This window comes from Mirounga angustirostris, unplaced genomic scaffold, assembly GCF_029215605.1.
Source record: "Mirounga angustirostris isolate CCGP_5_RB_7025 unplaced genomic scaffold, mMirAng1.0.hap1 SCAF_14, whole genome shotgun sequence".
NCBI lineage: Eukaryota > Metazoa > Chordata > Mammalia > Carnivora > Phocidae > Mirounga > Mirounga angustirostris.
Genome location: NW_026991722.1, coordinates 95257281 through 95329369, shown reverse-complemented (window position 1 = coordinate 95329369; position 72089 = coordinate 95257281). Strand labels below are relative to the sequence as shown.

At 45.0% G+C, this 72089-nt stretch overlaps 1 protein-coding gene across 1 annotated transcript; it reads left to right on the top strand.

Annotated features, from left to right (window-relative positions):
* Nucleotides 1–20605: 20605 nt before the first annotated feature.
* LOC135362488 (proline-rich protein 36-like) lies at nt 20606–71658 on the top strand. Its single transcript, XM_064577718.1, has 10 exons — nt 20606–20613; nt 22007–22147; nt 22378–22750; nt 22940–23551; nt 23604–23759; nt 23802–24080; nt 24273–24370; nt 24601–25751; nt 69901–71026; nt 71517–71658. The coding sequence occupies exons 1-10, from the start codon at nt 20606–20608 to the stop codon at nt 71656–71658; spliced, it is 4086 nt and encodes a 1361-aa protein (XP_064433788.1).
* The last annotated feature ends 431 nt before the right edge of the window (nt 71659–72089 follow it).

Genomic DNA, 72089 nt, shown 5'->3' with positions numbered 1-72089 from the left:
TAGAATTCACGGCTTTTTTACCATGATTCCTTAGTCTTTTAAAGTTAATTTTTTTTTTTTTTTAACTGTCTTTTTATTTCTTTTTGAATTTTTCTTTTTCCCTTTTTCAAACAACATCTTATCAATCCCTTTTTTTAAAAAAAAACATTTTTATTTTTCATTTTTAGAGTCATATTCTATCCCTTCATAGTAGTTACCCATATTTTTGGCTTATATATATAAGTTGTTCTCTCTTTAAAATTTTGAGATAGTTTCTTCTAACAGATTAAAATATACCCTAAATCTCTAGTATATGGTGTTCTCTATTCCCCTGCCTGATCACATCCTCTCCCTTTTTTTTTCTTTTTCTTTTTTCTTTTTTTAAATCCTCTTTCTTTTTTCAAACAACTTCTTATCAATTCCTTTTATAAAATTTTTTATAATTTCCATTTTTACAGTCATTTTCCATCCCTTCATCATATCAACCCTTATTTTTGTACATATATAAGTTTTTCTTTCTTTAAAATTTTGGGAGACACTTTCTTCTAAAAGACCAAAACACACCCCAAATCTAGTGTGTGGCACTGATCTATATACCATATAGATCATATTTGATCACATTCTGGTTTTTCTTTTGTTGTTGTTCTTTTGTTTTGTTTGTTGTTGTTTTTATCTTTTTCTTTTTTTTTCTTTTTTTTTTTTTCTCTCTTTCCCCTTCTTATCCCACTGCTTCAGGTCTTTTCTGATTTGTTTAGAGTATATTTTCTGGGGACGTGGTTACTCTGCTAGCATTTTGTTCTCTCATTAATCTATTCTCCTCTGCACAAAATGACGAGACGGAAAAAATCACCTCAACAAAAAGAACAAGAGGCAGTACCGACTGCCAGGGACCTACTCAATACGGACATTAGTACGATGTCAGATCTAGAGTTCAGAATCATCACTTTAAAGATACTAGCTGGGCTTGAAAAAAATATGGAAGTTATTAGAGAAACTCTTTCTGGAGAAGTAAAAGAGCTAAAATCCAACCAAGTAGAAATCAAAAAGGCTATTAATGAGGTGCAATCAAAAATGGGGGCACTAACTGCTAGAATAAATGAGGCAGAAGAGAGAATCAGTAATATAGAAGATGAAATGCTGGAAAATAAAGAAGCTGAGAAAAAGAGAGATAAACAACTACTGGATCATGAGGGCAGAATTCGAGAGATAAGTGATACCATAAGACGAAACAACATTAGAATAATTGGGATCCCAGAAGAAGAAGAAAGAGAGAGGGGGGCAGAAGGTATAATGGAGCAAATTATAGCAGAGAACTTCCCTAATTTGGGGAAAGAAACAGGCATGAAAATCCAGGAAGCACAGAGAACCCCTCTCAAAATCAATAAAAATAGGTCAACTCCCCGACATCTAATAGTAAAACTTACAAGTCTCACAGACAAAGAGAAAATCCTGAAAGCAGCTCGGGAGAAGAGATATGTAACCTACAATGGTAGAAACATTAGATTGGCAACAGACCTATCCACAGAGACCTGGCAGGCCAGAAAGGACTGGCAGGATATATTCAGAGCACTAAATGAGAAAAATATGCAGCCAAGAATACTCTATCCAGCTAGGCTGTCATTGAAAATTGAAGGAGAGATAAAAAGTTTCCAGGACAAAAAAAAACTAAAGGAATTTGCAAACACAAAACCAGCCCTACAGGAAATCTTGAAAGGGGTCCTCTAAGCAAAGAGAGACCCTAAAAGCAACATAGACCAGAAAGGAACACAGACAATATATGGTAACAGTCACCTTACAGGCAATACAATGGCACTAAATTCCTATCTTTCAATAGTTACCTTGAATGTAAATGGGCTAAATGCCCCAATCAAAAGACACAGGCTAACAGACTGGATTAAAAAACAAGATCCATCGATATGCTGTCTGCAAGAGACTCATTTTAGACCCAAAGACACCCCCAGATTGAAAGTGAGGGGGTGGAAAACCATTTACCATGCTAATGGACACCAAAAGAAAGCTGGGGTGGCAATCCTTATATCAGACAAATTAGATTTTAAACCGAAGACTGTAATAAGAGATGAGGAAGGACACTATATCATACTTAAAGGATCTATCCAACAAGAAGATCTAACAATTGTAAATATCTATGCCCCTAACATGGCAGCAGCCAATTATATAAGGCAATTAATAACAAAAGCAAAGAAACACATCAACAACAATACAATAATAGTGGGGGACTTTAACATCCCCCTCACTGAAATGGACAGATCATCTAAGCAAAAGATCAACAAGGAAATAAAGACTTTAAATGACACACTGGACCAAATGGACTTCACAGACATATTCAGAACATTCCACCCCAAAGCAACGGAATACACATTCTTCTCTACTGCCCATGGAACATTCTCCAGAATCGACCACATCCTAGGTCATAAATCAGGTCTCAACCGGTACCAAAAGATTGGGATCATTCCCTGCCTATTTTCAGACCACAATGCTTTGAAACTAGAACTCAATCCCAAGAGGAAAGTCGGAAAGAACTCAAATACATGGAGGCTAAAGAGCATCCTACTGAAGAATGAATGGGTCAACCAGGAAATTAAAGAAGAATTAAAAAAATACATGGAAACTAATGAAAATGAAAACACAACTGTTCAAAATCTTTGGGATGCAGCAAAGGCAGTCCTAAGAGGAAAGTATATAGCAATACAAGCCTTTCTCAAGAAACAAGAAAGGTCTCAAGTACACAACCTAACCCTACACCTAAAGGAGCTGGAGAAAGAACAGCAAATAAAGCCTAAACCCAGCAGGAGAAGAGAAATCATAAAGATCAGAGCAGAAATCAATGAAATAGAAACTAAAAGAACAGTAGAACAGATCAACGAAACTAGGAGCTGGTTCTTTGAAAGAATTAACAAGATTGATAAACCCCTGGCCAGACTTATCAAAAAGAGAAGAGAAATGACCCAAATCAACAAAATCATGAATGAAAGAGGAGAGATCACAACCAACACCAAAGAAATACAAACAATTATAAGAACATATTATGAGCAACTCTATGCCAGCAAATTAGATAACCTGGAAGAGATGGATGCATTCCTAGAGATGTATCAACTACCAAAACTGAACCAGGATGAAATAGAAAACCTGAACAGACCTATAACCACTAAGGAAATTGAAGCAGTCATCAAAAATCTCCCAAAAAACAAAAGCCCAGGGCCAGATGGCTTCCCAGGGGAATTCTACCAAACATTTCAAGAAGAATTAATACCTATTCTTCTGAAACTGTTCCAAAAAATTGAAACGGAAGGAAAACTTCCAAACTCATTTTATGAGGCCAGCATTACCTTGATCCCCAAACCAGACAAAGACCCCATCAAAAAGGAGAATTACAGACCAATATCCCTGATGAACATGGATGCAAAAATTCTCACCAAAATACTAGCCAATAGGATCCAACAGTACATTAAAAGGATTATTCACCATGACCAAGTGGGATTTATCCCTGGGCTGCAAGGTTGGTTCAACATCCGCAAATCAATCAATGTGATACAGTACATTAACAAAGGAAAGAACAAGAATCATATGATCCTCTCGATAGATGCCGAAAAAGCTTTTGACAAAGTACAGCATCCTTTCTTGATCAAAACTCTTCAGAGTATAGGGATAGAGGGTACATACCTCAATATCATAAAAGCCATCTATGAAAAACCTACAGCAAATATTATTCTCAATGGGGAAAAACTGAGAGCTTTCCCCCTAAGGTCAGGAACGCGGCAGGGATGTCCACTATCACCACTGCTATTCAACATAGTATTGGAAGTCCTAGCCACAGCAATCAGACAACAAAAAGAAATCAAAGGCATCCAAATTGGCAAAGAAGAAGTCAAACTCTCACTCTTTGCAGATGATATGATACTTTATGTGGAAAACCCAAAAGACTCCACCCCAAAACTGCTAGAACTCATACAGGAATTCAGTAAAGTGGCAGGATATAAAATCAATGCACAGAAGTCAGTGGCATTCCTATACACCAACAACAAGACAGAAGAAAGAGAAATTAAGGAGTCGATCCCATTTACAATTGCACCCAAAACCATAAGATACCTAGGAATAAATCTAACCAAAGAGACAAAGGATCTGTACTCAGAAAACTATAAAATACTCATGAAAGAAATTGAGGAAGACACAAAGAAATGGAAAAACGTTCCATGCTCATGGATTGGAAGAACAAATATTGTGAAGATGTCAATGCTACCTAGAGCAATCTACACATTCAATGCAATCCCCATCAAAATACCATCCACTTTTTTCAAAGAAATGGAACAAATAATCCTAAAATTTGTATGGAACCAGAAAAGACCCCGCATAGCCAGAGGAATATTGAAAAAGAAAAGCAAAGCCGGTGGCATCACAATTCCGGACTTCAAGCTCTATTACAAAGCTGTCATCATCAAGACAGCATGGTACTGGCACAAAAACAGACACATCGATCAATGGAACAGAATAGAGAGCCCAGAAATGGACCCTCAACTCTATGGTCAACTAATCTTCGACAAAGCGGGAAAGAATGTCCAATGGAACAAAGACAGTCTCTTCAACAAATGGTGTTGGGAAAATTGGATAGACACATGCAGAAGAATGAAACTGGACCACTTCCTTACACCACACACAAAAATAGACTCCAAATGGTTGAAAGACCTCAATGTGAGACAGGAGTCCATCAAAATCCTAAAGGAGAACACAGGCAACAACCTCTTTGACCTCAGCCGAAGCAACTTCTTCCTAGAAACATCGCCAAAGGCAAGGGAAGCAAGGGCAAAAATGAACTATTGGGACTTCATCAAGATAAGAAGCTTTTGCAAAGCAAAGGTAACAGTTAACAAAACCAAAAGACAACCGACAGAATGGGAGAAGATATTTGCAAATGACATATCAGATAAAGGGCTAGTATCCAAAATCTATAAAGAACTCATCAAACTCAACACCCAAAGAACAAAGAATCCAATTAAGAAATGGGCAGAAGACATGAACAGACATTTTTCCAAAGAAGACATCCAAATGGCCAACAGACACATGAAAAAGTGCTCAATATCGCTCGGCATCAGGGAAATCCAAATCAAAACCTCAATGAGATATCACCTCACACCAGTCAGAATGGCTAAAATTAACAAGTCAGGAAACGACAGATGTTGGCGGGGATGCGGAGAAAGGGGAACCCTCCTACACTGTTGGTGGGAATGCAAGCTGGTGCAGCCACTCTGGAAAACTGTATGGAGGTTCCTCAAAAAGTTGAAAATAGAGCTACCATATGATCCAGCAATTGCACTACTGGGTATTTACCCCAAAGATACAAAAGTAGGGATCCGAAGGGCTACGTGCACCCCGATGTTTATAGCAGCAATGTCCACAATAGCCAAACTGTGGAAAGAGCCAAGATGTCCATCGACAGATGAATGGATAAAGAAGATGTGGTATATATATACAATGGAATATTATGCAGCCATCAAAAGGAATGAGATCTTGCCATTTGCAACGACGTGGATGGAACTGGAGGGTATTATGTTGAGTGAAATAAGTCAAACAGAGAAAGACATGTATCATATGATCTCACTGATATGAGGAATTCTTAATCGCAGGAAACAAACTGAGTGTTGTTGGAGTGGGGGGTGGGGTGGGAGGGATGGGGGGACTGGGTGATAGACACTGGGGAGTGTATGTGCTCTGGTAAGCGCTGTGAATTGTGCAAGACTGTTGAATCTCAGATCTGTACCTCTGAAACAAATAATGCAATATATGTTAAGAAAAAAAAAAAAAGAAGAAGAAGAAGAAGGTAGCGGGAGGGGAAGAATGAAGCGGGGGAAATCGGAGGGGTAGACGAACCATGAGAGACGATGGACTCTGAAAAACAAACAGGGTTCTAGAGGGGAGGGGGGTGGGAGGATGGGTTAGCCTGGTGGTGGGTATTTAGGAGGGCACATTCTGCATGGAGCACTGGGTGTTGTGCACAAACAATGAATCATGGAACACTTCATCTAAAACTAATGTTGTAATGTAAGGGGATTAACATAAGAATAAAAAAATTAAAAAAAAAAAAAAAAAAAAAAAAAAGAAATAACCCAATTTGAAAAATGAGGGTAAAGGATCTGAGCAGATACTTCTCTGAAAAAGATATGCAAATGGCCAAAAAGCAGACAAAAAGATGCCTAACATCATAACCATTAGGGAAATGGGAATCAGAAACTTCACAGGAAACCACACCCAACCCTCCAAGATGGCTGTGGGCACCAAGACAGAGGACACCCAGTGTTGGCAAAGACTAGGAGAAATCAGAACCTTCGTGCAGTGTTGGTAGAAGCGTGGGATGGATCAGCCACTTTGGAAAGCATTCTGGCAGTTCCTCAAAACGCTAGACACAGAGTTATCATCTAGCCTGGAAGTTCTGCTCCTGGGTTTCTACCCAACAGAAATGAAAACACAGAATTACCAGAAAAAGAAACTAGGAAGATGATCCCACCTGAAGTTGCATCAAAAAGAACAAAATAACCCAGGAAGAAACTTCACCAAGAGGTGAAACCCTATATACTGAAAACTACAAGACATTAAGGAAAGAACCTGAAGACAAGACATGTAAATGGAAAGACATTCCATGCTCAAAGATTAGAATAGTGTGAAAATGCCACACTTCCCCAAAACATCTACAGATTTGATGTAATTCCTATCAAAATTCCAATTTCATTTTTCACAAAAATAGAACAAAGGATCCAAAAATTTGTATGAAGCCACAAAAGACTCTGAATAGCCAGAGCACTCTAGGGAAAGAAGAACAATGATAAAGGCATCACACTCGCTGATTTCAGACTATTACAAAGCTAGAGTACTCAAAACAATCTAGTATTGGCATAAAAGCAGACACACAGAGCACCAGAACAGAAGAGAGAGCCCAGAAGATAACCCACACATCAGTGGCCCAGTAACTTCTGACTAAGGAGCCAAGAATATACAAGGGAGAAAGAACAGTTTCTTTAATAAACGGTGGTGGGAAAACTGGACAGCCACTTGCAAAAGAATGAAACTGCACCACTATCTTACACCATACAAAAGAATTAACTCAAAAGAATATAAGACTTGAAACCATAAAACTCTTAGCAGAAAACACAGGGAAAGGCTACCTGACATAGGTCTTTGTAATGATTTATTTAACCTGATACCAAAAATAAAAACCAAAAAAAAAAAAAAAAGTGGGACTACATCGAACTAAAAAGCTTCCAAACAGCAAAGGAAACTATCAACAAAATAAGGCAACCTACTGTATGGGAAAACATTTGCAAATCATATACGGGATAAGGGGTTATTTATCCAAAATATAAAGAACTCGTGCAACTCAAAAGCAAAACAACAAAACAAAACCACAAAACAAAACAAAACAACAAAAAAACCCACAAACAATCTAATTTAAAAATAGGCACATCCAAATAGACATTTTTCTAAAGAAGACATACAGATAGGTCAACATGAACATGAAAAGTTGCTCAACATCATTAATCAACAGGGAAATGCAAATCAAAACCACAGTGAGATACCACTTCACACCTGTTAGAATGGCCATTATTAAACAGACAAGAATGAACAAGTTTTGGTGAAGATGTGAAGAAGACGAAAACTCTTGGGCATTGTTACTGGGAGTATAAATTGGTGCGGCCACTATGGAAAACAGTACAGAAGACACTCAAAAAAATTAAAAATAGAACTACCATATGGTCCAGCAATTCCCCTTCTGAGTATTTATCCGAGGAAACTGAACACACTAACTGAAACAGGTATGTGCACCCATGTTCACTGCAGGATTATCTACAACAATGAAAATATAGAAACAACCTAAGTGCCCATCAGTGGATGAATGGATAAAGAAATTGTCGTAGGTAAACACAATGGAATACTACTCAGCCAGAATAAAGAATGAAATCTTTCCAGCTGCCAAATGGATGAACCTTTAAGGCATTCTGTGAAGTGAAACAGGCCAGACAGAGAAAGACAAATACTATCCATCACTTACTTGTGGAACTTCAAACAAAACCAAAACAAAAAACTGACCTCCTAGATAGAACAAATGGGTGATTGCCAGACGTAGGGTGTTGGAGGTGGGAGAAATGGGTGAAGAGGTTAGAAGGAAAAAGAAAACAAGCCCAATTACATCTTTTTATTGTAAGTAAGCTGAACCCACAATGTGGCTCAAAGTCATAACTGTGAGATCAAGAGTCTCATACTACACTGACCGAGCCAGCCAGGTAACCCAAATTATAGCATCATCCAAAGCGCAATGATTTGAGAAAGGCTAAAGTAATTTAATCTACAATATTTTGAGGGTTATGTATGTATTTGGTAAACTTAAAAAAGAAAGAACACAGACTTCAGAGTCCCACACTCAGGTCTGTATCTGGTTCTAATATTTACTATGACATTGAGCAAGTCACTTAACTTCTTCTTTTTATTATTTTATTTATTTATCTGTGAGAGAGACACATACAGAGAGTGAGCAAAAGCAGGGGTAGAGAGAGAGGGAGAAGCAGACTCCCCACTGAGCAGGGTACCCAACACAGGGCTCAATCTCAGGACCCTGGGATTATGACCTGAGCCAAAACCAGAAGCTTAACCAAATGAGCCACCCAGGTGCCCCTACTTAACCTCTCTTGTGCCTGTGTTTCCCCAGCTCTGAGGATAATATGAAAATTTACTTTTAGGATAGCTTTTGTTTTCAATTTTCTTTAAGAAAAAATTGTTTTTAGAATTAAATGAGGTAGAGGTCACATAGAATACTCCTACAACAGTAAGCCCTCAATAAATATTATTATTTTTTAAAATCTTATTCTGGGGGTGCCTGGGTGGCACAGTCAGTTAAGCAGCTGACTCTTGATTTTGGCTCAGGTCATGATCCCAAGGTCCTGGGACAAAGCCCCACATCGGACTCTGCACTCAGCAGGGAGTCGGCCTGAGGATTCACTCTCTCCCTCTGCCCCTGCCCCTCCCCTCTCGCATACATGCCTGTGCATGCTCTCTCTCCCTAAAGTAAATACATGTGTCAAAAAAAAAAAATCTTATCCTGATCATTTGGCTGTGGTATAATCAAAAGCAGTATAACTTTTCATATTTGGGTGTTATCTATAGTTTACAAAGCACTTTTATACACATTCTCTTATCTGAGTCATGAGATGGTCCTCGGAGAAGAATTTGTTGTTTTTATTTTATAGAGGAAAAAAAAAAAACAGACTAAGAGAAGGGGTATGTTTTGTTCAAGGCTGCAGAGGTAACGCATGATCTTCTGATTCTCAGTCTAACCAAGGAGAAAAAAAATCCAAACATTGTAACAAGAGCCAAAGAAGGGAATTACATAATGATAAAGGAATCAATCCAAACAGAGGATGCAACATTTGTAAATATTTACCCACCCAACAGAGGAGCAACTAAATATGTAGAGCATATATGAACACACCTCAAAGGAGAAATCAGCAGCAATACCATGGGGGACTGTCACACCTCACTTGTATCAATGGATAGACCATCCAGACAGAAGATCAATAAGGAAACATCAGCCTCAGACAACTAGGTAATTAGATGGAGTTAAGAGATACATACAGAAGCCTCCGTCCAAATACAGCACATGGGATACACTCCTCTCAAGTGCACATAGAACATTCTCCAAGCTAGACCATATGTTAGGCCACACAAGTCAATAAATTCAAGAAGCCTACAATTTTCCAAAATGATGACTGAAATCAAATCAAGCATCTTTTCCAAACACAGTGGTATGGAATGAGAAATCAATTACAAGAAGAAAACTGGAATTTCACAAACATGCAGATTAAACAACATGCTACTGAATAACCAGTGGGTTTGTGAGCAAACCACAAGAGAAACCAAGAAATACTTTGAGACAAATGAAGATGGAATACAACATAGCAAAATTTATGGAATGCAGCAAAATGGGTTCTAAGAATGCTGCACTTGGCTGGCCTAGACGGCGGAGCATTGGGACTCTTGATCTTGTGGTTGCAAGTTTGAGTGCCCCATTGGGCATGGAGTTCAATATATTTGTTTTTAAATGTTTCATTTACTACTGGATCACGAGGGCAGAATTCGAGATAAGCGATACCGTAAGACGAAACAACATTAGAATTATTGGGATCCCAGAAGAAGAAGAAAGAGAGAGAGGGGCAGAAGGTATACAGGAGCAAATTACACCAGAGAACTTCCCTAATTTGAGGAAGGAAACAGGCATCAAAATCCAGGAGGCACAGAGAACCCCTCTCAAAATCAATAAAAATAGGTCTACACGCCAACATCTAATAGTAAAATTTACGAGTCTCAGAGACAAAGAGAAAATCCTGAAAGCGGCTCGGGGGAAGAGATATGTAACCTACAATGGCAGAAACGTTAGATTGGCAACAGACCTATCGACAGAGACCTGGCAGGCCAGAAAGGAATGGCAGGATATATTCAGAGCACTAAATGAGAAAAATATGCAGCCAAGAATACTCTATCCAGCTGGGGTGTCATTGAAAATTGAAGGAGAGAGAAAAAGCTTCCAGGACAAACAAAAACGAAAGGAATTTGCAAACACAAAACCAGCCCTACAGGAAATCTTGAAAGGGGTCCTCTAAGCAAAGAGAGAGCCTAAAAGCAACATAGACCAGAAAGGAACACAGACAATATACAGTAACAGTCACCTTACAGGCAATAACAATGGCACTAAATTCCTATCTTTCAATAGTTACCCTGAATGTAAATGGGCTCAATGCCCCAATCAAAACACACAGTCTATCAGATTGGATTAAAAAACAAGACCCATCGATATGGTGTCTGCAAGAGACTCAATTTAGACCCAAAGACACCCCCAGATTGAAAGTGAGGGGGTGGAAAACCATTTGCCATGCTAATGGACACCAAAAGAAAGCTGGGGTGGCAATCCTTATATCAGACAAAATAGATTTTAAACCAAAGACTGTAATAAGAGATAGGGAAGGACACTATATCCTACTTAAAGGGTCTATCCAACAAGAAGATCTAACAATTGTAAATATCTATGCCCCTAACATGGGAGCAGCCAATTATATAGGGCAATTAATAACAAAAGCAAAGAAACACATCGAAAACAATACAATAATAGTGGGGGACTTTAACACCCCCCTCACTAAAATGGACAGAATATCTAAGCAAAAGACAACAAGGAAATAAAGACTTTAAATGACACACTGGACAAAAGGGACTTCACAGACATATTCAGAATATTCCATGCCAAAGCAACGGAATACACATTCTCCTCTAGTGCCTATGGAACATTCTCCAGAATAGATCACATCCTTGGTCATAAATCAGGTCTCAACCGGTACCAAAAGATTGGGATCATTCTCTGCCTATTTTCAGACCACAATGCTTTGAAACTAGAACTCAATCACAAGAGGAAAGTCGGAAAGAACTCAAATACATGGAGGCTAAAGAGCATCCTACTAAAGAATGAGTGGGTCAACCAGGAAATTAAAGATGATTTTAAAAAATTCGTGGAAACCAATGAAAATGAAAACACAACTATTCAAAATCATTGGGATGCAGCAAAGGCAGCCCTAAGAGGAAAGTACATGGCAATACAAGCCTTTTTCAAGAAACAAGAAAGTGGCTCAGTTGGTTAAGCGACTGCCTTCAGCTCAGGTCATGATCCTGGAGTCCCAGGATCGAGTCCCGCATCAGGCTCCCTGCTCAGCAGGGAGCCTGCTTCTCCCTCTGACCCTCGTGCCCTCTCATGTGCTCTCTGTCTCTCTCATTCTCTCTGTCTCAAATAAATAAATAAAATCTTAAAAAAAAAAAAAAGAAACAAGAAAGGTCTCAAATACACAACCTAACCCTACACCTAAAGGGGCTGGAGAAAGAACAGCAAATAAAGCCTAAGCCCAGCAGGAGAAGAGAAATAATAAAGATCAGAGCAGAAATCAATGAAATAGAAACTAAAAGAACAGTAGAAAAGATCAACGAAACTAGGAGCTGGTTCTTTGAAAGAATTAACAAAATTGATAAACCCCTGGCCAGACTTATCAAAAAGAAAAGAGAAATGACCCAAATAAATAAAATCATGAATGAAAGGGGAGAGATCACAACCAACACCAAAGAAATACAAATAATTATAAGAACATATTATGAGCAACTCTATGCCAGCAAATTCGATAACCTGGAAGAAATGGATGCATTCCTAGAGATGTATCAGCTACCAAAACTGAACCAGGATGAAATAGAAAACCTGAACAGACCTATAACCACTAAGGAAATTGAAGCAGTCATCAAAAATCTCCCTACAAACAAAAGCCCAGGGCCATATGGCTTCCCACGGGAATTCTACCAAACATTTCCAGAAGAATTAATACCTATTCTTCTGAAACTGTTCCAAAAAATAGAAATGGAAGGAAAACTTCCAAACTCATTGTATGAGGCCACCATTACCTTGATCCCAAAACCAGACAAAGACCTCATCAAAAAGGAGAATTACAGACCAATATCCCTGATGAACAAGGATGCAAAAATTCTCACCAAACTACTAGCCAATAGGATCCAACAGTACATTCAAAGGATTATTCACCACAACCAGGTGGGATTTAACCCTGGGCTGCAAGGTTGGTTCACCATCCGCAAATCAATCAACGTGATACAATACATTAACAAAAGAAAGAACAAGAATCATATGATCTTCTCAATAGATGCACAAAAATCATTAGACAAATTACAGCATCCTTTCTTGATCAAAACTCTTCAGAGTATAGGGATAGATGGTACATACTTCAGTATCATAAAAGCCATCTATGAAAAACCTATAGTGAATATCATTCTCAATGGGGAAAAACTGAGAGCTTTCTCCCTAAGGTCAGGAACGCGGCAGGGATGTCCTCTACAACGACTGCTATTCAACATAGTATTCGAAGTCCTAGCCACAGCAATCAGACAACGAAAAGAAATCAAAGGCATCCAAATCGGCAAAGAAGAAGTCAAACTCTCACTCTTTGCAGATGATATGATACCTTATGTGGAAAACCCAAAAGACTCCACCCCAAAACTGCTAGAACTCATACAGGAATTCAGTTAAGTCGCAGGATATAAAATCAATGCACAGAAGTCAGTGGCATTCCGATACACCAACGAGACAGAAGAAAGAGAAATGAAGGAGTCAATCCCATTTTCAATTGCACCCAAAACCATAAGATACCTAGGAAGAAATCTAACCAAAGAGACAAATGACCTGTACTCAGAAAACTATAAAATACTCATGAAAGGAACTGAGGAAGACACAAAGAAATGGAAAAACGTTCCATGCTCATGGATTGGAAGAACAAATATTGTAAAGATGTCAATGCTACCTAGAGCAATCTACACATTCAATGCAATCCCCACCAAAATACCATCCACTTTTCTCAAAGAAATGGAACAAATCATCCTAAAATTTGTATGGAACCAGAAAAGACCCCGAATAGCCAGAGGAATGTTGAAAAAGAAAAGCAAAGCTGGCGGCATCACAATTCCGGACTTCCAGCTCTATTACAAAGCTGTCATTATCAAGACACTATGGTACTGGCACAAAAACAGACACATCGATCAATGAAACAGAATAGAGAGCCCAGAAGTAGACCCTCAACTCTATGGTCAACTCATCTTCGACAAAGCAGGAAAGAATGTCCAATGGCAAAAAGACAGTCTCTTCAACAAACGGTGTTGGGAAAGTTCGACAGCCACATGCAGAAGAATGAAATTGGACCATTTCCTTACACCACACACAAAAATAGACTCCAAATGGTTGAAAGACCTCAATGTGAGACAGGAGTCCATCCAAATCCTAAAGGAGAACACAGGCAGCAACCTCTTCGACTCAGCCTCAGCAACTTCTTCCTAGAAACATTGCCAAAGGCAAGGGAAGCAAGGGCAAAAATGAACTATTGGGTCTTCATCAAGATAGAAAGCTTTTGAACAGCGAAAGAAACAGTCAACAAAACCAAAAGACAACCGACAGAGCGGGAGAAGATATTTCCAAATGACATATCAGATAAAGGGCTAGTATCCAAAATTATCAAACTCAACACCCAAAGAACAAAGAATCCAATCAAGAAATGGGCAGAAGACATGAACAGACATTTTTCCAAAGAAGACATCCAAATGGCCAACAGACATATGAAAAAGTGCTCAACATCGCTCGGCATCAGGGAAATCCAAATCAAAACCTCAATGAGATACCACCTCACACCAGTCAGAATGGCTAAAATTAACAAGTCAGGAAAGGACAGATGTTGGCAGGGATCCAGAGAAAGGGGAACCCTCGTCCACTGTTGGTGGAAATGCAAGCTGGTGCAGCCACTCTGGAAAACAGTATGGAGGTTCCTCCAGAAGTTGAAAATAGATCTATCATATGATCCAGCAACTGCACTGCTGGGTATTTATCCCAAAGATACAAATGTAGGGACCCGAAGGGGTACATGCACCCCGATGTTTATAGCAGCAATGTCCACAATAGCCAAACTGTGGATAGAGCCAAGATGTCCATCGACAGATAAATGGATAAGGAAGAAATGGTATATATATACAATGGAATATTATGTAGCCATCAAAAGGAATGAGATCTTGCCATTTGCAACGAGGTGGATGGAATTGGAGGGCATTATGCTGAGCGAAATAAGTCAAACAGAGAAAGACATGTATCAAATGACCTCACTGATATGAGGAATTCTTAATCTCAGGAAACAAACTGAGGGTTGCTGGAGTGGGGGGTGGGATGGGATGACTGGGGGATAGACATTGGGGAGGGTATGTGCTCTGGTAAACCTTGGGAATTGTGCAAGACGGTTGAATCTCAGATCTGTACCTCTGAAACGAATAATTCAATATATGTTAAGAAACAAAAAAAAAAAAAAAAGAAGAAAAAGATATCAGAAGGGGAAGAATGAAGGGGGGTAAATTGGAGGGGGAGATGAACCATGAGAGATGATGGACTCTGAAAAACAAACTGAGGGTTCTAGAGGGGAGGGGGTGGGAAGATGGTTTAGCCTGGTGAAGGGTATTAAATAGGGCACATTCTGAATGGAGCACGGGGTGTTATGCACAAACAATGAATCATGGAACACTACATCTAAAAATAATGATGTATGGTGATTAACATAACAATAAAATTTTTTTTAAAAAATTAAAAAACAGTGGTTCTAAGACGGTAATTTATAGTGATGCAGGCGTAAATCAAGAAACAAGAATCGTCTCAAATAAGCGGCCTAACTTTCCACCTCAAGGAACCAGAAAAAGAACACGGAAGCCCAAATTTAATAGAAGAAAGGAAGTAACATCTCAAACAAATAAATCAAATACAGACTATGAAGGCAATAGAAAGATCAACAAAAGAGCTGGTTCTTTGAAAAGAAAAAAGCTGAGGGCGCCTGGGTGGCTCAGTTGGTTAAGTGACTGTCTTCGGGTCAGGTCATGATCCTGGAGTCCCGGGATTGAGTCCCGCATCGGGCTCCCTGCTCAGCAGGGAGCCTGCTTCTCCCTCTGACCCTCCCGCCCTCTCATGTGCTCTCTGTCTCTCTCATTCTCTCTGTCTCAAATAAATAAATAAAATCTTTAAAAAAAAGAAAGAAAGAAAAGAAAATAGCTGACAAATTTTCAGCTAGCCTCAAGGTAAAAAAAAAAAGAATGAGTACACATAATCAGAAATGAAAAAGATGTTTCCATTGATACCATAGACAAAGGCTCATAAGAGACTACTGTGAACAATTACACCCCGACAAGTTTGACCGTCCAAAAGGAAAGGATAAATTCCAAGAAACACACAACCTTCCAAGAATGAATCATGAAGAGACAAATTCTGAACAGACCAATTACCAGTAGGAAAACAAAATGAGTAATTAAAAACCTCTCAACAGTCAGGAGTCCAGATGGCTTTCCTGGTGAATTCTACCAAATTTTCAAAGAAAAATGAATACCAATCCTTCTCAAACTTTTTCACAAATACAAGAGGAAGGAATGCTTCTCAACTCCTTTTAGGAGGCCAGCATTGCCCTTATCAAACCCTACCAAAATACCACAAGAAAAGAAAATTACAGACCCATATCTGTGATGAACATAGATATAAAAATCCTCAACAAAATAACAGCAAACGAAATTCAACAATACAGGAAGAAGTATGAACAAGTCAGATTTATTTCAGGGATGCAAGGGGGGTTCAACATCCACAAATCAATCAAAGAAATAGGCCACATTAACAAAACAAAGGGTAAAAATCATATGATCTTCACCAATGCAGAAAAAGCATCTGACAAAACCCAACACCCATTTTGATAAAAGCTCTCAACAAAGCAGGTATACAGAGAATGTAACTCAACCTAATAAAGGCCATACCTGAGAAGCCACGTCCTATGCAAGAGTGAAAGCCGAAAGCTTCTCCTCTAAGACCAGGAACAAGACAAGGATGCACACTCTCGCCACTTCTATTCAACATACAGTTGGCCCTTGAACAATGCAGGGATTAGGGTTGCCAACCCCTGTGCAGTTGAAAATCTGAGAATACTTTTGAGTCACCCAAAACTGAACTACTAATATCCTACTGTTGACCACAAAAGTTATCAGGAACACAAAGATTTGATTCAGAGATATTTTGAATGTTATATGTATTATAGACTGTATTCTTACAACAAAGTAAGCTAGAGAAAAAGAGTGTGATTAAGAATATCCTGATGGAGCTTGGGGCTCAGTTATTAAGCGTCTGCCTTTGGCTCAGGTCATGATCCCAGGATCCTGGGATCGAGCCCCGCATTTGATCCAAAGACTGTGGGGAGCCTCCTTCTTCCTTTCCAACTCCCCCTGCTTGTGTTCCCTCCCTTGCTGTGTCTTTCTCTGTCAAAAAATAATAGTGTGGAGGTTCCTCAAAAATTTAAAAATAGAGGTACCCTATGACCCAGCAATTGCACTACTGGGTATTTGCCCCAAAGACACAGATGTAGTGAAAAGAAGGGCCATATGCACCCCAATGTTCATAGCAGCAATGTCCACAATAGCCAAACTGTGGAAAGGGCCGAGATGCCCTTCCACAGATGAATGGATAAAGAAGATGGGGTCCATATATACAATGGAATATTACTCAGCCATCAGAAAGGATGAATACCCACCTTTTACATCAACATGGATGGGACTGGAGAAGATTATGCTAAGTGAAGTAAGTCAAGCAGAGAAAGTCAATCATCACATGGTTTCACTAATTTGTGGAACATAAGGAAAAACATGGAGGACATTAGGAGAAGGAAGGGAAAAATGGGGGGGGGATTGGAGGGAGAGATGAACCATGTAAGACTATGGACATGAGAAACACACAGGGTTTTAGAGGGGGGTGGGGGGGATTGGTTAGCCCAGTGATGGGTATTAAGGAGGGCACGTACTGCATGAAGCACTGGGTGTTATACGAAAACAATGGACCGTGGATCACTACATCAAAAAGTAATGATGTATTGTATGGTGACTAACATAACATAATAAAATTAAAAAAAAAAAAAGAAAAACAAATAAATAAATTCTTTAAAAAAAAAATCCTGATGAAGCTAGAGTGTATTATGCTAAGCAAAATAAGTGAGTCAGAGAAAGACGAATACCATGTGATTTCACTCCTAAGGATTTAAGAAACAAAACAGATCAACAAATGGGAGGGGGAATACAAAGAACAGAGAGGGAAACAAACTGTAAGAAACTCTTGATGCTGGAAAACAGAGATTTGACAGAGGGGAGGTGTTTGGGGGATGGTCTAGCTGGGTGATGGGATTAAGGAGGGCACTGTTATGATGAGTAGTAGGGGTTGTAAGCAAGTCATGAATCACGGAATTCTCCTGAAAGCAATATTGCACTGTATGTTAAGTAAGTAGAATATAAATAATCATTTTAAAAGAAAAAAAAATTCAAAAGGACAATACCTTTACAAGCAATGCCTGTATTTACTGAATAAAAAATGTATTAAGTGGACCACACAATTCAAACCGACGATGGACAACGGTCAATTATACTACTGGAAATCCCAGCCAGAGCAATTACACAAGAAAAATAAAGAAATAAAATACATCCAAATTGGAAAGGAAGAAGTAAAGGTCATTATATTCAGGGGCGCCTTGGTGGCTCAGTTGGTTAAGGGACTGCCTTCGGCTCAGGTCATGATCCTGGAGTCCCGGGATCGAGTCCCGCATCGGGCTCCCTGCTGGGCAGGGAGTCTGCTTCTCCCTCTGACCCTCCTCCCTCTCATGCTCTCTGTCTCTCATTCTCTCTGTCTCAAATAAATAAATAAAATCTTTAAAGAAAAAAAAAAAAAGGTCACTATATTCAAATGACATTTTATATGTAAAAAAACCCTAAAAACAACATGAAAAAAACTATTAAACAGATTCAATAAAGTTGCAGGATAAAAAGTACATAAAAATATGTTCCATTTTTATATACTAATAATGAACAGGAAAATAAATTTAAAAAATAATATTTAAAACTGCATCAAAAAAAAAAAACACAAAAAACACTTAAAGATAAATTTAACCAAGGAGGTGAAAGCCTATATACTGAAAACTGTAAGACACTAAGGAAAGAAACGGAAGACAACACAAGTAAATCGACATTCCATGCTCATGGATTAGAAGAATTAAGTGTTAAAATGTCTATACTACCCAAAACCGTCTAGAGATTGAATGCAATTCTTACCAAAATTCGAAACACGTTTTACAGACATAAGGCAAAGAATCTTTAAAATTTGTATGGAGGGGCGCCTGGGTGGCTCAGTTGGTTAAGCGACTGCCTTCGGCTTAGGTCATGATCCCAGAGTCCCGGGATCGAGTCCCACGTCAGGCTCCCTGCTCAGCAGGGAGTCTGCTTCTCCCTCTGACCCTCCCCCCTCTCATGCTCTCTATCTCATTCTCTCTCTCAAATAAATAAATAAATAAATCCTTAAAAAAAAAAAAAAAGATAAGTATCCAGTACATATAAAGCACTCTTAGACTCAATAACTACAGCAAAAAAACAAAGTGGTTAAAAAGTGGGAGGATTATCCAAATGGACATTATCCAGAGAAGACATCCAGAGAGCCAACAGGGACGTGAAAAGATGCTCAACATCATGAATCATCAGGGAAATGCAAATCAAAACAACAATGGGATAGCACCTCACACTGGTTAGAAAACTTAGTATCAAAAAGATGAGAAATAACACATGTTAGCAAGGATGTGGCCGAAAGGGAACCCCAGTGAGCTGTTGGTGGGAACGTAGGTAGGTGCATCCACTGTGGAAAAGAGTATGCAGGCTCCTCAAAACATTAAAACTAGAACGAGCCTACAATCCAGCAATTTTTCTCCTGGCCATTTAGCCAAAGAAAACAAAAACACCCATTTGAAAAGATATCTGAACCCCCATGTTCACTGCAGCATTATTCATAACAGCTAAGATAGGAGGACAACCTACATGTCCACGGAGGGATGAATCGATAAGGAAGATGTGGTGTATGTAGACGCTGCAATACTCTTTAGCCATAACAAAAAACGAAATCGTTCTTTTTACAGCAACATGGATGGACCCTGAGGGCACGATGCTAACTGAAAGAAGTCAGAGACAAATACTCTATGACAACACTTTTATATGGAATCTAAAAACACCAAAAAACTGAGCTTAAAGATACAGCAGTCAGATTGGTGGTTGACAGGCAGGGGGATGGGTGTGAAATGGGTGACAGGGGTCAAAGGTTCAAACTTACAGGTATAAAGTCAGTCAGTCACAGGATGTAACGTACAACATGGCGGCTATATTTAATAACACTGTATTACAAGCTTCGAAGTTGTAAAGAGAGTGATCTTACAAGTTATCCTAAGGAAAAGGTCTTGTAAAACACTCCAAGACAAAACTGGATTTAAACAGGTAAGCCGTACACCATTGTTCAGGGGACTCAGAAAGTGCAGGGACCTGCCCAAATCTGTGCGGGAAACTGCCCTCCTGTTCCTCACAGAGGCTAAAGGAGAGCTTTGTACACTGGTGAGTGCGTGCACAGAACAGCATGTAAAGTGCTAGGCTCCTCTCTACCCAGAGCACTGGGCACTGCATCCCGCTTAGGGGTACAGGAAGAAGCAGGGAGTTCCTGGGAGATACTGAAAAAGTTGAGGAAGAACAATGCAGGGTGGATGGAAAGTGCCTTACCGGTTTTCCAAATCCCTGGGCATGTTCCATCGTGTAGGTGTCTTTTGAGATGCTACCAAAGGTCGCCGCTGCTGTCTACTCAGGCTCTTGCGGCTGGGCAGCCAACTTCTTTAACTCACTGGCAACCTCTTAGTCATCACTGTCTCTTGACCGTCATTCTAGGGGGAGAGGAACACATAAAAAGGGTCTCATTTCTCTCAGTTGGGATGGTCTGTCAGCTCTTGATCTGAATCACTAACCACCGCCGTTACATCTGTGCCCATAAAGCACTGCGAGTGAATAAAGACTACGATGGTAACAGAAATAGAGAATACTTATCCCTCTGTATTCCTCTGGGTTAGGCCCTATTCTAAGCTGTAAGGTGCAGAGTCAAGCAGAGAGGCATGAGGGTTTCGGATACGCCCCAAACATGGAGAGGTTGGAAGCACAGGTTTTGGAGCTGCAAAGACAAGGGCTTGAAATCTGGTTCCAAGCATTACCTGCGTCTCTAAGACTCAGAGGCCTATCAGGATCCTAGCCCACGGAGATGTGCAAACTGATAAAGGGTGTAGAATGCTTAGCCAGTGCCAGGCACAGAGCAGCTCCTCAATTAACTCACGATGATAATCATGGGGATGGCAATCAAGGTGTTCCTTCCCCAGTGCTAGCAATAACAGTAACTAATACTTCTGTGATATTAATCCCAAAGACTCTTACTGCACTTATCTCGTGCCAGGAACCATGATTTACATTGACTTTGGAAATGGGTTCTGTGTACTACTTCACTAAATCCCCAAAACAAGCCTATATAGGTCCTCTTTGCAGGCCCATCTCTCAGATGAGAATTCTGAGGCCTGGCGATTACCTATCTTGCTCAAGGACACACAGCTGGAAGTGGAATAAGAGGAATGACAACCTGTACTCTGAACCAGTCTAGAGGAAACCCATTACCTACGTTAAATCTGCACCATAACCCTAAGGTTTGGCTGTTCTGCCCACTTTACAGATGGAGAGACTGAAGCTCAGGCCCAGGGCAGAGGCCGAACTCACCTGGCCTCCCCAATGGGAGGAAGCAGGACTTGGCACTCCGTCTCAGGCTTGGCCACTGGGTCTGTGTGGCCCCCTGTGTCCCCTGCAGATACCAGGCTGAGGGGCACCTCTTCCTCGGAACCGCAGCATGCTAGGGTTCCAAGGACGCCGATGCCCCCGGCTCCCTCTGCTCCCAGCCATACCGCCACTGCCCCCAGCTACCGCCACTGCCCCCAGCTACCGCCACTGACACCCGCTGCCCATCACAGACGATGCTTCTGACCGCCGACGCGGCTGGCCCACGCTGCCGCCCTCTGCCGCCTGCTGCTTGCTGGCACTGACTGCCCAGCGCTGACCCTGCCCCTACCGCCACCGGGCCGCTGCCCCCGCCAGTTGCTGCCAATTATCGCTGCCTACCGCCCCAGCCACCTACCTGCCGCTGCCGCCTGCCACCCTTGCCTGCATCCCCTTGCCTCCGCCTGCCTGCCCCTTTCCCCTGCCGCTGCCTGCTACCTCCTTCCACCGCCCGCCGCCCTTGCCTGCCTGCCGCGGCCGCCTGCCTGCGTGCCGTTGCTTACCACAGCCTGCCACCGCTTCCTGCCGCCGCCTGCAATCGCCTACCGCCGCCGCCCACCACACTTGACTGCCGCTACCTGCCTCCCTGCCCCCACCGCTTACTGCCGCCCCCTGCCTCCACTGCCTCCACCGCCCCCCGCTGCCACATACTGACCCCACTAACCCGGCAACTACCGCTGCCGCCGCCCGCTGCTGATACTCCCACTGCTGCCTCTGCTGCCCGGAGCTTCCTCTGCTGCCCAACGTGGAAGCTGACTGGCGCCAGCAATACTGCTAACGCCGCTGACGCCGCTGACGCCGCTGACGCCGCTGACGCCGCTGACGCCGCTGACGCCGCTGACGCCGCTGACGCCGCTGACGCCGCCGCGTAACCCGACTCTACCCGCCGGCGCTTCCGGCGCCCCTCCCCACGCTGACCGTCGCTGCCGCCGCTGACCCGCCTGCTGCTGACCCCGCCCCTATCGCGGCGCCTGCTTCCCGCGCCGGTGACTCCGGCTGAAGCCAATGGCACCTGCTGTTGAGGCTGCCACACACCGCCACCCGATGACCCGGGGCTGCCCAAAGCTGGCGCCCCTGCAGCCCTTGCCGCCCCTGCAGCCGCTGCAGCCGCAGACGCCCCCCGCTAGTGCTGTCACCGCTGCAACCTCTGCTGCTGCCCGCTGCCGCCTGCCACCGACTGCCACCGCCTGCCTGCCGCTGCCTGCAGCCACTGCCCACCAATGCTGCCACCGCCGCCTGCCACTGCCTGCCTGCTGCCGCCACCAGTCAGTACTACCACTGCCGTCTGCCACTGCCGCCCCCTGCTGCCGCTTACCTCTGCCTGCCGCCGCCACCTGCCTTCTGCCACCCACCGCCCTTGCCTGCGCCTGCAGCCTGCTGCCCGCCGGCATCCATGACCGCCTGCCTGCCGCCGCCGCCGTCTGCTGCCACAGCCTGGCTCCACCGGGCCCAGCTACCTAACCCCGAGAATGCATGCCAACGCTGCCTGCCTACCCCCACCGCTGCCGGCACCACCGGCCTACCGCTGCCACCTCCCTAATGCTGCTCTCTGCCACCTGCCTGTCCCCGCCGCCTGCCTGCTGCCGCCGCCTGCTATATCCTTGCACCACCCGCGGCCCTTACCTGCCGTGGCCTGCCTGCCAGCCACTGCTTACTGTAGCCTGAACCTGCTACCTTTTACCTGCCGCCACTGCCTGCCTACCGCTGGCGCCTGCAGCCCGCTGCCCCCACTGCCTGCCTCCGCTGCAGCCTGCCTCCTCCTGCCACCTTCCCGCGCCACCTGCCTCCGCTGTCTGCCACCGCTTCCTGCCACTGCCGCCTGACACCGCTGCCGGTTGCCCGCCACGGCCCGCTGCCGCTTCCTTACCACCGCCGCCTGCTGCCGCTTACCACTGCCCGCCACCGCAGTCCGCCACCAACGCATGCCTACTACTGCCGCCTCCCAACAGTTGCAATTCCCGCCTTCCTAACACTGCTGCCTGCGGCCACCACCTGTCCCCGCCAACCGCCTGCCACTGCTTCCTGCCACCACCGCCTGTTGCCATCTGCGGCTACTGCCACCAGCCTCTGCTGCCTAACCTCGACGATGGTTGCCAACGTTGCCTGCCTACCGCCGCCACCTGCTGCCGCTGCCCCCTGCAGCCCGCTTGGCCCCACCGCCAGCCGCTGCCACCTGCCGCCGCTGCTGTCTGCTGCCCTCACTGCCTGCCCCCGCTGCGGCCCGCATCCCCCTGACACCTGCCCCTGCCGCCGCTTTCTGCCACCGCTTACGGCCGGCTGCGACTGTTAGCCGCCGCTTCCTGCCTGGCCCCTGCTGCCTGCAGCCCGCCACGGCCTGCAGCATCGCCGCCTACCCCCGCCTACTGCCACTTACCACTACCCGCCACGGCAGCCCCCCGCCAGCACATGCCTACCGCTGCCGCCTACCTAACGCTGCTGCCTGGACCTGCGCCTGCCGCCGCTTACCACTGCCTGCCCCCGTCTGCCACCTCTTGCCGCCGCCGCCCCCTGCCTGCCCATAGCCGGGGCCTGCCGGCCGCCACTACCTGACCCCACCACTGCCCGCCGCCACTTCCTGCCGCCACTGCCTGTTGCCACCTGCGGCTACTGCGTACCCCCAGTGCTGCAGCATGCCTGCAACTGTCTGCCAGCTGCCTGCCGCAGCCTGCCTGCCCCCGCCCACTGCCGCCGCCGCCGCCTGCTACCTCCTTCCACCGCCCGCGGCCCTGGCCTGCCTGCCGCCGCCGCCTGCCTGCCTGCCGCTTCTTACCCAAGCCCGCCACCGCTTCCTGCCGCCGCCTGCAATCACCTACCGCCGCCGCCCACCACACTTGCCTGCCGCTACCTGCCTCCCTGCCCCCACCGCTTACTGCCGCCCCCTGCCTCCCCTGCCTCCACCGCCTCCCGCTGCCACATACTGACCCCCACTAACCCGGGACCTACCGCTGCCGCCGCTCGCTGCTGATACTCCTGCTGCTGCCTCTGCTGCCCAGAGCGTCCGCTGCTACCCAACGCTGAAGCCGACTGACGCCAGCACTACTCCTGACGCCGCGAACGCCGCGGACGCCGCTAACGCCGGGGACGCCGCCGCGTAACCCGCAGATGCCCGCCGGCGCTTCCGGAGCCCCTCCCCACACTGACCCACGCTGCCAACGCTGACCCGCCTGCTGCTGACCCCGCCCCTATCGCGGCGCCTGCTTCCCCCGCCCGTGACTCCGGCTGAAGCCAATGCCACCTGCTGCTGAGGCTGCCACACACCGCCACCCAATGACCCGGGGCTGCCCAAAGCTGGCGCCCCTGCAGCCCTTGCCGCCCCTGTAGCCACTGCAGGCGAGGACGCCACCCGCTGGTGCTGTCACCACTGCCACCTCTGCTGCTGCCCGCTGCCACCTGTCACCGACTTCCACCACCTGCCTGCCGCTGCCTGCCACCGCCTCCTGCCACCGCATGCCTGCTGCCGCCACCAGTCAGTACTACCACTGCCGCCCCCTGCTGCCACTTACCTCTGCCTGCCGCCGCCACCTGCCTTCTGCAACCCACCGCCCTTGCCTGCGCCCGCCGCCTGCTGCCCGCCGCATCCGTGGCCGCCTGCCTGCCACCGCCGTCTGCTGCCGCAGCCTGGTTCCACCGGGCCCAGCTACCTAACCCCGAGAATGCATGCCAAAGCTGCCTGCCTAACCCCACCGCTGACAGCACCGCCGGCCTAACGCTGCCACCTGCCAATCGCCACAGCTGCCGCCTGCCTAATGCTGATGTCTGCCACCTGCCTGCTGCCACCACCTGCTATATCCTTGCACCACCCGCGGCCCTTACCTGCCGTGGCCTGCCTGCCAGCCGCTGCTTACTGCAGCCTGCACCTGCTACCTCTTATCTGCCGCCACTGCCTGCCTACCGCTGGCGCCTGCAGCCCGCTGCCCCCACTGCCTGCCTCCGCTGCAGCCTGCCTCCTCCTGCCACCTTCCCGCGCCACCTGCCTCTGCTGTCTGTCACCGCTTCCTGCCACTGCCTCCTGACACCGCTGCCGCTGCTTCCTGTTGCCGCCTGCCTGCCGCTTGCCGGGGCTTGCCTGCCTGCCGCCCCAGCTGCCTGCGTCCCACCGCTTCCTGCCGCCGACGCCTGCTACCTCCTCGCACCGCCCGCCTCCCTTGCTTGTGGCTGCCTGACTGCCAGCCACTGCTTACCACAGCCTGCCCGCGCTGCTGCCTGCTGCCACTGTCGCCTGCCCTGCCGCCTGCCTTCACTTCCTGCCGCCGCTTCCTGTCACCACCTGCCGCCGCCGCTGCCCCCTGCCCCGCCGCTTGCCTTCGCTTCCTGCCGCCGCTTCCTGTCACCGCCTTTCGCCGCCAATGCCGCCTGCCCCGCCGCCTGCCTTCGCTTCCTGCCGCCGCTTCCTGTCACCACCTGCCGGCCCGCTGCCACTGCCGCCTGCCTTCGCTTCCTGCCGACGCTTCCTGCCACCTCCTGCTGCCAAGGTGCCTGCCCCGCCGCCTGCCTTCACTGTGTCACTTTACCAGCACCGCGTGGACAAACCACATGGGACACATTGACTGTTTTCATAGCTCCCCCTCTTCCTGATGCAATGGCCACATTTAGATGGAAAATACTACTTCAATACGTGAAAGAAGAACCATCAAGGGCAGCATTCTAGCAAGTGATTTAAGAGAAGGGGGAAAGGACTAGGCCACTCTTCTCTCCCCTTCTCTCTGGGAGGACTGGTGTGATCTTGGGAATTTGCTAGAACAGCTCAGGGAACTCCTGGAAAGAACAGCTGCATCTTCTGTCGATCAGCACTCACATCTGGGACTGCCTAGAGTTGGAGAAGGCCCAGTTCTCCAGGTGAGCACCTGTTTGCACCATTCGCCATGTCACCACCTGAACAGGCTGGTGTCAACGTCCTCACATTTAAAAGAAGGATGAGCATCATGACACCAACTTCATAAAGCTGTCATGAGACCTGAATGCCCCCACAAAACTCTTAACACAGACGCTGGCATATTGTGTGTGCTCAAGAGATACTAACTCTTATGATCATTACTAATAACATATTAAAGTTTTCCACGACTAGAACCTTCCACAGATCTTGTTTTTTTTCCGGAATCGGTCATGGGTATTATATTTGACCAAAGATATACATTTAGGAGATAGTTTCCAAGGGGTGAAGATGCATTGTGTCCATAAAACAGTTTTCTGCTGGAGCCCACATAGCCTTGCCTGCTTCAAATGCAGTGGGTAGCTCATGTCTGCTCTAGAGATTAGAAACACTACATGGGGAGCTTAAGGACCCCATGGTTCTGATTGTGTGACCTCCTGGAACAGAATGTCATTCAACCTACTAAACCTCAGATTCCTCAACATCGCAATACACTTTACCGGATAATCTTAGAGATCCTCTCCAGGCAAAAATTCCAGTTCAACAGTTTTATAACCCAAGCTTTGGAGAATTTGTCTGCCATGTTTGCTCCTCTATTCCCAATCCCTGCCACAGAGAAGACACTAAATAAGCATTTGTAGAGTAAAAACATGGATAAATAAAAAAGATCCACTTGAAAAAATAAATCCAATTGATCCTTTTCCTCTTGAAGAAAAAAAAAAAAATTCATTAATTAGATACTTCCAAAATTTAATATTTCTGTCTATTTTGTTGTGCTGCCCATGTATTAACTGTGTAAAGCAATAATAATGCCTTCTTTTTTTTAATTTATTTTTTTATTCTTATGTTAATCCCCATACATTACATCGTTAGTTTTAGATGAAGTGTTCCATGATTCATTGTTTGTGCATAACACTCAGTGCTCCATGCAGAATGTGCCCTCCTCAATACCCACCACCAGGCTAACCCATCCTCCCACCCCCTCCCCTCTAGAACCCTCAGTTTGTTTTTCAGAGTCCATTGTCTCTCATGGTTCGTCTACCCCTCCGATTTCCCCCGCTTTATTCTTCCCCTCCCGCTACCTTCTTCTTTTTTTTTTTTCTTAACATATATTGCATTTGTTTCAGAGGTACAGATCTGAGACTCAACAGTCTTGCACAATTCACAGAGCTTACCAGAGCACATACTCTCCCCAGTGTCTATCACCCAGTCACCCCATCCCTCCCAACCCACCCCCCACTCGAACAACACTCAGTTTGTTTCCTGCGATTAAGAATTCCTCATATCAGTGAGATCATAGGATACATGTCTTTCTCTGTTTGACTTATTTCACTCAACATAGTACCCTCCAGTTGCATCCACGTCGTTGCAAATGGCAAGATCTCATTCCTTTTGATGGCTGCATAATATTCCATTGTATATATATACCACCTCTTCTTTATCCATTCATCTGTCGATGGACATCTTGGCTCTTTCCACAGTTTGGCTATTGTGGACATTGCTGCTATAAACATCGGGGTGCATGTACCCCTTCGGAACCCTACCTTTGTATCTTTGGGGTAAATACCCAGTAGTGTAATTGCTGGATCATAGGGTAGCTCTATTTTCAACTTTTTGACGAACCTCCATACAGTTTTCCAGAGTGATAATGCCTTCTTTTTTTAAAATTTAAATTCAATTAGCCAACATATAGTACATCATTAGTTTTTCGTGTAGTGTTCAATGACTCATTAGTTGCATATAACACCCAATGCATATCACAACACGTGCCCTCCTTAAAAATCCCATCACCCAATTACCCCATCCCCCCACCCACCTCCCTTTCCACAACCCTCAGTTTTTTTCCTGGAGTCAAGAGTCTCTCACGGTTTGTCTCCTTCTCTGATCTTTCCTCCCTTCCCCTATGATCCTCTGCATTGTTCCTTATATTCCACTGCCTTCTTGGGCTTACAGTGAATACAATAAAATATAGTTCAGCAATGATATGTAGATTGTGGGAGTAGTAAATGAAGTTAAAGTATTCTAGTGTCCTCATATTTTCTGGGAAAAGATCAGAGGCTCTAATTTATATTTGTCTGTAGTAAGTCAAAGGCATACTTTTTACCTTTGATTGCAGTTACTAAAAGAATAGTAAGTGAATGTATTACTTCTGTAGTGCATTGAATGGTGGCCCGCAAAATGATATGTCAACATCTTAACTCCTGGAGCCTGTGAATGTGATCATATTTAGATATAGAGTACACAGATGTAATTAAGTTAAGGATATTGAGAGATCATTGTAGATTGCCCAGGTGCACACTAAATCCAATGATAGGTGTCCTTCTAACAAACAGAAGAAGATGGACGCACAAAAGGGAACACTATGGGACAGCAGAGTCAGAGATTAGAGTGACAATGTCACAAGCCAAAGAATGAGAACAGACACCAGAACTGAAGAGGCAAAGAAGGATTCCCTCCTAGAATGGCTGGAGGGAGCATGGCCCTGCTGACTCCTTGACTTCATGCTCTTGGCCTCCAGAACTGTGTTCAAGCCACCGTGTTTGTAATAATTGATTATAGCAGCCATAGGAAATTGAGAAGTCTTTTATTTTAATTTTTTTCTCTTTCATTATTCAACCAATTTCTTACTTTATCAACTTTTTTTAACATCTTTTTTTTCATTTTTACACTTACATTTTATCCTTTCATTGTATTTAATTTTATTTTTGTATATATATAAGTTTTTCTTTCTTTACAATTTTGGGATGCAGTTTCTTCTAACAAATAGACCAAAATACACCCAGAATTTAGCATATGGTTCTCTTCTCTTCACCTATCTGATCGTATTCTCTCTTTTTTGTCTTTGTTTTGTTTTGTTTTCTTAAAGTCATTTTTGTACTTTCATCTTTACACTTACATTCTATCCTTTCAATGTATTTAATGTTATTTTTGTATATATATGTTATTCTTTCTTTATAATTTTGAGATGTAGTTTCTTCAAACAAACTGAACAAAATACGCTCAGGATATAATGTATAGCTCTGTTCTGTTCACCTGTTTATATTCCTGTCTTCTTTTTTTCATTTTTTTCTTTTTTAATTTTCATGTCTACAGTTACATTCTATTCTTTCACTGTATTTTATTTTATTATTGTACACACATAAGTTTTTCTTACTTTACAATTTTGGGATCTAGTTTTCTAACAAACAGACCAAAATACACACAGGATCCAGTGTATTGCTCTATTCTGTTCACGTCTGGTTATATTCTCCTTTTGATTCTTTAATTTCAATTTTTTTTTTTTTTAGTTTAAGATCTCTCCTGATTTGTTTAGTGTATATTTCTCTGGGGTCATTGCTGTCATTGTGGTATTTTGTTCTTTCATTCATCTATTCTTCCTGGACAAAATGGTCTAAGACAGAAAAACTCACCTCAACAAAAGAGAACAAGAGGCAGTACTGACTTCCAAGGACCTAATCAGTATGGAGGTAAGTAAGATGTCAGAACTAGAGTTCAGAATAATGATTATAAAGATAATAGATGGGCTTGAAAAAAGCATAGAAGACACTACAGAATCTCTTTCTGGAGAAATGAAAGAACTAAAATCTGCGCGTGTTGAAATCAAAAAGGCTATTAATGTGATGCAATTAAAAATGGAGGGAGATCCCTGGGACATTTGCAGACAGGACCAGGAGTCCCTGAAGCCAAGGGAAACTTCAGATCAGGAGAACGGGCCTCGCCCGGGAAGGAGGCCTGAACACTTTGCCCTGATTGTCTTGTGCGCACGGACGGACGTGACCTGGCCCTGCCTTGAGCCCCTAGGTTTGCTGTAGTGCCAGGTGGGCCTGAGTGGCTGGGCTCCGGGCCGGGATCAGCCCTTCCCACCTCCCCCAGGGCTTGTGTGATTGAGACAACTTTCTACTTCATGGCAAAGTCAGGGGCAACTGTTTTCTGGAACCTGGCTGGCCTCCCCTCCCCCAGCCCAACTGCTCTGCCCTGGTTGCCGGGCACCGTTGACCTCATAGGTGGAACTCTCCACAGGATTCTCAGTGGTCCGTTGTGGCCACAGGACTCTGGCACTTGGAGACAGAGCTGTGGAGCCTGACGCAGCCATGGAGGGCGCCCTCTTGGCCACCAGATCCACTTGCCAGCTGGTGTTGGAGCACCTGTGGGGGGCGCTGCAGCTGATTTCTGAAAGCTGGGGACACACCCCGAGTCTCCCCGTGTTGCCCTGTGCGGTGCTCATATGGACTGTGCTGCTGGTTCTCCTAGTGAAGAGACAACTCACTCGAAGAAGCGCGAAGGCACTGGGCCACAGGGGCTCTGCCCGCCACGAAGTGTGTGGAGCCCGCCGTGAGGAGAGTGGCCCAACCACACAAGCCGAGGCCGCCCTCAGGCCGCCCGCGGTGGTGGCCAGTCCTCCCTTGTTACAAGCCCTGTGCTTGTCGGCAATGAACACAGAACTGAGCAGGCTGGTGGATAGGGACACTGTCAACTTTTTGAGGAAGGTACTGAAGGAACTGGACCAGCCTCCCGACCTGCCCCAGGTCCCTAGGGAAAAACCCATCCTCAGAACATCGGAGAAGGATGGAAAACAGCTTCTGACGAAAAGAACGAAGGATCAGAGTGAAAACACTCCTTTTCCAGAAGGTCCCGAACCGCTCAACCAAGAAGTTTCGAGATGGAGGCAGAAAGGGCAGGAGAAGGAGGAGGAAGAAAGGCTGGAGCCGTCGAAGGCATGCATGGAGCTGGTCCCGAAAGATCAAGCCGGCTAGTCCCCGTCCAGGGCCGGACCCGGGCTGCAGGCCGTCCCCCCGCCTGACCTCCCTGCAGAGCACAACGGTGCTGGGACCCAGGGAGTCCAGCCAAAGAGGGGAGCAGGAAATGGTGATCAGCCCGCCCATCGGGCAGCAGTGGATCTGAAGGGCGTCCCTGAGGATGCTGGCTGCCCTGGGTCCCCTCCAAGTCCCGAAGGGGAACAGCAACACAGAGCCAGACGACTGTGGGCAGAAAGGCAAGAGATCGTGGAGCTGACACGACAAATCCACAGCCTGTAAACCCAGGAAGCCTCTTTGCAGAAGGAAACTTCACAGCTGGACAAGGAGATTCAGCCGCTGAAGCTGAAACTTCAGAACCCCCTGGATGAACAGGAGCAATACATCCTGCAACTTGACCGAAAAGCGTTTCAGGCGCAAGCTCAGTGCTTGGAAATGAAGAAGAAACTGGCCAGCGTGCACAGAGAAATGAACTTCACGTGCCAGATTCGCAACCTCTACAAGAAGATGGCCCAAGACCTGGGCAAAGAGCTGGAGAGAACCACCTCCTACTATCATCGCAAGCTGGTCCTCTTCCATCAGGACAGAGTCGCGAAGAGCTGGGTGGTGGCTGCATCCAGAGAGAGGGAGTTCCAGGAGCTAAGGAAAGAGAATGATCACTTGAGGCGGATGCTAGCCGGTGTGGAGTCCAGCTGCCGGCCTGTCCTGAGGGACCCTCTTGGTCCTGCTGCTCCGCCCACAGCCCACGCAGGCTGGGAAGTGTCAGGGGGTACCCGGGGTCATCAGGCCCCCAGGGGGGATGGGAGGTCCACCGTGAGGGCCCCGGGACCCGGAGTCGCCAGCAAGGGTGACCGGGCTCAGGGCAGCCGGGCTCTGAGCAGCCAAAGCCCGGCTCAGCATCTGCGCAGAGCTCCGTGAAGAACGTCTGATGGCTCTCTCTCTAGTAAAACGGCTACCATTTCGGAACTGATGCCACAGTGACTCTCTGCAGGATAGCGGTGGAACCCCATCACAGACTGTGTAACTAGAGCTTTGTCCACATTGTCATGAATACATAGCTTCCCTGCCGGACGCTTTAGAACTCTCGGCTGTAGGTATGGTGGTCGGATTTAAATTAATGCCACTGGGACTGAAGACATCCTCTATTGTGGACATAGACAGAGACTTTCAAACAAGACCATTTCTGTGCTCTAGGACTAGGGTTACAGTTACGCAGAAATAACTCAGTATTTATGTGATTGCCTTAAAAAAAGAGAACAGAAAAACCTTAAACAAAACATCTCACTCAAACTGTATGAAAGAGTTTGTGCTGTCTTAAATTCAAATTTTAGTCCTAAAACTCATATTTTAGTCCTAAATTCAAATTTTAGTCCTAAATTCAAATTTTAGTCTTAAATTCAAATTTTAGTCCTAAATTCACATTTTAGTCCTAAGTTCATATTTTAGTTCTGAATTCATATTTTAGTCCTAAATTCATAGCAATAGTTTAGTCTTAAATTTATAGATAGGAAAACTTAGGAATTTGCAACCATTTCTTCCTTGTTCTGCAATTTTTTTCTTCTTAGCCTCTGTTGTTTTGTTTAAGATACTGTTTGTTGTTTAACATTTGTGAATTTTATGCAGTCAAAATACAAACTTTTCTCCTGATAACAAGCATACACTCCCATGCACGTGGACGCGTGCACACGCACACACCCCAGGATGCAAACCTAGACTATTGTAGTTGTTTTATGAATTCATATTTTAGTCTTTAATTCTTATTTTAGTCCTAAATTCATGGGATTAATTTAATCTTAAACTTATAGATAGGAAAGCTTAAGAATCTGCAACCATTTCTTCCTTGTTCCGTGATTTTTTTCTTAATCTTTGTTGTTTTGTTTATGATACTATTTATTGTTTAACACTTATATATTTTAAGCAGTCAAAATACAACGTTTTCTCCCGAAGACAAGCATACACTCCCATGCACGTGGACACGTGCACACGCGCACGCCCCAGAATGCAGAATCTAGACTATTGTAGTTGTTTTTTGAGTACCTGGAAAATGTAAAAATAGAATTGACAATTTCATTAATTGCTTGTAGATAAATAAATTACTGAAAGGAAAAAAACGTGTGTGTGCAATGTGTAAAGAGAGGAAAGTCTCCTTGATCTTCTGCACAGAGAGCAGAGTCTCCAAATGGACCAGGGAAGATCCCAGGCAGAAGCGCTTCTCCCACAGGGTCTGGAGGAAGAGGCCAGGGGACAGTCCCCAGCTGAAGCAGGGAGTAGGGCAGGACCAAGGAGGGGGCTCCCAGCCTCCAGCCACAGGGGGAGGTGGTCCCACCCCTGGGCCTGGAGGGAGGACAGGGAGGTGGCATCTGCTGAGCCCAGTGGGGGGCTGTCCCAGGAATGGTGCAGGGCCGCCCCCAGAGGGCCTGGAGAGCAGACAGGAGTCAGCCTTGGGCACAGGGCAGACAGAAGAGGGTTCAGGAGCAATTTGGAGAACGACCCGCAATCATGACTCTCTTTGACCCAAAGTGTGCCTGTGTGTGTTACTGCCTGCATTTGCGCCCACATATGTAGTGAGAATCTCTGCAGCTTCTACGATGTCTTTGGCACTGGGCCGCCGTGGCTCTCTAACTGTCCCTGCTACAGGCTGGGGTGGGGTGGCAGGGCAGGGGGGCTCTCTGGAGGAGGTGGCCTCTGAGCTGAACACTGATGGATAAGCAGCGGTTATCAGTGGTGCTTTCACACTTGAAAGAGCATGTGAAAATCTTGGAGACCTTGTTACAGAAAGATTTTGATTTCAAGTTGTGGAGCTGAGAGCTTGCACGGCCCCCACGTGAGCTCTATGCTGGGACCAGACATGGAGTAGGAAGGATCCTTAGATGATGATGGGCTAGGAGCGAGTGGGGGCAGGTGGATGGCGCAAAGGCATTTCCGGCAGAAGGCACACACAGGCAAAACCACGGGACACAAAACAGCCTAGTCTGGTGAGCAAGGCAAGGTTGTGCAGTTAGCTTTCTGGAGCCCAGAAACTCAACGCTGGGAGGGTGCGAACAGGAGTCGGAATAGATGCACACCCTGTGCACATGTACTGTTCCCAATTACGCTGTCCAGGGCTCCTGTCCTAACGGGCAATCTTGTCCCGCTAGAGAACCTCTCTCCTGACTCACAAGCACCTAGAATACTCTAATCTTGGGGTGCCAACGGCCATCATGTTGCTTTTGGAAATCCTCCGAGAACATAAGCTATCACAGAGAAAACAGTAGAGCCAAAAGACAGCAAGAAACAAAATCCTGATACCTGGACCCTTGATCCAGCTGTTCCTGAAGCTTCTTTCCGAGTCTCAGAAAGGACCTAACCTGAGTCCCCTTTGAGGCTTAAGCAGGTTGAGATAAGTTTCTACCACCTGCATATGAAAGAATCCTGCTGGTTATATTTTATAATAGTTCTGCTGATAGCAAACCCTGTCTTCAGGAGAAGGCACTGTCCAAAGTCACAGAGTCCATCAGAACAGACAAGGTGAGACAGCTCACAGGTTCAGTTGGCCACACTCAGGCTCCTACCTTACAAGTATAAGGACAGTGACAAGCTTCCCTGTTTCTGGCACTGCAGGGCATTCTCCCTCTGGGGTCCCTCACTGCCCATGACAGTTGTCCTCTCCCTGGGTGGGCATGGGGACATTGTTGTGCTCAGCTCCCAGGCAGGGTTCTCAAAGCCAAACCCCACCCCATCCTGAGGTTCATGACATCATAGTGAGGACACTAAATCCCCAGGCTCTGCCATCCCTTGACATAAAACCCCACCCGAACTCTTGTCTAACCACCAAAGGTTGACCCTCTGGGAAACAGTGTGAGTGACTGTGCCCTGGGTTAGGCTTAGAAGGGTCCTCCATCCATTGCTAGATTGACAAATCGAGGGTGCTCCCTCACCCAGGACTCACGGGCTGCGCACCCTCCTGGAAGGGCAGGCTGTTCCTACCCCTCCCAGAGCGACAAGCCTACTACCGGGCTTCTGATGGACCCCAAACTATCGGGTGAGGAGGAAAGGCTGCTGGCCACCCACAGGCCCTGTGTGTAAGATGCTTTGACGTGAATAACCCAGACCCATGGAGGGAAGGACAGGACCCCGTGGGAGCTGGGGAACCATGATGGACACGAAACACAATCACCATGGCAACGTGCTCTCTAGCCCTGGCCTCCTCACCTAGTCCTGGCCCCTGTCCTTTCCAACGTGTGGCCTGAGGTTCTCTCTAGGGTGTGGTCACCGGAGTTCTTTCTGCCTCATGCAGAACGAGGTGACAGATGCACCCATTTGGTGCTTGGTGCCGGTACGGGCTTGAATAACATCCCCTCAGATTCATGTCTGCCTGGAGCCTCAGAAAGTGAGCTTATTTGGAAATAGGGTCTCTGGAGACATAATTAGTTGAGATGAGGTCATACTGGGCTATGGCACAGGCCTGATCCAACACGACTGGTGTCCTTACAGGCGGAGCGGGCGGACTCAGACTGGCAGGAGGGAAGCCGGGTCAGCCGGGGACAGGGACTTCGGTGAAGCAGCTTCGAGCCCAGAAATGCCCTGCTTGGCCGCAGCGCCCAGAAGCTGGGACAAAAGCATGGAAAGGATGTCCCTTTGGGCCTCCAGAAGGGACGGAACCTGACGGACCCTGATTTCAGAACTGTGGCCTCCAGAACAGTGAGAGAATACAGTTCTGGGGTCTCAAGCTGCCTGGTTTGGGGTGTTTTGCAAGAGCAGTCACTGCAAACGAATGCGGTGCCACAGAGCCCTCAAAATGCAGGCCTTGCAAATGCTCAGAGCTGGAATCCAAGGAGCCCGAAGCTGCGGGGAAAGGAAAGACGTGTGTCTGTCTGACGTGCACCCCTCCTGCTTCTAGGGACAGATGTCGCCAGACAAATGGCCCCGAACCATTGAGCCCCTCCTCTTGGATACTGATGTGAGAAGTCACCCCCTAGGGAGCCCATCATGACCTGGACCCATGACCCTGGGTGCAGAGTTAGCCTCCGGGAGTGACCCCGCAGCTGCGGGCTGGAGACCACCCCAGTGGTTGCTCTGCGGACTGAGCAAGAGTGACGGGCAGGAAGGCACGCGGGAATGCTCGCCTGCCGCCCTCCAACCTCTGTCTTATTCTTCCAGAGGTTGCTTTGTTTGGGGTGTGTTCCCAGGAGGGGGTTGGAGACTCTGTCCCATGGCTTCCACTTCTGGGCAGCCCCCACTGTCAGTGCGGAGTGCACTAAGTCAGCCCCTCGTGGGAAAAGCGTTTGTGGACCTGCCATTCCAACACGACACCATCCAGCACTTGGGGCACCAGCGCCCCCCAAGCAGTGGTGGGGGAGGGACAGGGACACTTCTGATGGGACTCCAGCCCTCCACAACCACATGAACCACGATCTCAGCACGTGTGAAGCCGTCAGACCGTAACGGAGTGTTGCGGGAACAGAGTGTGGCCGACGACCCGAATCACCCGCTAGCAATCTTTCGCCCTGCTTCAAGACCAGAGGGGGCTGCATTCACTGTCCTTCCTTCACGTCTGTGGTCCTGCATCCACCAGCACCCTGTACATCACAGGGTGGGGGTCCTTTCCTGTCTGGGGCATGCCAGGGTTCCTGGTGTTTGCTCTGCAGAGTCAGGCTTGGGTTCACCTAGAAAGGTCTTGGCCCTGTGGCTTTGTCTGCCTGGATGCTACTGGGACAAGTGACACTGTGGAGACCCTTCCCCCACTACATGCAACTTTGAGTGAAGGAGAAGGCTCTTGATTGTCACCAGTGCATGGAGCAGCATCAGCCTGGGCTAGGGGTTCCTTCATTGGGCTTAAGACATGTCTTAAGACATGTCCCCATCAGAGATCAGGCTGGAGAGTCAGGTGAACCACCAGTTAGTCCCCTCAGCTTTGAAGAAAGGGGACAGGAAGGCAATGGAGAGGCGAGGATATGAGGAGGGTATAAGAAGGGGAGAGAATGGGTTACTATGGAGAATTTTACCACAGATGCACAATTACATTCTAAAAATTTGCTTTTTCTGATGGCAAAGCCTAAAAGGTATCCTAGTTAAAACTTTACTCTGCAAAAGAGAAATTAAGAACCGGTCCCATTTACAATTGCACCAAAAAGAATAAAATACCTCAGAATAAACTTAACTAAGGAGATGAAAGACTTTACTCTGAAAACAACAAAACACTGATGAAAGAAATTGAAGAGGACACAGACAAATAAAGATATTCCATGCTCATGGGTTGGGAGAAAAAATATTATTAAAATGTCCATACTACCCAAAGCAATCTACAAATTCAATGCAATCCCTATCAAAATGTCAACAGCATTTTTCACAAAACTAGAACAAATAGTCCTAAAAATGTGTATGGAACTGAAAAAAAAAAAAAAAAAAAAAAAAAAAAAAAAAAAACATCACCACAACAAAAAAAGCCCTGAATAGCCAAAGTAGTCTTAAAGAAGAACAAAGCTGGAAGTATGACAATCCCAGATTTCAAGATATACTATAAAGCAATAGTAATCAAAATGCCATGGTACTGGTACAAAAATAGACACATAGATCAATGGAACAGAATGGAGAGCCCAGAAATAAACCCACATTTATATGGTCAGTTAATCTTCGACAAAGCAGGAAAGAATATCCAGTGGGGAATAAAGTCTCTTCAACAAATAGTGTTGGAAAAACTGGACAGCAATGTGCAAAAGAGTGAAACTGGACCTCTTTTTTACACCATACACAAAAATAAATTCAAAATGAGTTAAAGACCTAAATGTGAGACCTAAAACCATAAGAATCCTAGAGGAGGGCACAGGCAGTAATGTCTCTGACATCAGGGGTAGCAACATTTGCTAGATGTGTCCCCTGAGGCAAGAGAAACAAAAGCAAAAATACACTAGTGGGACTACATCAAAATAAAAGCTTCTGCACAGCAAAGGAAACGACCAACAAAACTAAAAGACAATCTACTGAATGGGAGAATGTATTTGTGAGTGACAAATCCAACAAAGGGTTAGGATCCAAAATATATAAAAAACAGATACAACTCAAAAAACACCCAAAAAACAAATAATCCAATTAAAAATGGACAGAAGACATAAACAGACATTTTTCCAAAGAGGGCATACAGTTGGCCAACAGACACATGAAAAGCTGCTCAATATCACTCACCATCAGGGAAATGCAAATCAAAACCACAAGGAAATATCACCTCACACTGTGAGGATGGCTAAAATCAAAAAGGCAAGAAACAACAAATGTTGGTGAGGATGTGGAGAAAAAGGAACCCCCGTGCACTATCGGTGGGAATGCAAACTGGTGCAGCCTCTGTGGAAAACAATATGGAGGGTCCTCAAAAAATTAAAAATAGAATTACCATATGATCCAATAATGCCAATACGGGGTAATTACCCAATGAATACGAAAAAACTAATTTGAAAAGATACACGTACCTCTAGGCTTACTTCAGCATTATTTATAAGAACCAAATATGGATGGATGGATAAAGAAGATGTGTTATGTATGTATGTACACACACACACACACACACACACAAATGTAAATGGAATATTATTCAGCCATAAAAAGGAAATGAATCTTGCCATTTACAACAACACAGTTGGATCTAGACAGTATAATCCTATGTGAAATAAGTGGGTCAGAAAAAGACATATGATTTCACTCATATGGAAAATTTAAGAAACAAAACAGACCAAGAGAAAAGGAGAAAAACAACAACAACAAAAAACCAAACTCTTGAATATAGAGAACAAACAGAGGGTTAGCAGAGGGGAGGAAGTTGGGGGAAGGGGGAAATAGAGGATGGGGACTAGGGAGTACACTTGTCCTGATGAGCACTACATTGTACACCTGAAATTAATATAGCACTCGATGTTCACTAACTGGAATTAAAAAATATATATATTGGCATAAGGTTCAAAGCCAAATGGATTCCCAGTATCTTTTCTTTAATAGTTTTACTTTTTATTGAGATATACACCATTTCTACTGTAGGTGCTCAAATCTTAGGGGCACTTAACTGTTCAGTGTCCTTTTACATACGTCTACAGCCATGTAAGCAACTCCCAGAGCAAGATGCAGAACATTTTCGGGCCCAGAAAGACTAATCGCTCAATAACTAATCGCCCAACCCTAGAGGTAACTGCTGCTCTGACCTTTGGCACATGTCACTACACTTAAAATTTAGAGATGGAATCATACACTCTGCATTCTAGGACCTGCTTTCTTGAGCTCAATATTGAGTCTATGACATGTCCTTGTGTATAGCAATAGTTTGGGGTTTTGTATTGTTGCATACTGTCCCATTACGTGACTATAGCACAATTAGTTTAATTTCTTCTGCAGCTGGTGACCACTTGGGTTGTTTTGTGTTTGGGGCTATTAGAAACAAAGGTGCTATGACCATCCTGGTGGCCAGAGCCCTCACTTGTCCTGAGTACACACCCAGGGATGCCGGCCACGGACATCTGCATGCTCAGCTGTACTAGACACGGCCATGCTATTTCCCAACGCTGTGCCACTCCCCCCAGCAGCCTTCCCGGACGGGAGCTGCAACCATCCCCCGTCGTTGTCACACTTGGTGCCAATCTTTTCCATTTTAGCCATTCTGATGGGTGCGCAAGGGTATCTTACTATAGGCTTAATTTGCACTTTCCTGTTGGCTAATAATGTTGGGCACCCTTCCCTATGCTTATTGGCCTCTTGGTTTCCTCTGTTACAGGGGTCTGCATGTTTTTCTGTAAGGGTCTGACGGTAAACATCTTTGGTTTACAGGTCAGATGGTCTCCACTCCAGCCACGCAGCCCTGACGGTGTAGGGGAAAGCAGCATTGACGATGTATGAACGAACGGGCATGGCTGTGTTCCAATGAAACTTTATTTATAAAACAGCCTGAAGGGTTGGATTTGGTCTCCCGGGCCTTCATTTCCCGACCCCTACTCTAGAGTAAAGCCTCTGCTGAGGACGTTTGTCCATTGCAAAATGAGTTTGTTATTTTTTTTTATTCTTATGTTAATCCCCATACATTACGTCATTAGTTTTAGATGAAGTGTTCCATGATTCACTGTTTGTGCACAACACCCAGTGCTCCATGCAGAATGTGCCCTCCTCAATACCCACCACCAGGCTAACCCATCCTCCCACCCCCCTCCCCTCTAGAACCCTCAGTTTGTTTTTCAGAGTCTATCATCTCTCATGGTTCCTCTACCCCTCGGATTCCCCCCGCTTCATTCTTCCCCTCCCGCTACCTCCTCCTTCTTTCTTCTTCTTCCTCCTCCTCCTCCTCCTCCCCCTCCCCCTCCCCCTCCCCCTCCTCCTTCTTCTTCTTCTTCTTCTTTTTTTTTTTCTTAACAGATATTGCATTATTTGTTTCAGAGGTACAGATCTGAGATTCAACAGTCTTGCACAATTCACAGCGCTTACCAGAGCACAAACCCTCCCCAGTGTCTATCACCCAGTCACCCCATCCCTCTCAACCCACTCCAGCAACATTCAGTTTGTTTCCTGCGATTAAGAATTCCTCATAAAAATGAGTTTGTTATTAATCTGTACAAGTTATCTATAAGTTCTGGATCCCAGTCTTGTACTACTAATCACTTATTATGTTCTAGAAATTAGAAGAAATCATGGTACTATATCAGACCATTTCGATAGCTTTGTCCTCGATGTTTCCACATGAGGGCCCTCAGGGAGGAGATGACAGTTGTCGCAGGGAGCCTTCCTCTTGACACGGGGACCCAGGAGACCTGTCCACTGCTGTATCATCCGAGTGGCAGACGGTGCCACACAGCAACCCAGAGCCCTGTGTCTCTCTGCCCCCTACCGCAGATCGCCATGTGTGATGGGCTACAGGATAAACGGCCCTGACTTGTTAAAAGGCACACATTTCCCAAAAGGAACAGAAACAGTATGGATAATGAATGTATATGCCACAGGGCTTTTTTCTTCTGAAGGAAATTTTCCAGTCCTTCCGATCGAAGATGGTCAAAGTGGGGGAGCTCGTAGGGACCCCCTTGCCATTTTTAGCCAAAAGCTTGATGGGCTGGGCATCGGCTGACAGAGGGCTGGAGGGGAAATGGGCCCCCATTCGAAGACCGGCCTGGAAGGGCTGCTACTGGAAATCTGGTCAGGTTCTGCGCACCAGGATGAGACCTTGAGGTCCTTGGGGGCGGGGGTTGGTCAGAGGACTTGTCACTCAGGCCCCAACAAGCCAGCTGCACAGCTGGGATGAGAACCCAGATTTCCCAAGTCCAAAGTCTTCCTCACATCTTCCCTTTATCTAAGTAACTCTGACTTTGCCAGGTGAATCATAATGTGAGCTGCATAGAAACTGACAGGTATTTTGTCTTTTCCTCCGCCATACCCACGTCAGTAAGAGCATCCAAAGACTGAGGAGCCCCATTTATAGAACAAACGGATCATAAGGAAATGAGTAGGAGGTGGTCTGATTATGTCCTGCATAGACGGTTTGGTGCTCATCCCACCCATCCCTCCCTCTCAAGTGTCCCCTCAAGACGGACAGGGTGGCTCGATGCCCAGCATCAGTCAAGACCCTGGGCCAAGAGGAGACTCGCGCTATCAGACTTCTTTCCTTTGTACGTTACTAACGTCGTGGAGGTACCACAGTTTGTGTCCTTCACAGGTGCTCTAATCACAAAGAGATACATCAAAATACGGGAACTTGTCTCATCCAACCTGGCCTTAGATGACCAACTACTCTTACTTTCAGTTTTACCTGATTCCAAATATACAGCTCCTTAGGAACGTAGGAAAGCTGTTCCCAGTCCCTAACTGTGGGATTTATCAGTCATGCATTGTTTATTCTTGCTCAATTTGGGACATCATTTCTGGGAAAGGACTTTCAGGACTGAATAAATCTGTGTCATTTTCCTAGCAGTAATTCTTCTTTGGGCATGCCCTCCTTTCACACCAAAGTGGGGTTATGGGAAGTTTGGGTCAACAAAACTCTTGTGAGTAATTAGTATCCAATTAGCCCAAGGTTTCATGTCTGTGGGAGTCAAGGCCTCTTTCTCCAACCTCTGGGAAGAATGAAGTAGGTCAGGCCTCTGTTTAAAATCAAGGCCCATGCTGACTGCCCACCCATTTTACTAGTTGCTATTAGGGCCTGGACATCTACAGAAAGCGACTCAGTACTTTTGTTGGCCCTCACTGCCAGTGGAAGGTCAAGACTGGCCCCCAGTGACCTAAGTCCTTCCTCTCTATGTCCGTCTTGTAGGAGGTTCCAGCATCACCGAGAATCTTCATCCTGGCCCAGAGGGAAGGACACGACACTGCTCTCTGGGTGAAAGATCATGACGTCCTTCCCATCATCAGCCTGTTTCAAATGATGAATCTGGAGTGAGAGCCTCTCTACTGACAAGAGTTTGTGCCTCATTTACCTTTCCAATCTTTGTATTATGAAAATGTTCAAATATGCAAAAAAGCTAAAAGAAGAACACAACGAACATTTGTATACCTACCCTTAGATTCACCAATTGTCCAAATTGTGCTGCACCATTGGAAAGTAAGTTACACCTTAAATACTTCTGCATGATTTCCTAGGAATAAGTACATCCTTTAATACAACCAAAGTAACATTAGGATGAAGAATTTATCTATTTCTTTTAAGTTATTGAATTAATTGGAGTGAAATTGCTCATAATGTTTCTTTCTTATCCTTATAAAGTCTATAGGATCTGTAGTGATGCTTCTATTTCATTCCTGAGGTGGTAAATTGTGTCTTCTCTCTCTTTTTCTGAATAAATCTGGTTAGATCAATCAATTTCATAGATTTTTTTCTCAGAGGAACTGCTTATGGGATTCTTTTTCTCTTTTTAAAATTTTGCATTTCATTGATATCTCCTTTTATGTTTATTATTCCATCTTTTTGGGGAGGGTTAGTTGTTTTGTTTTGGTTTTTGGTTTTTTTTTTTTTTTTGTCATTTCTAACAGCTTAAGGTAGAAGTTCAGATTATTAAAAACTGTATCCTAATCTTATCTTTTGCTTCTAAATATTCTTCGTCCCCTTGTGATTTCTTCTGTGACACATGGATTCTCTAGAGGTATGTTGTTTAACTCTCAAATATTCAGGAGTTTGGAACTATATATCCTTGTTCAACACTTGTCATTGTCTATCTTTTCTCCTTTTATGTTTGCCATTCTAGTGCAGGTGAAGTACTATCTCAGTGGTTTTGATTTGCATCTCCTGAAAGACTAATGAGGCTTAGCGTGTTTTCATGTGTTTCTTCCCCATTTGTGTATCTTTTTATAGAAATGTCTATTTACTGGAGTGCCTGGGTGGCTCAGTTGGTTAAGTGTCTGCTTTTGGCTCAGGTCATGATCTCAGGGTCCTGGGATCAAGCCCCGAGTTGGTCTCTCTGCTCAGCAGAGAGTCTGCTTCTCCCTCTTACTCTCCTTCTGTGTGCTCTCTCTCTCTCAAGTAAGTAAATGTCTATTCACATCTTTTTTTAGTTGAAGTATATGTTGCTCTACTGTTTATTTGCAAGTGTTCTTTGTATATTCTGGACACAAGTCTTTTATCAGACACATGATATGTGAATATTTCTTTCCATTCTGTGGGTTGTCTTTCCACTTTCTTGATTTTGTCCTTTGAAGCACAAATTTTTTAGTTTTGATGAAGTCCACTTTATCTGTTTATTCTTTTGTCCCTTGTGTATTTTGGTATTGTATCTAAAAAACTATTGCCGAATTCAAAGTTACAAAACTGTCTTACGTTTCTTTCTAAGAGTTTTATAATTTTAACTTATTTTTAGTTCTAATTTTGAGCTGTTTTTGGTGTGTAGTATAAGGAAAAGGTCCACATTTATTCTTTTGCATGTCGACATCCAGTTGTGCCCTTGATCATTCATTATGCCAAGAAAAAAATTTCCTCTGATATATAAATGAAAAGCTTTCTAATTTTTTAAAGTCATAGGACGTTACCTCTAGAATTCTGTTTACAGGTACTTAGTCCAAATGCTCTCAAACAGGTCAACTGATGTATCCAAGGCCATCCAGGCACCAATCCTGGTCTCAGCTTATGCTCTAGGATCTGCACCAACCCTGATCCTCATTGTGCTGGTATTTGGAGATGGGGCCTTTGAGAGGCAATTAAGTGGAGAGAGTGGAACCCTTGTGATGGAATTAGTGCTCTTATAACAAGAAGCAGGAGAGCTCTTGCTTCCTCTCTCTCTCCACCATGTGAGGACACAGCAAGGAGGCCACCATCTATAAATCAAGAAAAGAGCTCTCCCAAGAACCCTACTGCCCTGGCACCCTAATCTCAGACTTTCAACCTCCAGAATAATGACAAATACATTTTTGTTGTTTACACCATCCACTCTATTGTCATTTGTTATGGCAGCCTAAACTAAGAGCCAGCTACATAAAAATGTCTTTGCTTCTCTTGTCTTTAAAATGGGGTAACCACATTTACCCATCATTTTGGGGAAGATTAATTGAAATGAAATATATCAAGCCCTGAGTCCACTGATGTGCTTGGTCAATGGAGCATAACCCTGGCATGACCCAAGGGTGGGAGATGTTGCTCATGAGCTGGATGACAGATCATCACTGATTACTTAGCTCAGGGGGGCTCCTTCTTGAAGCATCCCCCATCCCCCAGGGGCTCTCTAAAATTGGCAAGATCCCAGTCTTGGCTGATAAAGCCTAAAGATTCCTAAGTCACACTCCCTGCCTCCTGGGGACATAGGCAAATAACCCTGAGACATGTCATTTTAACCCTTCTTCTGCTCCTCCTGCTGGAGGGGCAGCACGGTCAGTCCCACTAGGGACGATCATTCACTCTGTATATGCTCTCTCCTGCTGCTCCACTCAGGCCACCATCCAGCTCTGCAAGTACTCTCTCCTATCTGTCCAGACTCCCTTACTTGAGTGGCGGAGAACAGGCCCAAATCATTATCCACTTGGCCTATTGCAATCACCTCTTAGCGGGTGGCCACACCCTCAAGTCCTCCCCAGTTTCTAACCCCTTATTACACTGCCACTTGAGCAACCTTCCAAAGTCTGTGTAAAGTGTGATCCTGATAGCTTCTGCTCTCAGAAGACACCATTCTCCATTTCTACCATTGGAAATCATCATGGGGCCATTATTCTGAGAGAGAAACTTGACAAGTCTACCAGAGGATCCCTTTTCCTTTCATTCCAAAATCTATGCTTTGTGGTATGTCTCTCAGGCCCTTGGTGCCCTTCCCTGCTGATGCTGCAGTTCACCTTGCCACCCCTCATGGAATTTCAGGCTTTTCCCAAACTAAACTAGATGGACCCTCCTTATAAAACCAGCTATGCCCTGCCTCTTGGCCTTCCCTTGTCACTTTCCCTGCACCTAGTTTATCCTTGCCTCTCATCTTCACCCACATAACACATATGCCTAACACATACGCTATTGTCTCGACTCAGGGTCTCCTTCTTTCAGAAGGCCCTTCTTGGGGCCCCAACAGACTTAAGGGCCCCTCTCATGGTCCCACAGTCTGAGCCCTTGACAAGTCCTTACTAGCTGGCCAACTGCCTTATCAGAGGACAAACTTCTTGTGCATTACTACTCACTGCAGCCCTAGACTTAGCACCACACTGTCAGTGAGTGCAACTCTTCTTAAATACATGTCAGTAGGTGGGGGGACCTTGGTTTGGGAACTAGCTGGGTAGAATGCAGACATGCTCGCCATGTCAGAAGAACTGTTGAATGGGCAGGAAGGCAGCCAGGGGGACAGATCAAAGAGTCTCCTGGGAGAAAACTCAAACTGTGGGAGAGTTTCCAGCTACAAGCTGTTTTATGCTATTATTTGTTGAAGTGATCACCTTCACTTTCCAGAAGTCTCAGATAAGAGGCTGGGGTGGCTGGGATTCCTGGGTGGCTTAGTCGTTAACTGTCTGCCTTCGGCTCAGGTCATGATCCCAGGGTCCTGGGATCGAGTCCCCACATTGGCTCCCCGCTCGGCGGGAAGCCTGCTTCTCCCTCTCCCACTCCCCCTGCTTGTGTTCCTGCTCTCGCTGTCTCTCTCTCTGTCAAATAAATAAATTAAAAAATCTTAAAAAAAAATCCATGTCAGGTATAATCTGGAATCAGAATAGAGATTCCTATCATGTTGGACATGACCTACCAATTAATTTGAGTCTTGATCGCCCCACTCTCACATTGACTTCCAAGATCATGCATCATTCTCAACAACACACAAACATACTTTCAAATCGCCTTTCTTTAAAAACCCCTTCCCTAGACTCTACATCCTCTCCAACTGCTGCTCTATTCCTCTGACATCACAACTACTCTGAAGAGTTGTGTAAATTCACTCTTTGCTTTCTCACTACATATGCTCCCTCCAAACTGCTCCATTCAGGATTTTAGAAACTAACTCTGATTAAGGTCACCTACAACTTCCATCTCACCAAGTCTAATGTTGAATTCTCATACTGCACCTCATTAAAACTCTTCTCGGTATTGGACACAATAATCACTCCCTCCTCTTTCACCTGACTATAAGAGGACCACACTCTCCAGACTGTTTTCCCACAATCTCAGTTCATTGTCTGGTAGTTGTTCTTCTTCCAGACCTCTGAGCACTCGCATAGTCTTGACTGTTTTCCTTGGGCTGTTCCTTTGAACTTACATCAGGTCCTGACTTTAATCCTCTTAATCCTAGAAGCAATTCTCAATTACCCTAATATCCCAGTTTTCCTAAGAGCATAGAGGGCTTTATTCCTGGACCTCGCCTCCAACAACACTTATACTCCAGGTAATATTTTCCAGTTGCATTCCCTCAGTTACCATCTATATGTTGATGGCTCCCCAATTTGCATCCCCGTCCTCAACCTTTCCCCTGAATTCTAGACTTGTAGAGCCAAACACCTACTTGACACCGCCAACTTGGATGTGTTTGCATACACAGGCCAAACTCATGACAAAACAATCCAAAAACGTTTCCTTATCTCCTCTTTAGCTTGCAAACTTCTATTTCTCTCCCTCTTTCATGTACTTCTTCTTGGCAAGCCAAAAAGCTGAGTCTGGGAACTTTATCTACCAGGCTCATCTAACTTTCAGTTTCGGGTTGCATCCGTGTTCTGCTACTAAAGAGCCCTAGTGTGAAATTTTGAAGGTCGAGGAGAAATAGAATATATTCTGCTTCCCCATGTGTCAACATTCGATATGAAAGCTTTGGCAGATGTGAGTCTTTGCAGTAGCCTCTGGGTGCTCCACTGTGATAACTGCTCTCAGTACTATGGGCCAGCTGTGACCATCACCACCAATATCCTGTACTTTATTAATCTCTGGGTGGAAGCAACAACTTCTATATTCACTGGACCAGCAGTGATGGCAGAACTGAATGTCACTGGCCCTTCCCCTAACTTGTGTTTCCTCAGCTCTTTCAACATTTTTGTAAGCACTCAAATCCCTATATTAAATCTCTTCCTGCTTAAAAGACCTAGAGCAGTTTCTTTTTCCCTGTTTGAATGCTCACAGATATGGTTCCCCATCTTCTCAATTAACAACACCAACATTTACCCACTTGCAAAGAGCAAAAATTTAGGAGGCATCCTTGACTCTTTGTTTTTCTCTTTATATCTTGCAATCAATCCAGGAAAAAGTCAGCCTGGATAGTCCTCCAAAATATATGCTGAATCCCACTCCCTCACACCTCAAGTATAAGATCCAAACCCCTTACTTCAGCCTACAAGGTCTTGAAACACTAACCTTCACCCACTTTAATGAACTCAGCCCCTCAGCTCTCTCCTTGCTCCAGCTGTAATGATCTCCTTAATTTTTCATGAATACGCCAAGTTAATCCGCACCCAGTGTGTATTTAATATTTTCTGTGCCTAGATTCCTTTATCTCTATACCTTCCTGTGGCTTCTTCTTCCAGTTCATTTAGGTCTCTGTTCAAAAACTTCCTCCTCAGATAAGACTTTCCGAATTCCCCATCCAAAAGAGCCCCTCAAACACCCTTTCTATGCTCCTTTAACCTGTTTATCACTATCTGAAATTGCATTGTCTATTTACAAAATATCTTTGGGGCTAACTATGCCCTCCACTAGAATGTTTGCTCTAAGAGGGCTTGGTCAGCTAGTTCACCACTGTACCCATTCCTTATATTTGTACCTAGCACTTGGTGGACATTCTATAAAAAGTGGTTGAATGCATAATTGGATGGCCTTGCTCCTCTGTTCAGAGAACTTGAGCTTTCCAAGAGGCACAGTTAGCTGATTTCCTCAGGATATTCTCTCCATTAGCTAGTCACAATCATAAGACCCTGGTGAATTCAAAGAGAAACTTGCACAACTACAAAGTTATTGAAGACACAGACCACTTTCCTGACATATACCTAAACTCTTAATAGGGATTCAGCTGAAAATGAAGAAAATCCATTTAAATGTTCCTCATAAGCATTTTCTCTATGCATGGGTTTTAAAAGTTATTTATAATAGCATATAGGACATCAATACATAACATCTTTAAATTGAAAGACATGGCCCACGTTTCCTTGGCAGGAGTCCACCTAATGGATCAACCTTTGATAAGCAAATGCATATCATGTGTCAAGATCAATGCTACATGCTATATGTGTGAAGTGATGGGCAATGGAAAGTCAGCAAAGAACAGAGAGCAAAGGAAAAATACAAGTTAAGAAATAAAATGATCTAAAGGCCAATGAAACTTATTTGACTGCCAATTTTCTGCCTTGGCAGAATTATTTCAGAGAAGCCAAAAATAGCAGGGGAGATTTGAAAGGCATTAAGCAAGAAGTTCAGAATGAAATGCAAGAGGCATGACTTCCAAGAGCTAGTGAATAATGATATATTTGCATTTTTAACTATTCCCCACCACCACCAAGGGTGTAATTGCTTCCATATAGAAGCTCCTTGATACCAGCCCAAGATGCTAAACTGTGTCTATTTACATGGATACTGATGATCTCACTGCTCAAGGCTGTAACTATTGGAGGAGCTGTACCATGTGATCTCCGCTAAGCAAGGCAGGGAAGATGCTTCCTACACAAAGAATTGTTGAAAAAAGTCCTTTGCCATAAACAAAGAAGCAAAGTGAAGTGGGCCACATAATACATAGTATTAATTAAATATGTATATATATAATTATACATAAATACATAATATGAATAACTGTGGAAGTTATTAATTGTGTTCTCCAAGTATGATTTCTCCCCCTCTAGGCACATCATCATTTTTTTTTTCCTGCTTCCTTAAGGCTCTACTTGACTACTTAAGAATTTCCAGCCAATAATGTCTAAGCATAAACAATATAGTCATCACTGCAGGATAACTAGATCTACCCTATCTGAGTGCCAGATATCTTGTTAAGCATTTTACATTTATTAACTCATTAATTCTCACAATAACCCTATGAGGTAGATAGTTTATTATCTCCCCTTTACAGATGAGGAAACTGAGGCCTAGAGTAGTTAAGTAGTTTTCCCATGGTCAAAATCCACCAAGTGGCAGAGCTTAGATTTGAACCCATGGAGTCAGGCCTCAGCACCTATGCTCTCAATCACACAAATGATGAGAAGGCCTTTAGTTTGTGCAAGGAAGCAAAGTGAAGTCATCTGTTTGGGGAGAAACATATTTATATATGACAGTCAACCCAGGGGTCCATGGGGTCCTCTTATCATAGAGTTATCAGGGACTGTACTAAAGTCTTATTTTATGAATGGAACTGTACTAGTCAGTGTTTCTCTCTCTCTCTGAGAAAGAAAAGAAAAGAAAAGAAAGAAAGAAAGAAAGAAAGAAAGAAAGAAAGAAAGAAAGAAAGAAAGAAAGAAGAATGAAACAAAGAAAGAAAGAAAGAAAGAAGAAAGAAAGAAAGAAGAAAGAAGGAAAGAAAGAAAGAAAAAGAAAGAAAGAAGAAAAAAGAAAGAGAAAGAGAGAAAGAAAAAGAAAGAATGAAAGAAAAGAAATTGAGGAAGAAAAAAAAAGAGAGAGAGAAAGGTCTATTAGAAGGAATTGCCTCACCCAGTTATGGAGGCTGACAAGTCTAAAACTGCAGTGTGCAGACACAGGAGAGACAATCATGCAGATGAAGTCCAAAAGCAGCCTTCTGTGGAATTTTCTCTTACTCAGAAAAGCTGCTCTTTTTGTTCTAGTCAGGCCCTCAACGGTTTGGATAAGGCCCACCCACATTATGGACGTCAGTCTGCTTCAGCCTAAGTTCATCAATTTAAATGTTAGTCTCATACAAAAGAGCCTTCTAAGCTGACACATAAAATGGACCATCACAGGAATATAGGACCTAGAGGGGTTGAGTCAATAGTCCAAGTTTACATGACAAAGCCAACATCAGAGCTCAGACCTTCTGGTTCCCCAGTCAGTATGATCCTAACACACACTGTCTCCCTGTGAAACCGTGAGACCCATGTGCCACACTTGAGGAAAGAGGTAAGGAGGGAGTGAAGGTGCCCTGTTTAGCTCTGCTGTCTAATGGCAAGAACACAAAGGAGCTTTAATTCCTTCTTATCAATTCTTTTGTAGTTGATGCATCAAATGGAAGTTTTGATAAATAGCAATGGTCTGTTATTTACTGCTTCGAGAAATGGAAACAGAGGAACCACAAAATGTGGCTTAAAATTAGGGAAGGCATATGATTTTTTCCAAGCTGTAGCATTTTTGTTTAGGAGAACTGATGTTTGACCCCCTCAACTAAGAAAGACCGGATCCAGCCCACAATAAGGAGTAGGAGACAGACTGCATTTGAGCTCATCTGAAAATTGCATTTTAATCGCTTCTTTTATCTTAGACTCTCCTGACTTCTTAATTCTTATCTAAATGATATTTCTTGTCCCCCTGCCACATGCCACACTTTATGACATTACCAAAGCAGGTGTCAAACATTGTGCTTGGTGTAACATTGACCAACAACTCAGATGCTCAGAAACATATCATCTCGCTCAAGGTTAAAGGCATTGTTCCCTCTCCTATACATGCAAGATATGTGTATGGACGTGAGCTGGATAAAACTCAAAGCATAGACTGTTTGTATAGACATGATGCAACCAGGAAGTCTGAGAACTGAAAGTTTCAAGAGGTTTATCCAAAGTCAACCAATTTTTCCTTAAGATCCCCATTGCCAGATTATTTGCATGCCAATAACTACTAAATGGTGCGCTTTCTGGGTACAAAACACTGCTGAGCACTTTCCAAGTATTGATTCCTTTCTCTCATACATCCCCCAGGTCGTTATGATTATCCCCAGTTTATACATGTGGCAACTGAGATGCAAAGAGATTAAGTGACTAGCTCAGTGTCACCCCAACTAGCAAATGTTGGAGCCAGAAACCTATCTTCTCATCATCTAGACTGGGGGTTAGCAAACATTCCCTGTGAAGGGCCAGATAGTAAATATTTCAGGCTTTGTGGACCACACATTCTCTATTGCAACTTCTCAGCTCTGCTATTATAGCAAGAAAGCCACAGAAAACACGTGAATGAATGAGCATGGATGTGTTCCAGTAAGTGTTTTATGGACACTTGTCAGTCACACAAAACCAGCAGCTGCCTGGATCTGGCCCATGGGCGATGGTTTGCCAAACCTTCACCGAGACCATCACAGGTTCTGACTTGACAAAGAACTGCAGAATGAATCTAGGAATTCGGAGTGAAACGTGTCATTTCTCAAACCATGAGAGACTATGGACTCTGAAAAACAAACTGAGGGTTCTAGAGGGGAGGGGGGTGGGGGGATGGGTTAGCCTGGTGATGGGTATTAAAGAGGGCACGTTCTGCATGGAGCACTGGGTGTTATACACAAGCAATGAATCATGGAACACTACTTCAAAAACTACTGATGTTATGTATGGTGATTAGCATAACATAATAATAAAAAAAAAGAAACATGTCATTTCTACCAGCCAATCATAAAGCTGTAATTATCAAGTAAAATATTGGAAAGAAAGACCTTATCTCCACTTAAAAATGGATTTAAGTACCAGAGAACAGGCAGCTGAGATGTTCGGGTGTGTGTGTGGAGCAAGGTGAGTTTGACTTTGGGCCTAAAGTTCTACTCACAGATGTCTGTGCTGGGAAGAGAAAGCAGAGGGGTTGGGTGGGAAATGGCAGCACCATTCAGAAGGCAAGTGCAAGATAATGCCCTCTGGTTTTTCTCTTTCTTCCTCAGTTCTAGCAAGACTAATACAAGAATGTCCCCTTGCCTTCCCCACAGTGACTAAAGTAAATGAGACATTGAAGAAGTTCAAGAGGGGGATGGAGGTGCCTATGTGTAGGCAGAGGCCAGCTCTACTTTCTGGGCAAAGGAGTCCATTCAGTCTTTGGGTTTTAAAGCCCTGGGCTCCCAGGGAGCAGTTGGGGTGCCACCATAGGAGAGAGGGGTAACAGGAAACTTATTATCCCAGTGGGTTAAGTACTAAAGGCTGAAACCCTCTGGGTCAAATCATGGTGTCCCATTAGCAGAGCTTAGCTCTGAGGCACATCATTCACCCTGGAAGATACACAATGGTCTGGTCAGTGGTTGCCCCGCAGAGACTTTCAGGTGGATGGAACCAGCGGTGAACCCAAGCCATGTGACTGCTAGCACCAATCCAAGCCCAGCTTCGTGGGTGGGGTTTGATTAAGTTTGGCCCATTTGGATCAGGTCAACCCCACCAAGTTCCTGAGCAATTTGCAGAGGAGAGAGCCTCAAGAGGGAGATGTTGGACTTTCAGACAAGATGGCCCTTTGAAGGGCGAATCCATTTTTAGTTAGGAAAGAAAATGAATAGATGGGAAGTGTTTGCACCCAAGCTCTGGGAAGCCTTCACTGGGTTATCTGAGGACTAAGTGAGATCCTGTATTTGGAGACTTCCTCCTGTGGCCTGATGTGCCCCGGGGTATAAAAACTGTTCACCTCCATGCTCCCCACTTGGACATTCTCTACCCGTTAAGGAAGAGAGAACCCCATACAGGCTCTGCAGATTGACTCCTTGAGTCTCTGGGTTTTGAGACTGGCCCTCACTTACTGGGCCCCCTACAGGGGCAGACCTACGCTGCCAGTTGGCAAGTCTATCTTCTCTTTGCCTTCTGCCTTCAGTGCTAGCCCTTAGCACACCTTCTTGGAACACCGAACTCCTCCCCTCTGCACACAGACATCTCCGTGCCCTTACATCCTCGAGCCCCAGGACTCCCAGATTCCCAGCTGGGATAAGAGGGCAGCTGAAAGTCCAGCTGAGGGACTAGTTACCCAAAAGCAGGTGGACAGGGTGGGGCACCGGTGGAGTGAGACCCTGGACGTGGGGCCCAAGGGACTGCACCTGGTGCCGTGTGAAGCGGGGGAAAGGTAGCACCCTGTTCTGCGGACACTGCCCTCTCTGTTCTTGTTGACTATCTGGAGGGCTGGGGAGAAGGGGCTGGTCTAAGGTCTATCTCATCATTCTGGTTATCAACAGTAGGAAACTTAGCAACATGAGTAGAGGAAATCAAAAGTAATATGCACTTGAAACTTTTTGAAATTGCTTATCATCTCTGCCTCATTACCAAGAAGCATAATCATGATTACTGACAGCCACTAAGTGTCACAATTGCTTCTTTTCCCAGTGTCCTGTATTCCCAAATCACCATCTCAAGACTTGCGGTTGCAGCTCTGATGAACGGGGCCGTCTCTACAAGCTGTACACGCACTTTTGCATTATCTCTAGATGACCGCTCTTGAAGGACCTACTGTCTTCTCTTAATGAGAAGAGCTCCTGGATCTCTTGTCAGCCTGGATCTTCCAGGTCACCGTCTTAGCATTTCTTTGTATTCTGACGCTCTGACTCCTGGGGCCTTGCCAACCTGGAGACACTGTCCCTCACAGGGCTGGCCAATTCCTAGAGATGATAGATGATTCACCTGCAAGCACACTTTCCATATGTAAGCCAACCAATACAGAGCCCATTCCCAACCACCTCTTTGACTGGGCTCTCACACTCTGGGCCACTATCCCCTTACACAGATGCCCCTGGGGTCAAGAACCAGACAACTAGAGACAACCCCTACACCCCAGAGCCCACCAAAATTATTCAAGCCAGCCAATCCTATGCCTGCTTATTCTGCTTCACCTGTTCCTTCCCATGGAAACCACAATAAGGCTCTTGCCCACATCCTTGTCTGACGTTCTGCCTCCTGAGGGACCCCATTGCTTCCCATATGGCCCTGCATGGCGTGGCATGGCCTCTCTTCTTGGAACTGTGAGTGACACTCATCTTTTCAATGGCAGTCATCTGATCTGCTGGCTTCACCGTATTTGAATAATAATAAAATCTACATTTTAAAATAGTCAAGTCCCCAACAAATGCCACAGATCTTCCTGCTCCTGTAAAAACTGAAAATGACCCAAACCTTCACGCATTAAAGATGTTCTAGCACACATATGCAAAGAAATGGCCCGGAGGGGGAGACATGGGCTTTTTTTTTTTTTATGTTATGTTAGTCACCATACAGTACATCATTAGTTTTTGATGTAGTGACCCATGATTCATTGTTTTCGTATAACACCCAGTGCTCCATGCAATACGTGCCCTCCTTAATACACATCACCGGGCTAACCCACTTTAGAGTCAGATTCTCGGGGAGCCTGAGGTTGTCTCCTGCCCTTCTGCTTTGGAGCTGGGTGGTTACTGCACCTCTCTGTGCTTCAGGCCCCTCGTTTGCAAATAGGAGGCTCAACTGGATTTCAACTGAAAAAAACCTGATACTTCAAAAGTTTTTATCATGCAATAAACACTCAAGATGATTATTTTTGCTGGCAACATTACTCTTCTTCAATAAGTAGTTACCCATATTTTTTTTTAACCAATAGGCCCAATCTTATCTGAATGAAGATTGTCATTTTCCCCTTTTCTTCAACTATTCTCTTAAACATTTGATTTGCATATGGTCATTAGAAAGGGTATAGACCTCATTAATCATTAAGGCTTCAAAACCTTTGGGTTAGAATTTGACTGGAGCCTCAAGCAGTGTTTTCCTAACTTGAAAGTTAAGGCAGCCAAGAACACCTCAGCGGACAGACCCCAGCTTGAGAAGCACAGCATTAAAAATTAAATACTGTCCACAGGGGTGATTTCTTCATGCTGACAGAATCTTAAAGCCAACAAATGGGGGCCAAACACAAATGAGGGCCCTGAAATATCACAGGAATGCATGAGGCTATTACCCAAATAATTCATGTTATGAACATAAATATGTAGAGCTAGATGGAATCTAAAGGAAGAAAAAAAAAAAAAACCTTCTCAAAGAGAGAGTCCCCAGGGATAGTTATAAAGTAGTTTTAAAGTAATTCAAATCATCTTGAAGATGAAAAAAAAAAAAAAGAAAAAAACGAGGTGAAGCCTCTGCAAATAGACCTTTTCCTTCTGGACGCACAACTTTTCTTTTTTTTTTAATTTAATTTAATTTTATTATGTTATGTTAGTCACCATACAATACATCATTAGTTTTTTTTTTTTTTTTTTAAGATTTTATTTATTTATTTGACAGAGAGAGACACAGCGAGAGAGGGAACACAAGCAGGGGGGGTGGGAGAGGGAGAAGGAGGCTCCCTGCAGAGTAGGGAGCCCGATGCGGGACTCGATCCTAGGACCGTGGGATCATGACCTGAGCTGAAGGCAGTCGCTTAACCAACTGAGCCACCCAGGCACCCTAGTTTTTTTTTTTTTTTTTTTTTTTTTTTTTTTTTTTTTTTAATTGCACTTTGTTTTATTGTACTTCACAGATAATGTGCTTTTTACAAATTGAAGGTTTGTGGCAAAACTGTATGGAGAAAATCTATTGGTGCCATTTTCCCAATAGCAATTGCTTACTTCCTGTCTCTGTGTCACATTTTGGTTATTCTCATAATACTTCAAACTTTTTTTAAATTTTATTATGTTATGTTAATCACCGTACATTACGTCTTTAGTTTTTGATGTAGTGATCCATGACTCATTGTTTTTGTATAACACCCAGTGCTCCATGCAGTACGTGCCCTCCTTAATACCCATCACCGGGCTAACCCATCCCCTCACCCACTCCCCTCTAAAACCCTCCGTTTGTTTCTCAGAGTCCATAGTCTCTCATGGTTCATCTCTCCCTCCGATTTCCCCCCTTCCATTTTCCCTTCCTTCTCCTAATGTCCTCCATGCTATTCCTTATGTTCCACAAATAAGTGAAACCATATGATAATTGACTTTCTCCTCTTGACTTATTTGACTTAGCATAATCTCCTCCAGTCCCATCCATGTTGATGCAAAAGTTGGGTATTCATCCTTTCTGATGGCTGAGTAATATTCCATTGTATATAAGGACCACATCTTCTTTATCCATTCGTCTGTTGAAGGGCATCTCGGCTCTTTCCACAGTTTGGCTATTGCGGACATTGCTGCTATGAACATTGCATATGGGGTGCATATGGCCCTTCGATTCACTACATCTGTGTCTTTGGGGTAAATATTCAGAAGTGGATGCACAACTTCTCTTAAATCAGCGTTCTGGACTAAAGAATTTATCCAGCTTCCATATTATAAACGTTAAGTCTTGGGCATGACAAGTGACTAAATCAACAGCGAGAAAAGATTTGCTCCTCCCCCACTGACACCTATAGTCTCAGCGTCATGGGCATGTCACCTGTGTGCTCACCCAGGGCATGTGCTCAAAGGCCTCCACACTTGATTTATCCCTGCTATCTTGAAAGTCTTACACTTTTTGAACAATGTGCCTGCATTTTCATTTTGCATTGGGCCCCTCAAATTATGCAACCAATCCTGTTCATCCCCACTTACTGCCCAAGGGGTGAAGGGTACAACCCAGGCGGAGAGCCGCCCTGGGAGGCTGCCTTGGGAAATGTGGAGGGCCATCAAGGCACCCTGACAGGAGGCTGGCTCTTCAGAGAACCACCTTCTGGTAGAAATATAATGAGCAAATTTAAAATCATTAAAAATTTAGCAGATACCAGCTTAGAAAAGATGAGGCACCCTACCAGCTGCCTGTTCTCTCTTGTTTATCTTGGCATTTGATTCTTTATTTGGTAGCAAATTAATCTGGGTAGTGATCCCTATCGTAAGTCTTCTGAGTGGTTGAAAGGGCTGATTTTATTACAAGAGATGAATTCTTGGATGCCTGCGGCCTGTTGGAAGATACAGAGCAGGCAGAGCAAATACATTCTGTTCTTTACAAGGTCAGTGTTCCAGAGAACTATTGTCTTGTATCTAAACAAACAACATAGGCGATTCCAGCTCCAAGCCCCTTCTCTTTATCTTTGGCATTGGAAACAGCAACTGGGATCACGCTGGTAATCACTGATCAGACAGGGAACAGACACAGAGACAAAGTTTGCTCTTAGCACCTCCCCAACTCTTTCCAGGGTCCCTGTTTCCTTTTTGTAAGATGCCTCTAATCCTCAGGTCCCCCTTTGCTCAGATACTGCTGTTGGCTCTCTGATGCTCCCTTCCTCCGTCGGTTGCCTGAGTGCCCTTCCACCTCCCACTTGCCAAGCCCTGCAACCTGTAACCTCAGGACTCCACCCTCAGCCCCTCGTCCCTGGAAAACACTAAGCAAACAGGACAGCTGAGGACTGATGACGTGGCAATGGCAATCAAGGAATGCTTGCATTTCACAAGAGGAGACTCCCGGATACAGAATCTGTAAGCACTGTTCCAGACGTGGGGGGTTCTAGGGGTACTTCCTTCCACACGTGACAAGGACATGATCCGGAGTAAGATGAGCTGGGAGAAAGGCTGTCGAGATCTACTTAAAATAATATTATATTTTGTTAAATGTTTGAAAACTTACATTATCAGAGGGAAAAAATGATGGTTTCTTCCACTGAGACTGTCTCAATACATCTCATTGCACGAGTTTTGCTAGCAACTGAGAGAAACTGGTGGGTCTCCAGGGGTGTGGCCTAGCTTCCCAAAGACATATCTCAGTGGCATTGGTGTATTTGCTCCACTGGTTTCTTACTTAAAATAAAAACAAGAAAATTAACTGTTGGTGGGAATGCAAGCTGGTGCAGCCACTCTGGAAAATAGTATGGGAGTGCCTCAAAAAGTTGAAAATAGAGCTACCATATGGTCCAGCAATTACCCTTCAGAGTATTTATCCGAGGAAACTGAACACACTAACTGAAACAGGTATGTGCACCCGTGTTCACTGCAGGATTATCTACAACAATGAAAATATAGAAACAACCTAAGTGCCCATGAGTGGATGAATGGATAAAGAAATTGTCGTAGGTAAACACAATGGAATACTACTCAGCCAGAATAAAGAATGAAATCTTTCCAGCTGCCAAATGGATGGACCTTTAAGGCATTCTGTGAAGTAAAACAGGACAGACAGAAACAGACAAACACTATCCATCACTTACTTGTGGAACTTCAAACAAAACCAAAACAAAAAACTGACCTCCTAGATAGAACAAATGGGTGATTGGCAGAGGTAGGGTGTTGGAGGTGGGAGAAATGGGTGAAGAGGTTAAAAGAAAAAAGAAAACAAGCCCAATTACAACATCTTTCTATTGTAAGTAAGCTGAACCCACAATGTGGCTCAAACTCATAACTGTGAGATCAAGAGTCTCATACTACACTGACCGCGCCAGCCAGGTAACCCAAATTATAGCATCATCCAAAGCGCAATGATTTGAGAAAGGCTAAAGTAATTTAATCTACAATATTTTGAGGGTTATGTATATATTTGGTAAACTTAAAAAAGAAAGAACACAGACTTCAGAGTCCCACACTCAGGTCTGTATCTGGTTCTAATATTTACTATGACATTGAGCAAGTCACTTAACTTCTTCTTTTTATTATTTTATTTATTTATCTGTGAGAGAGACACATACAGAGAGCGAGCAAAAGCAGGGGGAGAGAGAGAGGGAGAAGCAGACTCCCCACTGAGCAGGGAACCCGACACCGGGCTCAATCTCAGGACCCTGGGATTATGACCTGAGCCAAAAGCAGAAGCTTAACCAAATGAGCCACCCAGGTGCCCCTACTTAACCTCTCTTGTGCCTGTGTTTCCCCAGCTCTGAGGATAATATGAAAATTTACTTTTAGGATAGCTTTTGTTTTTAATTTTCTTTAAGAAAAAATTGTTTTTAGAATTAAATGAGATAGAGGTCACATAGAATACTCCTACAACAGTAAGCCCTCAATAAATATTATTATTTTTTTAAAATCTTATTCTGGGGGTGCCTGGGTGGCACAGTCAGTTAAGCAGCTGACTCTTGATTTTGGCTCAGGTCATGATCTCAAGGTCCTGGGACAAAGCCCCACATCGGACTCTGCACTCAGCAGGGAGTCGGCCTGAGGATTCACTCTCTCCCTCTGCCCCTGCCCCTCCCCTCTCGAATACATGCCTGTGCATGCTCTCTCTCCCTAAAGTAAATACATGTGTCAAAAAAAAAAAAAAAAAATCTTATCCTGAACATTTGGCTGTGGTATAATCAAAAGCAGTATAACTTTTCATATTTGGGCGTTATCTATAGTTTACAAAGCACTTTTATACACATTCTCTTATTTGAGTCATGAGATGGTCCTCAGGGAAGACTTTGCTTTTATTTTATAGAGGAAAAAAAAAAAACAGACTAAGAGAAGGGGTATGTTTTGTTCAAGGCTGCAGAGGTAACGCATGATCTTCTGATTCTCAGTCTAACCAAGGAGAAAAAAAATCCAAACATTGTAACAAGAGCCAAAGAAGGGAATTACATAATGATAAAGGAATCAATCCAAACAGAGGATGCAACATTTGTAAATATTTACCCACCCAACAGAGGAGCAACTAAATATGTAGAGCATATATGAACACACCTCAAAGGAGAAATCAGCAGCAATACCGTGGGGGACTGTCACACCTCACTTGTATCAATGGATAGACCATCCAGACAGAAGATCAATAAGGAAACATCAGCCTCAGACAACTAGGTAATTAGATGGAGTTAAGAGATACATACAGAAGCCTCCGTCCAAATGCAGCACATGGGATACACTCCTCTCAAGTGCACATAGAACATTCTCCAAGCTAGACCATATGTTATGCCACACAAGTCCATAAATTCAAGAAGCCTAGAATTTTCCAAAATGATGACTGAAATCAAATCAAGCATCTTTTCCAACCACAGTGGTATGGAATGAGAAATCAATTACAAGAAGAAAACTGGAATTTCACAAACATGCAGATTAAACAACATGCTACTGAATAACTAGTGGGTCTGTGAGCAAACCACAAGAGAAACCAAGAAATACTTGGAGACAAATGAAAATGGAATACAACATAGCAAAATTTATGGAATGCAGCAAAATGGGTTCCAAGAATGCTGCACTTGGCTGGCCTAGACGGCGGAGCATTGGGACTCTTGATCCTGTGATTGCAACTTTGAGTGCCCCATTGGGCATGGAGTTCAATATATTTGTTTTTAAATGTTTCATTTACTACTGGATCACGAGGGCAGAATTCGAGAGAAGCGATACCGTAAGACGAAACAACATTAGCATTATTGGGATCCCAGAAGAAGAAGAAAGAGAGAGAGGGGCAGAAGGTATACTGGAGCAAATTACACCAGAGAACTTCCCTAATTTGAGGAAGGAAACAGGCATCAAAATCCAGGAGGCACAGAGAACCCCTCTCAAAATCAATAAAAATAGGTCTACAACCCAACATCTAATAGTAAAATTTACGAGTCTCAGAGACAAAGAGAAAATCCTGAAAGCAGCTCGGGGGAAGAGATATGTAACCTACAATGGCAGAAACGTTAGATTGGCAACAGACCTATCGACAGAGACCTGGCAGGCCAGAAAGGACTGGCAGGATATATTCAGAGCAATAAATGAGAAAAATATGCAGCCAAGAATACTCTATCCAGCTGGGCTGTCATTGAAAATTGAAGGAGAGAGAAAAAGCTTCCAGGATAAACAAAAACTAAAGGAATTTGCAAACACAAAACCAGCCCTACAGGAAATCTTGAAAGGGGTCCTCTAAGCAAAGAGAGAGCCTAAAAGCACCATAGACCAGAAAGGAACACAGACAATATACACTAACAGTCACCTTACAGGCAATAACAATGGCACTAAATTCCTATCTTTCAATAGTTACCCTGAATGGAAATGGGCTCAATGCCCCAATCAAAAGACACAGTCTATCAGATTGGATTAAAAAACAAGACCCATCGATATGGTGTCTGCAAGAGACTCATTTTAGACCCAAAGACACCCCCAGATTGAAAGTGAGGGGGTGGAAAACCATTTACCATACTAATGGACACCAAAAGAAAGCTGGGGTGGCAATCCTTATATCAGACAAATTAGATTTTAAACCAAAGACTGTAATAAGAAATAGGGAAGGACACTATATCCTACTTAAAGGGTCTATCCAACAAGAAGATCTAACAATTGTAAATATCTATGCCCCTAACATGGGAGCAGCCAATTATATAAGGCAATTAATAACAAAAGCAAAGAAACACATCGAAAACAATACAATAATAGTGGGGGACTTTAACACCCCCCTCACTAAAATGGACAGAATATCTAAGCAAAAGCCAACAAGGAAATAAAGCCTTTAAATGACACACTGGACAAAAGGGACTTCACAGACATATTCAGAATATTCCATGCCAAAGCAACGGAATACACATTCTTCTCTAGTGCCCATGGAACATTCTCCAGAATAGATCACATCCTAGGTCATAAAGCAGGTCTCAACCGGTACCAAAAGATTGGGATCATTCCCTGCCTATTTTCAGACCACAATGCTTTGAAACTAGAACTCAATCACAAGAGGAAAGTCGCAAAGAACTCAAATACATGGAAGCTAAAGAGCATCCTACTAAAGAATGAGTGGGTCAACCAGGAAATTAAAGAAGATTTTAAAAAATTCGTGGAAACCAATGAAAATGAAAACACAACTATTCAAAATCATTGGGATGCAGCAAAGGCAGCCCTAAGAGGAAATTACATAGCAATACAAGCCTTTTTCAAGAAACAAGAAAGTGGCTCAGTTGGTTAAGCGACTGCCTTCAGCTCAGGTCATGATCCTGGAGTCCCAGGATCGAGTCCCGCATCGGGCTCCCTGCTCAGCAGGGAGCCTGCTTCTCCCTCTGACCCTCGCGCCCTCTCATGTGCTCACTGTCTCTCTCATTCTCTCTGTCTCAAATAAATAAATAAAATCTTAATAAAAAAAAAAGAAACAAGAAAGGTCTCAAATACACAACCTAACCCTACACCTAAAGGAGCTGGAGAAAGAACAGCAAATAAAACCTAAGCCCAGCAAGAGAAGAGACATAATAAAGATCAGAGCAGAAATCAATGAAATAGAAACTAAAAGAACAGTAGAAAAGATCAACGAAACTAGGAGCTGGTTCTTTGAAAGAATTAACAAAATTGATAAACCCCTGGCCAGACTTATCAAAAAGAAAAGAGAAATGACCCAAATAAATAAAATCATGAATGAAAGGGGAGATATCACAACCAACACCAAAGAAATACAAACAAGTATAAGAACATATCATGAGCAACTCTATGGCAGCAAATTAGATAACCTGGAAGAGATGGATGCATTCCTAGAGATGTATCAACTACCAAAACTGAACCAGGATGAAATAGAAAACCTGAACAGACCTATAACCACTAAGGAAATTGAAGCAGTCATCAAAATCTCCCCACAAACAAAAGCCCAGGGCCAGATGGCTTCCCACGGGAACTCTACCAAACATTTCCAGAAGAATTAATACCTATTCTTCTGAAACTGTTCCAAAAAATAGAAATGGAAGGAAAACTTCCAAACTCATTATATGAGGCCACCATTACCTTGATCCCAAAACCAGACAAAGACCCCATCAAAAAGGAGAATTACAGACCAATATCCCTGATGAACAAGGATGCAAAAATTCTCACCAAACTACTAGCCAATAGGATCCAACAGTACATTCAAAGGATTATTCACCACAACCAAGTGGGATTTATCCCTGGGCTGCAAGGTTGGTTCACCATCCACAAATCAATCAACGTGATACAATACATTAACAAAAGAAAGAACAAGAATCATTTGATCTTCTCAATAGATGCAGAAAAAGCATTTGACAAAGTACAGCATCCTTTCTTGATCAAAACTCTTCAGAGTATAGGGATAGAGGGTACATACTTCAGTATCATAAAAGCCATCTATGAAAAACCTAAAGCGAATATCATTCTCAATGGGGAAAAACTGAGAGCTTTCTCCCTAAGGTCAGGAACGCGGCAGCGATATCCACTAGTACGACTGCTATTCAACATAGTATTCGAAGTCCTAGACACAGCAATCAGACAACGAAAAGAAATCAAAGGCATCCAAATCGGCAAAGAAGAAGTCAAACTCTCACTCTTTGCAGATGATATGATACCTTATGTGGAAAACCCAAAAGACTCCACCCCAAAACTGCTAGAACTCATACAGGAATTCAGTTAAGTCGCAGGATATAAAATCAATGCACAGAAGTCAGTGGCATTCCTATACACCAACAAGACAGAAGAAAGAGAAATGAAGGAGTCAAGCCCATTTACAAATGCACCCAAAACCATAAGATACCTAGGAAGAAATCTAACCAAAGAGACAAAGGATCTGTACTCAGAAAACTATAAAATACTCATGAAAGGAATTGAGGAAGACACAAAGAAATGGAAAAACGTTCCATGCTCATGGATTGGAAGAACAAATATTGTAAAGATGTCAATGCTACCTAGAGCAATCTACACATTCAATGCAATCCCCACCAAAATACCATCCACTTTTCTCAAAGAAATGGAACAAATCATCCTAAAATTTGTATGGAACCAGAAAAGACCCCGAATAGCCAGAGGAATGTTGAAAAAGAAAAGCAAAGCTGGCGGCATCACAATTCCGGACTTCCAGCTCTATTACAAAGCTGTCATCATCAAGACAGTATGGTACTGGCACAAAAACAGACACATCAATCAATGGAACATAATAGAGAGCCCAGAAGTAGACCCTCAACTCTATGGTCAACTCATCTTTGACAAAGCAGGAAAGAATGTCCAATGGCAAAAAGACAGTCTCTTCAACAAATGGTGTTGGGAAAATTGGACAGCCACATGCAGAAGAATGAAATTGGACCATTTCCTTACACCACACACAAAAATAGACTCCAAATGGTTGAAAGACCTCAATGAGAGACAGGAGTCCATCCAAATCCTAAAGGAGAACACAGGCAGCAACCTCTTCGACCTCAGCCTCAGCAACTTCTTCCTAGAAACATTGCCAAAGGCAAGGGAAGCGAGGGCAAAAATCAACTATTGGGTCTTCATCAAGATAGAAAGCTTTTGAACAGCGAAAGAAACAGTCAACAAAACGAAAAGACAACCGACAGAGCGGGAGAAGATATTTGCAAATGACATATCAGATAAAGGGCTAGTATCCAAAATTATCAAACTCAACACCCAAAGAACAAAGAATCCAATCAAGAAATGGGCAGAAGACATGAACAGACATTTTTCCAAAGAAGACATCCAAATGGCCAACAGACACATGAAAAAGTGCTCAACATCGCTCGGCATCAGGGAAATCCAAATCAAAACCTCAATGAGATACCACCTCACACCAGTCAGAATGGCTAAAATTAACAAGTCAGGAAAGGACAGATATTGGCAGGGATCCAGAGAAAGGGGAACCCTCCTACACTGTTGGTGGAAATGCAAGCTGGTGCAGCCACTCTGGAAAACAGTATGGAGGTTCCTCCAGAAGTTGAAAATAGATCTATCATATGATCCAGCAACTGCACTGCTGGGTATTTATCCCAAAGATACAAATGTAGGGACCCGAAGGGGTACATGCACCCCGATGTTTATAGCAGCAATGTCCACAATAGCCAAACTGTGGATAGAGCCAAGATGTCCATCGACAGATAAATGGATAAGGAAGAAATGGTATATATATACAATGGAATATTATGTAGCCATCAAAAGGAATGAGATCTTGCCATTAGCAACGAGGTGGATGGAATTGGAGGGCATTATGCTGAGCGAAATAAGTCAAACAGAGAAAGACATGTATCAAATGACCTCACTGATAATGAGGAATTCTTAATCTCAGGAAACAAACTGAGGGTTGCTGGAGTGGGGGGTGGGATGGGATGACTGGGGGATAGACATTGGGGAGGGTATGTGCTCTGGTAAACCTTGGGAATTGTGCAAGACGGTTGAATCTCAGATCTGTACCTCTGAAACGAATAATTCAATATATGTTAAGAAACAAAAAAAAAAAAAAAAGAAGAAAAAGATATCAGGAGGGGAAGAATGAAGGGGGGTAAATTGGAGGGGGAGATGAACCATGAGAGATGATGGACTCTGAAAAACAAACTGAGGGTTCTAGAGGAGAGGGGGGTGGGAGGATGGTTTAGCCTGGTGATGGGTATTAAATAGGGCACATTCTGAATGGAGCACGGGGTGTTATGCACAAACAATGAATCATGGAACACTACATCTAAAACTAATGATGTATGGTGATTAACATAACAATAAAAATTTTTTAAAAAAATTAAAAAACAGTGGTTCTAAGATGGTAGTTTATAGTGATACAGGCATAAATCAAGAAACAAGAATCGTCTCAAATAAGCGGCCTAACTTTCCACCTCAAGGAACCAGAAAAAGAACACGGAAGCCCAAATTTAATAGAAGAAAGGAAGTAACATCTCAAACAAATAAATCAAATACAGACTATGAAGGCAATAGAAAGATCAACAAAAGAGCTGGTTCTTTGAAAAGAAAAAAGCTGAGGGCGCCTGGGTGGCTCAGTTGGTTAAGTGACTGCCTTCGGGTCATGTCATGATCCTGGAGTCCCGGGATCGAGTCCCGCATCGGGCTTCCTGCTCAGCAGGGAGCCTGCTTCTCCCTCTGACCCTCCCGCCCTCTCATGTGCTCTCTGTCTCTCTCATTCTTGCTGTCTCAAATAAATAAATAAAATCTTTAAAAAAAAGAAAGAAAGAAAAGAAAAAAGCTGACAAATTTTCAGCTAGCCTCAAGGTAAAAAACAAAAGAATGAGTACACATAATCAGAAATGAAAAAGATGTTTCCATTGATACCATAGACAAAGGCTCATAAGAGACTACTGTGAACAATTACACCCCGACAAGTTTGACCGTCCAAAAGGAAAGGATAAATTCCAAGAAACACACAACCTTCCACGAATGAATCATGAAGACACAAATTCTGAACAGACCAATTACCAGTAGGGAAACAAAATGAGTAATTAAAAACCTCTCAACAGTCAGGAGTCCAGATGGTTTCCTGGTGAATTCTACCAAATTTTCAAAGAAAAATGAATACCAATCCTTCTCAAACTTTTCCACAAATACAAGAGGAAGGAATGCTTCTCAACTCCTTTTAGGAGGCCAGCATTGCCCTTATCAAACCCTACCAAAATACCACAAGAAAAGAAAATTACAGACCCGTATCTGTGATGAACATAGATATAAAAATCCTCAACAAAATAACAGCAAACGAAATTCAACAATACAGGAAGAAGTATGAACAAGTCAGATTTATTTCAGGGATGCAAGGGGGGTTCAACATCCACAAATCAATCAAAGAAATAGGCCACATTAACAAAACAAAGGGTAAAAATCCTATGATCTTCTCCACCAATGCAGAAAAAGCATCTGACAAAACGCAACACCCATTTTGATAAAAGCTCTCAACAAAGCAAGTATACAGAGAATGTAACTCAACCTAATAAAGGCCATACCTGAGAAGCCACGTCCTATGCAAGAGTGAAAGCCGAAAGCTTCTCCTCTAAGATCAGGAACAAGACAAGGATGCACACTCTCGCCACTTCTATTCAACATACAGTTGGCCCTTGAACAATGCAGGGATTAGGGTTGCCAACCCCTGTGCAGTTGAAAATCTGAGAATACTTTTGAGTCACCCAAAACTGAACTACTAATATCCTACTGTTGACCACAAAAGTTATCAGGAACACAAAGATTTGATTCAGAGATATTTTGAATGTTATATGTATTATAGACTGTATTCTTACAACAAAGTAAGCTAGAGAAAAAGAGTGTGATTAAGAAAATCCTGATGGAGCTTGGGGCTCAGTTATTAAGCGTCTGCCTTCGGCTCAGGTCATGATCCCAGGGTCCTGGAATCGAGCCCCACATTGGATCCAAAGACTGTGGGGAGCCTCCTTCTTCCTTTCCAACTCCCCCTGCTTGTGTTCCCTCCCTTGCTGTGTCTCTCTCTGTCAAAAAATAATAGTGTGGAGGTTCCTCAAAAATTTAAAAATAGAGGTACCCTATGACCCAGCAATTGCACTACTGGGTATTTGTCCCAAAGACCCAGATGTAGTGAAAAGAAGGGCCATTTGCACCCCAATGTTCATAGCAGCAATGTCCGCAATAGCCAAACGGTCGAAAGAGACGAGATGCCCTTCAACAGATGAATGGATAAAGAAGATGTGGTCCATATATACACTGGAATATTACTCAGCCATCATAAAGGATGAATACCCACCTTTTACATCAACATGGATGGGACTGGAGAAGATTATGCTAAGTGAAGTAAGTCAAGCAGAGAAAGTCAATTATCACATGGTTTCACTAATTTGTGGAACGTAAGGAAAAACATGGAGGACATTAGGAGAAGGAAGGGAAAAATGGGGGGGGGGATTGGATGAGAGATGAACCATGAAAGACTATGGACCTGAGAAACACACAGGGTTTTAGAGGGGGGTTGGGAGGATTGGTGAGCCCAGTGATGGGTATTAAGGAGGGCACGTACTGCATGGAGCACTGGGTGTTATACGAAAACAATGGACCGTGGCTCACTACATCAAAAAGTAATGATGTATTGTATGGTGACTAACATAACATAATAAAATTAAAAAAAAAGAAAAAGAAATAAATAAATTCTTTAAAAAAAAAAATCCTGATGAAGCTAGAGTGTATTATGCTAAGCAAAATAAGTGAGTCAGAGAAAGACGAATACCATGTGATTTCACTCCTAAGGATTTAAGAAACAAAACAGATCAACAAATGGGAGGGGGAATACAAAGAACAGAGAGGGAAACAAACTGTAAGAAACTCTTGATGCTGGAAAACAGAGATTTGACAGAGGGGAGGTGTTTGGGGGATGGTCTAGCTGGGTGATGGGATTAAGGAGGGCACTGTTATGATGAGTAGTAGGGGTTGTAAGCAAGTCATGAATCACGGAATTCTCCTGAAACCAATATTGCACTGTATGTTAAGTAAGGAGAATATAAATAATCATTTTAAAAGAAAAAAAAATTCAAAAGGACAATACCTTTACAAGCAATGCCTGTATTTACTGAATAAAAAATGTATTAAGTGGACCACACAATTCAAAACGACGATGGACAACGGTCAATTATACTACTGGAAATCCCAGCCAGAGCAATTACACAAGAAAAATAAAGAAATAAAATACATCCAAATTGGAAAGGAAGAAGTAAAGGTCATTATATTCAGGGGCGCCTGGGTGGCTCAGTTGGTTAAGGGACTGCCTTCGGCTCAGGTCATGATCCTGGAGTCCCGGGATCGAGTCCCGCATCGGACTCCCTGCTGGGCACGGAGTCTGCTTCTCCCTCTGACCCTCCTCCCTCTCATGCTCTCTGTCTCTCATTCTCTCTGTCTCAAATAAATAAATAAAATCTTTAAAGAAAAAAAAAAAGGTCACTATATTCAAATGACAGGAAGAAGCAGGGAGTTCCTGGGAGATACTGAAGAAGTTGAGGAAGAACAAGGCAGGGTGTATGGAAAGTGCCTTACCGGTTTTCCAAATCCCTGGGCATGTTCCATCGTGTAGGTGTCTTTTGAGATGCTACCAAAGGTCGCCGCTGCTGTCTACTCAGGCTCTTGCGGCTGGGCAGCCAACTTCTTTAACTCACTGGCAACCTCTGAGTCATCACTGTCTCTTGACCGTCATTCTAGGGGGAGAGGAGCACATAAAATGGGTCTCATTTCTCTCAGTTGGGATGGTCTGTCAGCTCTTGATCTGAATCACTAACCAACGCCGTTACATCTGTGCCCATAAAGCACTGCGAGGGAATAAAGACTACGACGGTAACAGAAATAGAGAATACTTATCCCTCTGTATTCCCCTGTGTTAGGCCCTATTCTAAGCTGTAAGGTGCAGAGTCAAGCAGAGAGGCATGAGGGTTTCGGATACGCCCCAATCATGGAGAGGTTGGAAGCACAGGTTTTGGAGCTGCAAAGACAAGGGATTGAAATCTGGTTCCAAGCATTATCTGCGTCTCTAAGACTCAGAGGCCTATCAGGATCCTAGCCCATGGAGAAGTGCAAACTGATAAAGGGTGTAGAATGCTTAGCCAGCGCCAGGCACAGAGCAGCTCCTCAATTAACTCACGATGATAATCATGAGGATGGCAATCACGGTGTTCCTTCCCCGGTGCTAGCAATAACAATAACTAATACTTCTGTGATATTCATCCCAAAGACTCGTACTGCACTTATCTCGAGCCAGGAACCATGATTTACATTGATTTTGGAAATGGGTTCTGTGTACTACTTCACTAAATCCCCAAAACAAGCCTATATAGGTCCTCTTTGCAGACCCATCTCTCAGATGAGAATTCTGAGGCCTGGTGATTACCTATCTTGCTCAAAGTCACACAGCTGGAAGTGGAATAAGAGGAATGACAACCTGTACTCTGAACCAGTCTAGAGGAAACCCATTACCTACGTCAAATCTGCACCATAACCCTAAGGTTTTGCTGTTCTGCCCACTTTACAGATGGAGAGACTGAAGCTCAGGCCCAGGGCAGAGGCCGAACTCAACTGGCCTCCCCAATGGGAGGAAGCAGGACTTGGCACGCCGCCTCAGGCTCAGCCTCTGGGTCCTGGGTGGCCCCCTGTGTGCCCTGCAGATACCAGGCTGAGGGGCACCTCTTCCTCGGAACCGCAGCATGCTAGGGTTCCAAGGACACCGCTGCCCCTGGCTCTCTCTGCTCCCAGCCATACCGCCACAGCCCCCAGCTACCGCCACTGCCCCCAGCTTCCGCCACTGACACCCGCTGCCCATCGCAGACGCTGCTGCTGACCGCCGACATGGCTGGCCCACGCTGCCGCCCTCTGCCGCCTGCTGCTTGCTGGCGCTGGCTGCCCAGCGCTGACCCTGCCCATACCACCACCGGGCCGCTGCCCCCGCCAGCTGCTGCCAGTTACCGCTGCCTACCGCCCCAGCTACCTGCCCGCCACCGCTTCCTTCCACTGCCGCCTGCCACCCTTGCCTGCATCCCCTTGCCTCCGCCTGCCTGCCCGCACCCCCTGCTGCCATTTACCGCTCTCTACCGCCGCCACCTGCAGCCCGCCACCTGCCACCTCCTCTGCTGCCACCAGCCTCCGCTGCCTAAACTCGACGGTGCCTGCCAACGCTGCCAACCTACCGCCGCCAACTGCTGCCGCTGCTCCCTGCAGCCCGCTTGCCTCCGCTGCCTGCGGCCACTGCCGCCTACTTCCCAAACTGCCTGCCCCCACTGTGGCCCGCCTCCCCCTGCCACCTGCCCCCACCTGCCGCCGCTTTCTGCCACCGCTTATGACTGGCTGCGATTATCAGCCGCCGCTTCCTGCCTGGGCCCTGGGGCCTGCAGCCCGCCACGGCCTGCTGCTTCTTACCTACCACCGCCGCCTACCACCGCCTGCTGCCACGTACCATTACCCGCCACGCCAGCCCACGGCCACCACACGCCTATCGCTGCCGTCTACCGAACGCTGCTGCCTGGCTCTGCCACCTGCCGCCGCTTCCTCCCGCCGCTTACCACTGCCTGCCCCCGTCTGCCACCTCTTGCCGATGCCGCCGCCTGCCTGCCCCTAGCCGGGGCCTGCCGGCCGCCACTACCTGCCCCCACCACCTGCCCGCCGCCCCTGCCTGTCGCCACTGCCTGTTGCCACCTGCGGCTACTGCGTACCCCCAGTGCTGCAGCCTGTCTGCAACTGTCTGCCACCTGCCTGCCGCAGCCTGCCCGCCCCCGCCCCCTGCCGCCACCGCCGCCTGCTACCTCTTGTCGCCGCGGCCCCCTGCCTGCCTCTGGCCGTGGCCTGCAAGCCGCCGGCACCTGCCCCCACCACCTGCCCGCCGCCGCTTCCTGCCGCCACCACCTGTTGCCACCTGCAGCTACTGCGTACCCCCAGTGCTGCAGCCTGCCTGCAACTGTCTGTCACCTGCCTGCCGCAGCCTGCCTGCCCCCGCCCCCTGCCGCCGCCGCCGCCTGCTACCTCCTTCCACCGCCCGCCGCCCTTGCCTGCTTGCCGCGGCCGCCTGCCTGCCTGCCGTTGCTTACCACAGCCTGCCACCGCTTCCTGCCGCCGCCTGCAATCGCCTACCGCCGGCGCCTGTCTGCCAACCCTGCCTGCTGCCGCCCACCACCCTTGCCTGCCGCTACCTGCCTCCCTGCCCCCACCGCTTACTGCCGCCCCCTGCCTCCACTGCCTCCACCGCCTCCCGCTGCCACATACTGACCCCACTAACCCGGCACCTACCTCTGCCGCCGCCCGCTGCTGATACTCCTGCTGCTGCCTCTGCTGCCCGGAGCTTCCGCTGCTGCCCAACGCGGAAGCCGACTGACGCCAACAGTACTGCTGACGCCGCTGACGCCGCCGCGTAACTCACAGATGCCCGCCGGCGCTTCCGGCGCCCCTCCCCACGCTGACTCACTCTGCCGCCGCTACCCTCCTGCTGCTGACCCCGCCCCTATCGCGGCGCCTGCCTCCCCCGTCGGTGACTCCGGCTGAAGCCAATGGCACCTGCTGCTGAGGCTTTCACACACCGCCGCCCAATGACCCGGGGCTGCCCAAAGCTAGCGCCCCTGCAGCCCTTGCCGCCCCTGCAGCCGATGCAGCCGCAGACTTCACCCGCTGGTGCTGCCACAGCTGCCCCCTCTGATGCTGCCCGCTGCCGCCTGCCACCGCCTGCCACCGCCTGCCTGCCGCTGCCTGCCGCCACTGCCCACCAGTGCTGCAACCGCCGCCTGCCACCGCCTGCCTGCTGCCGCCACCAGTCAGTACTACCACTGCCGTCTGCCACTACCGCCCCCTGCTGCCGCTTACCTCTGCCTGCCGCCGCCACCTGCCTTCTGCCACCCACCGCCCTTGCCTGCGCCTGCAGCCTGCTGCCCGCCGGCATCCGTGACCGCCTGCCTGCCGCCGCCGTCTGCTGCCGCAGCCTGGCTCCACCGGGCCCAGCTA

What these genes read in the sequence shown, in the direction of transcription:
- LOC135362488 (XM_064577718.1), top strand. An exon ending in AGCTACCTAACCCCGAGAAT is followed by an intron (nt 22,751 to 22,939) that starts GCATGCCAACGC and finishes TGCTTACTGTAG; the next exon opens with CCTGAACCTGCTACCTTTTA. An exon ending in GCTTACCACTGCCTGCCCCC is followed by an intron (nt 23,760 to 23,801) that starts GTCTGCCACCTC and finishes GCCTGCCCATAG; the next exon opens with CCGGGGCCTGCCGGCCGCCA.